At 50.1% G+C, this 70608-nt stretch overlaps 2 protein-coding genes across 2 annotated transcripts; both read left to right on the top strand.

Annotated features, from left to right (window-relative positions):
- The first annotated feature begins 23613 nt into the window (after positions 1-23613).
- On the top strand, positions 23614-34525 carry SPESP1 (sperm equatorial segment protein 1). The gene is made up of 2 exons (XM_072951162.1): positions 23614-23816; positions 33342-34525. Exons 1-2 carry the CDS (start codon positions 23747-23749, stop codon positions 34358-34360), a joined length of 1089 nt encoding a protein of 362 aa, XP_072807263.1. The 5' UTR covers positions 23614-23746; the 3' UTR covers positions 34361-34525.
- Positions 34526-42417: 7892 nt separating this feature from the next.
- Positions 42418-67925, top strand: NOX5 (NADPH oxidase 5). The gene is given in 15 exon segments (XM_072951170.1): positions 42418-42658; positions 44183-44266; positions 44472-44563; positions 46044-46136; positions 58960-59078; positions 59618-59670; positions 59673-59725; positions 61234-61288; positions 61291-61374; positions 64765-64962; positions 65820-66067; positions 67324-67415; positions 67417-67448; positions 67628-67750; positions 67753-67925. Coding segments are annotated over 15 exon segments (1740 nt in total).
- Positions 67926-70608: the final 2683 nt, after the last annotated feature.

The raw sequence follows: 70608 nt of genomic DNA, 5'->3' as shown, positions 1-70608 counted from the left end.
TTGCTGTTTTTTTTTATAAGCAGCTTTATTGTGGTTATTGATTTATAATCATTTTACAATGTTGTGTCAAATGCCAGTATTGTGGTATAATTTCTGTACAGTAAACTGCACATATTTCAGATATACAATCTGATGAATTTTGATAGATGCAGACACCTGTGAAACCACTGCCACCATGGAGATACCTGACATTCCTATGACTCCCCAGGAGGTTTTGCTGGGTTTCTTGGAGTCCTGTCCGGTGCATACACAATTTAGGAATCAGTCAACGATTAAAGGGAAATTTGTACGAAAAACTTGGATCTCTTTCTTCTGTGGCTTTTCCCTTTCTGGGTTCCCCACCTGCCCTTGATTGCGGGTGCTTCTGGATCGTTTCCAAAGCTCTGACTTCTGTCTCATCAGGCGGGTAAACTGCTGCTTTCTGCTGGAGCTCTGCTCGCAGGGCCCTGCAGTAAACTACGGGATGCCCTTGGGGAAGAGCTGATTAAGCGTGGGTCCCGCCAGTGAGCTTCCCTTCCATTTCTCCCTACTTTGGGTTGCTCTCCAGTGCCTTCACACAGGTTTTTTTTTTTTTTTTCAGTATTTTGTCTGGGATTTATAATTGTTATATTTATGTTTTAGTGACTTTGTTTCTGTTTGGTAATTTAGGTGTCTGTAATGTTTAATAGAATTTGGGATGCTAGGTTTACAATTCTAACTTATAATGTGTAGTTATAGTAATTTGTTAACATTTAATGTTTAAATCTCATTTATTTTATAAACAGTATGGGAACAATTAAAGGCGTTTTAGATTCATGTTTATGTTTAACTGATTGGATTTATAAATATTCTCAAACACTTCAAGGAGGGCTCCCTGTAAGTCAGATGTTGAAATACTTAAAAAGGAAATCGATTATATTAAATTCAAAATTCAATTTGAAATAATTAAAGCATTTAAATAAATTTATAAATAAGACCAAAATTAGTACAGACTCCTTATTAATGACTATTAGAATTTTCTACGTTTACAAGGAAAATAAGAAAATGATGAATATTGTAAATTGAACCAGGGTTTTGTATTTATATTTTCAATGAGTTAACAATTTTAAACCAATATTCTAAATGAGCATTTGTTGACATAGACTGTATGGGCTTTCAATCTACAAGACTTGGTCAGAATTGCTTCGGATCACAATTTACTTAATGTCTGTCATCCTCAATTTCTGTATCTGTAAAATGGGGACAATGAGATCTCCCTAAAAGCACATGTCTCAATAAGGAATAATGTTCATGATGGTAGTAATGATGATTAATAACAATGTTTTAAAGGAGGGCTGTATGCAGTATGAATCCATTTTTTGGTTGAAAAGTAACACATGCAGACATAGACACGAACAAGCCTCCAGGAGGCTGTGGGCGACGTTAATTTTCACACACAATTATCTGTCATTTCTGATCGTCCCAGTGTGCGTGTATTACAGTATCTGTTGTGTGTATACGTGTGTGTGGTCATGTATACAGCTTGCAGTTCGTTGTTTTGTGGGGTGGGATTATGAGCAATTTTAAGTAGCTGTTTCTTAATCTTGTTTTCTGTGAACAACTGGAGGCCTTGCCGCGGGGCTCGCGGGGCTCGCGGCGCTGGGGTCACGCTCACGCGCCGCGCGGCCCCGGTCGCCGAAGGGCCTTGTCGGAGCGTCTGCCTGGGCGCTGCCGGGGCTGCTCTCCGTCCCGCGCGGCCCCCGCCGGGCGCGCACAGTGGGGCTGCGGGCCGCCGCCGGCGGGGCTCCCAGCGGCGCGCGTCTGCGAGGGCCCTGGCGGCAGGCGGGCCTCGTGTCCTCCCCGTTCCTCCCTCCGCCTCCTCTGCTCGCGCTGCGTCCCCCTCGATAGCGAGACGACCCCGTGGGACCCCCAGGCCCTCCCCATCCCGGGGGAAACTCCCAAGTCCGTCTAAGCGCCTTGCTCCTCCCCGGACCCAGGGCAGCACATCCACGTGTCTGCGGGCCGTTCCCGCCCCACTGCAGCAGAATGAGCCCCGGGAGCCCCACAGCCTGCAGCCCCGCCTTCTGTCCTCTGGGGTGATGGTTAGGGGCGTCCCGGCGACGCGCTCAACCAGACGGCGGCGCCTCCTGCGTGGGTCCTTCCCGGGGCCTTCCTTCCTGCCCTTCTCCCTGCCGGGCCCTAGACACCCCTCGCCTTTGACGTGGCTCCTGGCGCGCAAGTGCTTTTTCCTTGACAAGCTCGTGTGTTCCTTGAAACTAGGGGTGCGTCAGGGTCTTCCCAGAACCGGGCGCGATGCTGGTGACACGTTCTCGTCACGTGTCGCTTGCCCTGCAGCAAAAGCCACGCGTTTCACTCCCCCGCTGAGAGGCGGCAAGGCTGCTGCACAGAGGAAGCCACGTAGTGTATGTGGCTCCCCGGACCTCTCCTCCAGGTGAGGGCCGGGCTGTCACTTGCAGACAGCGGAGCATAGGAAGGGGAGAAAATACCTTCCAGCGTAGGAATCTTGCAGACACCGCCTTTATCAGGCGGTCCCGGCCGATGTCGCCAGTGATGTGTGGGCACCAGGCACCCCCAGGAGGACGCGATGGGGCGGGCGCGTCACCCTGCGCTGCGCTTCCTGCACACCTGTACCCAGTCCCACCTCGAGAAGACGCCAGACAGTCCCAGACCGAGGACATTCTACAGATTCCGGACCTGCACTCCTCAAAACTGTTGGAGTCATTAGCAGAAATTAAAAAATTTGTTTAAAGGAAAGACTTGAGAAACTGTCACAGACCGGAGGAGACTAGGGAGAAATGAAAACTACACTAAATGTGGGCTCTTGCATTGGACCTTGGAGCAGAAAAAGGATGAACTGGTGAAACCTGGCAGAATCTGGAGTCTGGTTGATGACCCTGTAGCGATGCTGCCGTTTTAGTTCTGAAAAATGCGCCGTGGTAATTTCAGACTACAGTATTTGGGGAAACTGAAACTGGGTAAATGAAGAGCTCTCTGTACTCTATTTGCCACTGTCTGTAAGTCTAAAATCTTTCCAAAATTAGAAGTTTATTTTAAAAGTCACTCCCCCATATACTCTGCAAAGGCTGAAAGGTTAAGCTGCTCTGTGTAGATAAAAATGGAAACCAGCTAGTTAGACACTCTGTGAAGGAATCGAGCAATTAAAGCAACGTAACTTATTTTTATTTTATCCTGGTTATAATGGTCTGTCGAGGAGAATGCCAATTGCCTGCACATCCGTTCTCAACTGGCAGAGCCCAAATTGGCCCTCAGCTGAATGGCTATATTTACGGCCTCCCTTGCAGCCTGGGGCGACCCTGTGACTAACTTCTGATCAACGCTAAGGAAACAGGACATGGTGCCACTTCCAGGAAGTCTTCTTCAAAAGGAAGGGAGCTCCCTGCCTTTTCCCTTCTGCTGCTGTGGGAACAGGAAGGCACTGAGGGGGCACACGGAGGCACGGGGAGCCACAGGAGGGCGTGAGTCTGGGTCTTTGATGAAGTCCTGGAGGTGCCGCCCCTAGCCTAATACAGGGTCATCCACAGCCACTAAGCCAGAAAAGTACGTAGGTGCATGTGAAAGAAAGACGAAGGAGTGCCTGGATCTGACGTGCCCGGTACCATCAATGAGATGAATGGATACGTTTTAGATGAAATAAAGCCGTCTTAGGGTGCCGTGCGTGGAGTCCTCTGTCTTACTTATAAAGACTGAATACTGTATCGTGGGCTCTTCTCTGTGTTTGACTTTCGATGATATTTGATGCTTGCACACTGTGCACTGTGGTGATGAAAGGCTCTGATGAGCGTGAACTTGGTGTCGCACAGACTTGTGTCCAAGTCTCACTTGGTCCATGGACTGTGTAACCTCAGGCAAGACGTGCCAGCTCTTACAACATGGGGACGCCTCTTAGAGACATTGAGCGGATTAACTTGGCTAATGCCTGTGAACCTCTAGCACCAGGCCTGGATCGTAGCGAGTTCTTCATAAACTAGTGAGATTACCATTACCAGCCTTCAACCAGTTCCTTCTCCATGGACAGTGAACCTGTCGGGGGCTAATGAAGAAACAGAAACCACAGGAGACTTAGAGCAGGAAGAGCTGAGTGCAGGGAATTGGTTACAGAGGTGACAGGAAAGCTAAGAAGAAAACGGGGGATTGTAACCTGATGTACATAACCCGCGACAGCGGGAAGGCCCTGCTGCAGTCAGTGTGAGGGGAGCGGGAGGAGGCGGGGCAGCCAGAGCCCCAGGCCGGCCGGAAGCTCCAGGCCCGGCGAGCTCTCCCAGGGCGGCTGGAACCCTGCGGGAGGAGCAGCTGCTTCTGCAGAGGCCCCCGGCATGAGGAGGGCTGGTCACCTCCCTCCCGCATTATAATCTCTCTCTAGAACCTCCCACTGCAGACCCATCTAGGGGCCTGGGAAGTGGAGTCTTCAGGGACCACCCTTGAGATGCAGAGCAGAACAGGGGACGGGGGTCTGGAGGGAACGGATCTGATGGAAACAGACCACGGTCCGGCATAGTCCAGCCCTTTAACATCCAGCATTCGCCCCCACCCCCCTCTCGTGTTTAACCACGTCCAGGTGAAACGGCTCTCCTGCAGGCGCCTTCCTTCTCCCCCCCGAGAGGAGGGACCGCGCGTCCCCCCAGGCTTCACAGCCACCCCTCCCCACCTGTTCCGCGTGGCTCCTCACGGCCTGGTGAGCTCACTGTAGCACTGGGCGCCGACACCTTCTCCACATGAAAGACGATGGGGAGAGGAGAGGGGAGAACCATCATCAGAGGTTAACAGGCACATGTACCTGCGTGTGGACTCCTCAGTTCCCGTGTGTCTCGCTGGTCACAGGCCGTCCCGGACATTTTGTCGCTGATAAAGTACAACTTTATCACTGATGCTCCCTCACCCACCCGTGTCACCCTGCCCTCGGCCGTCCCTCTGCGAGCTGGGAGTATTTACTTGATGAAACATACCTTCACACCTAAGTGGCCTCATTCTTGCTTTTCCGTGACTTTATTGGGTTACTTTAGTCTCAGCTGAACCTTAACATTGGACATGCGATTACTTCTTTGGCTATTTCCCTGTTATCACTAATCTGATGCTGAAATTCAAAAGTAATAGGAAAAAAAAAGAAGGTAGGGTCCAGTGGGGGCAGGTGAAACCTGAGGACAGACATCTGTCAGCAGTGTCTGGGGGGACCCGACTGCCTCCAGCAGAGGTGACAGTGAGCGAGGTGTCCCTCCAGGCTCGGCAGCGGCGCCCCTGGACGGGCGCTCCGGGCCAGAGCTGTCAGAGGCAGCGGGTGTTGCTGTGCTCCTGTGCGGGGTCACCTCGGGCAGCTCGGCGTCTGTCCTACACGACAGAGCCCTTGACACCAGGTCATCGGGAGTCCGCCCATAGTGGGGTGGCCCAGAGACCCCAGAGCGTCAGCCCCTCGGAGAGCGGCGCAGGGTGCAGCCGCGAGGAGGCTGAGAGGCTAGATCTGCAATGTTCTCAGCGCACAGAGGAAGCGGCCCTTCCTCCTGGGACGGCCTCTGCGGGGCAGGGGGCGCTGAGTGGCACCGTCGGGGAAGATGGCTCAGGGCCGGGCCGGCCGTCCTCCTCCGCGCTGCCTAGTCTAGCAAGGAGCCTGGTGCTGCCAGAGGCAGGAGCCACTCATTGTCAGGAGCCCACCTGAGAGCCTGTCGCTCCTGCACGTGGCAGGTGCTGTGGACGGGAGGTGACTGGCCCGCACCTCCCTGCTCTGTGGGCAGACACAGGAGTGGTGGCTTCTCCAGCCCGGGGTCCAGTGGCAGATCAGGAACATTCAGCCACTCACTAGGACAGCCCGTCCAGCCTGCGCCCGGCAGGGGAGCCTCTGCGACCTGCCACCAAGCCTCGCTGTCTCCCTGCCCCCGCCAGGCAGCCGCACTAGCGTGGGGGCTACTGGTTGGGCTCCTTGCTAGATTCAGCCCTGTCCACTGACCTCCTGTGTTTGCTTTGATTTCCACTCGTTTTTGTATATTTGAATGTTTATGAATAGGGTAGTACAACGATGTAGTCCAGAGTTCCAAAGCAGCAAGTGGTTGTACACACTGAAGACCCCCCCTTCCACCGCCGTCCGCCTTGTCCCCGGAGGGGACTTGGCGTCGCCAGGCCCTCGTGACTGTCTGAGGTCTTCCGTGCTCTGCTGTGCCCCGTCCCTGGCGCACGCCCCGTAGCGCGCCGTGGGCGTGGTCTCCTAGTTTTTCCCTTAGTTTATCTCGGAGACGTTTTCCTACTAGCACATTAAGAGTCGTGCTGTTACTTCTAACAGCCCCGCGATTTCCCCCGGGACGTGGGCGTCATCGCTCATTTAACCAGTCACCTGCTGACGGGTATTTAGATGGTTTCTGATCTTTTGATGTTCCAACGCTGCACAGTGACCTGGTCCAGTGCCGTTCCCGTCTGAGACAGCATCTGCAGGATGGCTTCTGAGAAGAGCAAGATCCTAGGGCAGGAGTGGTGTGTGTTCATGGTTTTGATGGAAGCTGCCAGACCACCCCCAAGTGCTGTGCCGGACTCCCGTCTCACGAGGACTCGTCTTCTCGAGTCTTCGCCATCCTCGTGTGTTACCAATCTTTTTGATTTTTGCTGGTCTGCTAGGTTAAAAATGACGTCTCAGTGGGGTTTTGATTTGTTTTTCCTTGATGAGAGTGAGGTAGAGCGTCTTTTCATAAGTCCAACATGAACGCATGAATGCGTCTTTATTTCTTATCTGTGAACTGTCTGTTCAAATCCTTTATCCATTTCCTATCGAGTTATTTGCCTTCCAGTGACTCGTATGTCCCCGTGGGATGCACCGCGAGTATTTCTGGCGCTTGTCTTTTGCTTTTTCTCACGCTGCTGTGTATGCATGTCGTCGAGTTTGCCATCTGCGTGTGTGTACGTGTGTGCGTGTGTATGCGTGTGTGTGTTTCCTCCCTTTCTGCACAGCTTCTGGATTTTGTCTTAGAAAAATACTCCTTACATCTTACACTGAAATTTTTTCTCCCTTATTTATTCTAGTACTTTGATGGTTTCTTCCGTTTTTTACACATAAATTTTGATCCATTTGTCCTTTGTCCTTATGTTAGTTGTACGACATGGGTGTTCACTTTATTTTTCCCAGATGATTACCCAGATGTTGCAATATCATTTATTAAATAATTCATCTTTTCCCACTGATTAGAACTATCCCCTTTATTACCACATTTTTGTTTGCATCTAGATCTATCTCTGAATCTTCCGTTATTTTCCATCGATTTCAGTATCACCTTTTACATTATTATAGTTTTGTGTTTTAATATCTAAAAGGGATGTTGACCCCTCATCATTTTTATCAGAATTCTTCTGAATATTATTGCTCATTTATTGTTTTACTGTTAAAAAAAATTAGAACCAGCTTGTCTGGATACTCATATACAGACCAAAAAAAACCCCATGTTAACAAGGAAAGTTGACGCCTTCGACCCATTGATTGATCCTTCTCGTGCACATGGTAAACTTCCATTTGTGCCCACAGTTCCTTGTGCCCCGCGGGAGTAATTTAAAGTCCTCACATCATAGTGCTCGCCCTGGAGGTCAGGTCAGCCAACACGTGGCCACTGCTGAACCAGCGAGACGGCCCCAGACTGTATTACCGTCAGTGGTATCCGTTGTTCAAAAAAACGATTTTATTGAGGTGTAATTTACGTACAATGAATTGTATCCTATTCATGGATTTTTACACAAAAAGTAAAATGTCAAAATATTTTGTTCTCTGCAGTGCGATACCACCTCCCATCGTTCAGAATGGCTGTCATCAGAAGGACAACAAATAACAAGAGCGGGAGAGGATGTTTGTGGTGGGGACGTTTACTGGTGCAGCCACTGTGGAAAACAGCGTGGCGGCTCCTCAGAAAATCAGACATGGAACTACTGAACAAGCCAGCAATTCCACTTCTGGGTATTTTTCCAAAAAACCCCAGAAGCACTAATTAGGAAAGATACATGCACCCCTATGTCACTGCAGCATTATTCACAACAGCCAAGATAAGAAGCAACCTAAGTGTCCATCAACAGATGACTGGTTTGTGTATACGATGGAATACTACTCAGCCACCAAGAGGGCGACGTCTTGCCATTTGCAACAGCATGGCTGGACCCAGAGGGCGTTACGCTAAGTGAAGTGAGTCAGACGGACAATGAAATGGACTGTATGATCTCACTTATATGTGGAGTCCAAAAAACAAAACAAACCGAGAAACAAAACAGAAGGAAAATAGACTTACAGATACAGAGAACAAACAGGTGATTGTCAGAGGGGAAGAGGTGGGGGACGCACAGGAGGTGGAGGGGTTAAGGGGCGTAAGCCTCTGGTAATGGAGCAAACGTCACGGGTGTGCAATACGCAGCGTACGCAGCATGGTCAGTGACACTGTAATTACAGCAGCAACGGCAACGTCAGTGACTTGGGGAGGTGGTTACTGGGCTCGCGGTGATGATGCCACAGTACGTGCAGGTGCGCCTGAAACTAACATAGTATCATATATCAACTAAACGTCAATTAAAAAGGAAAAAATCTTGTTCAGAAGAACGCAGCGCGTTGACTCTAAAGGGCGCGCGGGAGCCCTCCCCAGGCCCACGGGGCCCAGCGTGGTCAGGGCTGCCTGGTACAGTCCCTGCTGCGTTCGCCTCCCTCTGCTCACATTCAGCCCCGCTGTGGAGCCTGTTACCCCAGAGCACCATGAGTTGTTGGCGCTGGAGAACGTCCCTCAGAGCCGGTGCGCCCAGGTGGCCGGCCAGGGCCGGGCAGGACAGAGGGCGCTGCGTCAGGCGAAGGAGACCTGGGCGTCTCCTTGCGGCCCGCCCAGTAGCCAGCCGGCTGTCCAGGACCTCAGCTTTTTTTGAGACTCAGTTTCCACAACCGTGGCAGAGGGGTGAGCGATACCTTCTCGGCTTACCTTGAGGATTGCTGTGAGGGTGAAGTAAGGTAGGATGTGTGGAAGGTCCCAGTAAAGTCGAAAGACGACGAAAACATAGGGATTAAACAGACAGGCAGCGAAGTGCAGGCGCAGTGAAGCCCCAAGGGCATCTTCTCGGGCGGTTGGCACCAGTCAGAGCTGTGCGTCATTCAGCGGACTCTACCGGGCTTGCCCTCTGTCCAGGCGCGTAGAGGACGCAGAGCAGTGAAAGCCGTGTGTCCCCGACCTGAAGACACGCTCCGCCCGGGGGGTGATGTGCTTCTCTCTGGGTGCCGGTGGCAGGGGTGAGTGTGTTCACTTTGTGACAGTCCGTTGAGCTGCACGGCGGCACCTTGTGTACCTTTGTCTGTGGGTGCATTGGCTCAATAGAGTTTACAGAAAAGTAAATTTGATTCATTTCAACTTTGTAAGATGCATTCGTAGCTCTGAGTGTAGCAGAGCATTGTATCAGATGTTGCACTGGGTCTGTGTCCCCGTTCTGCTAGTGGTGGGCATTTGGGTGGTTTCTGGCATGGGGCGTCTGTGGACGAGGCTGGTCCGCGTTTCCTGGGGCACGTGAGTCGCTCTGGGCGGGGGGGACAGCTGAGTCGTCGCTTAGGGGTGTCTCTGAGTTTACTAGGTAGAGCTCCACCCGTTTCTGAAGTGGTTGCTCCACGGCCCTGCCCACCAGTAGGGTGTGCGATTACCATAGGCGGCTTGACGGCCGTCGGCGCTTTGCCAGCCTGCCCCGTGCTCCGTGGTGTCCTTCCACCGTGTTACGTGCAGCTTCCTGATGTCCAACCTTCTGAGACGCTTACTGGCCTTTCGGATTCCTTCTTTCGAGAACTGCTTCCTCGGGGCTTTGCCCGTTCCTCTCCTGGTTTGTCTTTTCTTTTTGATTTGGATCGAGGATTCCTTAAGAACCCCGGGACTCTGCGTGGACAGATGCTCAGGGACACCCTCGTTGTGCTCAAGCGTGAAAGAAGCTACAGCTCTGACGTCTCGGACGTCGCCGGCTGGGCTTTGTCTCTCAGCGTGTCCCTGGGGAGGGCGGGCTTCCCGTTACGTTTCAGTACTGATTCCTGTCTCGGTTGCATGACAGCCGACCCTTCGAAATTGCTGAGATTTGACTGTGGTCTAACTGAGAGGTTTTGGTAAACATTCCACATGTCACAGGAAGGGTGTATGTTTTGTGCGTGCGCTGCATCAAGGGTGTTACCGTGTGTTCAAGTCTGTGTCCCTTGTTGGGTTTTTGGTCGGCTTGCCCTACGCATTACTGAGACGAGTGTGCTAGAACACTCCACTGTAATTGCAGGTCTGCCTACTTATCCTTGTAATCCTTTCTGCTTTCGCTTTCGCTTCACTGCGTCCTCAGCCCCCTCGCCAGCTCAGGAAAATGGGGCCCCTGCGTCTGCCCGATGGTGCGCCCGCAGCCCTGAGCCGTGAGGCTTTTCCTCTCATCTCCCCGTGCCGTCCCGCCACTCCCCCAGTTCCCTCCTCCCTGTGCTTCTGGGCCTCGGGAGCACCGAAGGGTGCTCTGAAGTATCAGTTACTGCTGTCAGTCAAAACACCACACATTGAAGGGAAGGCTCTTTTCTCATTAGTTAGATATACAATGGAAATACATCACGTAGGAATACTTTAAAAGTTGAATGACATTGCGTAACAAATTCCTCCCATTTCCACCCACTGGCATCTGCAAACGTCGTTTCTGATTACTCGCACTTACAGAAATGGAAAGAGGAGTGGGCCTTGTCCTGAGCCCTGTCCCATTCCAGTCATCAGTCATACGGACTGCAGTTACACGAGCGGATGGGAAAGCAAACGTCCCAGCCAGGTCATTACGAAGTACATGTATACTATAACGCAAATGTAATACAGCTAACGTAACTTTGTTTAAAAGTATAAAAAGCTGCCGTTACCCGTTAGTGGTAACGGTTACACCGACATGAGCTGCAAAGAGAAATGAATCTGGAATTTTCACCGACGTGTTGCTGGTTTGCAATGTTGTGTTAGTTTCTGTTGTGTAGAGTTTTTCTAACTTCATGTTCACGTAAAATTAAGAAATTTAAATCAACTTTTGCGTATTTCAGTTGCAGATAAGGATGACAGGGTAATCAGTTCAAAACCTTTGAAACATAAAGGTGTATTTTTATGTAAAATTCTGAGTTCAAGGGGAAAAAATAATTATGCAGAATTTTTACCTGTGGAAGATGAGTTTGTTCATGTGTGTCTTAAATGGGCAACAGTGGGAATCGCATTGCCCAGCGTTCATCTTCATTGTGTGTATTTAAAAGAATGAGGTAAAAGCTTTCTTTAAACATGTCCGTTCCTGGAGGGAGGAGGCCACAGCTCAGTGGGAGAAGGCGTGCTTAGCAGGCGCGAGGTCCTGGGCTCAATCCCCTGCCTCCATTAAAAAAATAAACAAACAACTAAATAAACCTAATTACCTCCCCTCCCTCAAAATTATAAAAATGTCAATTCCTGTGATGGGTAAGAAACAACATAAAAAGTCTGAGATCAACTTAAGAGCTTACAGTTCTTTTAGGGGTATGCAAACAGCACGTGGCCGTCCTCGTCCGCCCAGCCCCGCCGGACACTTGAAGAGCCACGGATTTCCTGGGAAGACATTTCCTCCGTTGGTGAAAGTGTTTCAGCGTCTCAGCGCGTTTACCGCCTGGGGATTCTCCGGACACTCACCCTGCTGTCTAGGGGAAGGCACACGCGAGAAGGGGCTTTAGGGGGCCCTGGGGCAGGGAGTGCCCGGGGCTGGAAGTGCTCCAGAGGATCCAGAATGGTGGGCCTCGCTCTTCTGCAGAGCACTTAGCATCTGGTCACCCTCCTTCCTCCAGCTGGAAGGAAGAAGGGAGGAAGGGGAAGCGAACAGACTGTCTGTGGAGGGCCTGCCGTGTTCGGGGGTCTTGCCCTCTCCCTTCCTGTACGTTGTCTGATTCCTGCAGCAGTTCATCCCACAGATGAAGAAGCGGAACCTCAGGAAGGTGCCAGGTGTGCCAGGTTGGTAGAGCCCGTCAGTGGCGTAGCTGGGATTTGATCCCAGGTGTGTCTATGTCCAAGGGCTCGGAATCAGAAGATGCACGTGCCCTTGGGCAAACGACTTACCTTCTCTGAGCTCAGGCTTCCTCGTCTGTAAAATGGGGCAGTAATAGCTATCAGGCAGGGTAGCGTTCACGATCTAGGGAGTCAACGTGTGAACATCCTCAAGCCTTCAGCACAGGGCCTGGCCCACAGGAGACTGAAGAGATGAGAGTGAAGTGTGAAAGGCACAGAGCTGGCATTCTGGTGCAATACTTCTGTCAGCCAAGCGCTGGCCAGTATTTGGGACATAAATCTTTGGGCACATAGCTGTCTCTTGAAGGTGACAAACTGAGGGGTGACGTGCCTTAAACGCTGCGCCCAAGCTAGGACTGAAGGCTGGGTTTAGACTGGAGGATGGCCGAAAGGAGAGGTGGCTGTGGCCTCCCGGACCTGTCCTCAGAGACCTGGGGCTCCCGCCCGTCATTCCAGCCCCTCCCAACCAGGAATTTCCCGCCGTCCCCGTGGTAAGTGGGACGGCGCGGCGCGCAGAGCCCAGCGCCTGCAGCAGAACAAAGCGTCGCCCAGGACAGCCTGCCTCCACTGCCGCCCTCCGGGTCTTTGCGTGGCGAAGCGGTTTCAAGCCCACGACCCTTCCCCAGCTTTATCAGAAAACTGCAAGCAGAAAAGCTCTATTTAGATATCCTGGGCTGAGGCAAACCTGAGGGTGAGGGCCAGTTTTTATTAGTTTTTATCTTGAACCAATATTCACATAACCATCATGATCTTTGATGCGTGTGCTGTTCAAAGCGCTGGTGCCTGTATCTTAACTTCACTGAAGAGAGGAGTTTACCAGCCTGGGAGGACCCGTCGGTGGTGTTCGGGTGCCCCCTGGTGGCCAGCGCCCTCCCTGTCGGAGAGGTGACTGGCGCTCGTCGCCGTCTCTTAACCCTACCAGGTGGGTTAGCTTCTTCCCGTCACAAATCACGCCCAGGCCCCCGTGCGCTGCGTTGCTAGTTCCGCGTGTAAGGCCCACTGTGTCCTGATAACAGGTAAAAGGCTGAACAGACTGAAAACCCAGCCACTCCTTTAGGGGCCCCAAGAGAGGCAGGGCCCAGGGTAAACCACTGCCCCAAGACGGAGGGACCGACAGGCCAGCGCAGAGAGCAGCGCCTCAATGGAGCGGAGACCCGCCGCGGAGCCGCGCAGGGGCCAAGCCGGGGCGACGCGCTGCCCGCGGCTCGGGGAGGGTGCCTCCCAGCCTCCGCTGAAACTCTGGCAGGACCCAGTCGTGGGGGCCCCCACCACATTGTGAAGTTTACCTCCAGGAGCCGGATCAGGCCCCCACAGTAAATGCAGAGAAAGCCCCCCTGGGCTTCCGGGAGGCGGAGGGAAAGGGAACCACTGTGAAACATGCCAGAGCACGCTGTGCCTCTCCACACCCGCCCTCGGCGGGAACTAGTCAGGCAGAGCCTCCCTGACCCGGGGGAAGGGGAAACCCAGCTCCAGCCCACCCTGGCCGGCCTGGTCCACCCACGGCGGGGAGAGTGGGGGTGAGACACTTGCGAAGCTCGCAGTTCAGGCTCGCTGAGAGACTGAGACCAATCACGGACCTGCAGGGAGCGTCCCCTCCACGTCACTGTGGGCTCATTTACAGCAGTCCCTTCCACCGGGTACCCCTCCCGCTGTCAGGAAAAATCACAGGCCACGCTGAAAGGCAAGAACCTGAAGAGGTGGAGCAAAAGCCTCAGAACCGGACATGGACGGAGTGTTGGAACCATAGGCCCGGAGGTTAGAATGACTATGATTAACGCGTTAGGGCCTCGAATGGGTGAAATAATCAGCATGCAAGAACAGGGGGCGATGTCAGCAGGGGGATGGGGATCCCAAGAAAGAACCAAAAAGAACCGTCAGAGACAGAGAACACTGACACAGAAACGGAGACGGTCTCCGATGGCCCTCAGGACACGGGGGAAGGAGTCTGTGTTTGAAGGTATCTCCGGCGAATTCCCCAAAACAAGCAGCAAAGAAAGGCTGCAGAACAAAGACGGCAAAACCCCCCACACCAGGACAGACTGTCCAGGGACTGTGGGCGACACGCACAGAACGCGAGCACCAGGAGGAGAGAGAGGGGAGCACAGGGATGCCGCAAGCTGGTCGGGTTCCCCAGGTTAAGGCCGGACACCCGCCTCAGGTGCGGGGAGCGCGGAGAACGCCAAGCAGCGCCAGTGCCAAACACACCTGCACTGCCGCCTGATTTCCCAATTACAGGAAATGAAAGATAAAGAAAAAAATCCTACAAGGAATCGGAGGGGAGGGAAAAGCCTTAACTGCAGAAGATCAAAGAGAAGAATTACACCAAGTATCTCCTCAGAAACCATACCAGCAAAAAGCGAATGGAGAGAAACGGTGTTGAGTGAAAAACCTGCCAGCCTGGAATTCTGTGTCCTGTGAAGTCGTCCTTCAGAAGTGCAGGAGAGGTGAAGGCTGAAGTCAAAATAGAGGGAATCTGCTGCCAGTAGACCTGCTTGCAAGAAATGCCGAAAAAGTTCTTCAGAGAAAATGGAAACAGCTTGGCCTGCACTGAGAGAGGAGGCGCGCCAGAGAAGGGCTCAGCGAAGGCGAAGTGGAAACTTTCATTTTTCTTATTCTTTTGAAATTATTATTTACTGCTAAATACTATTATGTTTCCTTTTTTCCCCCTTTCTTATTTAATTTTTCAATTTTTTGAAATTGAAGCGCAGTCAGCTGGCACTGCTGTGTCAGCCTCGGGCGCGAGCGGCATGTTTCAGTCACACTCACGCAGACGTGCACGCCTCTTCGTGTGCTTCGTCGTGACAGGTCACTACGAGACGTTTACCAGAGCTCCCCGTGCTCCGCCGTGGGAGCTTGTTACTTCCTCATTCTTAGTTGACCTAACAGTTTGTTCAAAATAGCAACAGCAATAACATAGTTGATTGCGATGCTTATACACTACAGACAATGCGCGTTTATCTGTGCTTGTACGTAGGTGAAACGGATATGGGGAATCTCTGTACCTTCCTCTTAATTTTGCTGTGAACCTAAAACTGTTCTAAAAAAAAGTGCTTAAAAAAGTCTATGGTGGGGACTGTTAAAAAATACTCAGCTTCACAGGCGATCCTAGAGCGCGGCCAGGCCTGAGTCACAGGCGATCCTAGAGCGCGGCCAGGCCTGAGAAGCACTGTTGTCAGGAGGGTTTCACTTAGAATTACTGATTGATGGTTTCCTTTGATTCACTTCCCCAGATGTTACTGAGCTCACACGAGGGGCTGAGCACTGTGGAAAGAGAGCATGAGCCAGGAAAGGCCGGTCCTCCGTCCCCGTGGAGGTAACAGGCCACAGAACGGCAAGCACACGGCTCTTCACCCGGTGTCAGAGCCGAGGACAGGGCGGCCTGGGCTCTCCCGGGGCCAGGAAGTCTGGCCTAAGGAATTCATCTTTGAAGTGAGGTCTGACGAGTTGGAGCTAACCGGGCCAAGGTGGTGTACTAATGAGCCCGGGGTCCTTGCCCTCTGGCAAACGGCCCGGGAAGTTGGAGGCAGGCCTTCCCCGGTCCGACTCTGACCTCCCCCTAATGGACAAGCATGTCACTGGGTGACTGAAGATGACGACGTATTTATGTCACTGGGGCAACAAGAGGAAACATTAGAAGTGGGAAAGTCGTGTCTCTCAGGACAGCTGCAGTGCCGGGGTGAGGAAGGCCGGGGAGCGAGGCAGGTGGAGCACTGAGGATAAAAGAAGGTGACCCGAGGAGCTGCCGCACGGGTGCAGCGTTAACAGCCGTCGGCACTTGCCGTGTGTTCCGCACGGACCTTGTCAAGATGCCATGAATACAAATATCATCACCCAAGACGCAGAAAGCATCTCTAAAAAGTCGTACTCTTCCCTGCGTGGCCACAGTAACGTTAGCATCTCTAACAACAGGAACAACAGTTCCTTCGGGTAATCTGATGTCCAGAAGCTATTCAAGGTTTCCCAGCTGTGCTCGGGGCGTCTTCACGGCTGGTCTAGTCACTTGTTGTTTTGTGGTGCGTTTGTTCAGCGTGTGTTGCCTCAGCGTTCACTCGTTGAAGCCCTCATCTGGGTTCTCCTGCTGCTTCCTCAGAGCAGCGTGAGTTGTTCCTTCATCGCTTCCACTTCCTTTCAGCAAGAAGTTAAACATCTTCTGGCCAAAAAAAATCACTCCACAGGTGGTGACGTGCACGCCACATTTCATCGTGTCAGAAGGCACGTGAGCTCGTTGTCTCCGCGCCTGCCAGGCGAAGACGGACTCTTGGGTTATGATCATAACAACCGGATCCCAGGATTATACAATTACACCTTCCTGCTCACGCTGAGCACGTATTCTGCGAGGTGGAATTTTGCAAACGTGCGGAACACCGGTTCCCCATCAATCTTTGACTGAATGCATTTAACATCCTTTGTTGATCCTTGCCTGAATCAACCAGTTCATTAAGGGGCTGTGAATTCATTTCCTGGTTCTGTTATTTCCTTTACATTTATTATCTTGCATTCTTCTGTACCTAAGACTCTCCCTCATCGACAAAGTTTATTTGATCATCCCAGCAACAATTCCTAATGAAAAAGTGGGAAAGGAAAGGAATTAGGCATTTGTATAAATAAAAACCTATTGTCAAAGTAAGAAAGTAGCTACAGAATTTCAAAGTTAATGTCAGAGCAACTACCCCTGGTAGCAAGTGAGGGTGTTGTTTTGTCTTATTTGAGTGGCATTATGGATCTATGACATAATATCATTATGAATTCTAAATACTTCAACCAATTGCATTAAGTATTTTTTGATGTTCACGTTGTTACACGTTTAGCCTAGAGCATTTTCAAGGTGGCTTGTTCTCTGACAAACCTTTACAAGCCTCTGGAAGCGTCCTTACTTCCTGACATAACAAGACCCCCCAGACTCAGCAGCTCTTCCGCTTATTAGCTCATCAGCCTGAACGATCTGCTCACCCTCTCCAAGCTGCAGCTTACTCATTCACAACATGCAGGTAACGGTGCCTGCCTCCCAGGATTAACGTGGAGAGTGAACAAGTCACTGCTGTTTGGCGTGGTGACTGACATTCAGCAGACAGGCAATGCATCATGGTCTTTATTATTGTCGGCCCGAGTTCTGCCTCAACAACCCTAGGAAACGTGGGTAAGACGTCTTCTCTGGGCCTCAGCTTCTCTGTCTTTACAATGGGAGATTAAACTTGGAGGTCCTTTCCACTTTCAACATTCAGGCTCTCCCTTTTTTTTTTGTAATCAGCCCAGTGGTTCTGTGTGGGCTTGACAAGAAAACAACAGGAGAAGGGCATTTATAAAACTCCCACAGCTAACATCACACTCAATCATGCAAGACTGAAAGTTTTTGCCTTAAGATTAGAATCGAGACAAGAGTGTTTCTTTCATCCCTGCAGTTCAGCTTATCCTGGAAGCTCTGGCCGGAGCCACTGTGGGCTGACAGAAGGCGAAGGAGCACTGAGGGACGGCCCTAGGGCTGGGCCCGTGGGCAAAGACGAGGAGAGGCCTTCCTCTCTCTGGGTCTCTGTGTCTCTGTCTCTCTCCCATTCAGGTCCTGGCATTCAAGGAACTCTGTCAGATACCAGCTGAGCAGAAGCTAAAGAACAGAGACTTCAGGGACCACACGTAACAAGGGTCACAAACTGCAGAACAGCTGGAAAAATAACTCAGCCAACAGGCAGCTGAGCCCACAGCAAGCAACAAAAACAAACACTGAAGGAGGGAACAACCTGGTTTCCAGAGTTGCCACGGTGTAATATTCAAAATGTTCAGTTTTCAAAAAAAAAATTATGAAGCACAAAAAGAAACAAGAACGTCTGGCCCAGTCACAGAAGACATTAACAGAAACTGTCCCCAAGGCAGTTCCCGAACTTAAGAGAAGAAGACCTTAGATCAACGGTCCTTCATATTCTCAAAGAGCCGAGGAAGCCACGAGCAAGCCGACGGAGTGCGACTGGAGAACCGCAGGAAAGAGCGGGGACCACTGACACAGAAAGGGCTTTTTAAAGCTCTGCGCTAGTTCTACGGCACAGCAAGGACCGAGAGCCGCTGCTGGAGCTGGAGACAGGCTCCACGGGATGGAACAGCCAGTGCAAAGCTTGCCTGTGCTTGGAGTCTAGAGACCTAAGGGTTTCGTCGTCTCGCTGTGTCAGGACATGGCTGGGTGACCTGGCCGAATCTCAGCCCGAGCCCCGCTTGTCTCAGTGTGCTTGTGGGTGCAAGAGGGCGTGGAGAGTTGCAAGGTTTCGACTAAAGCCAGTGCTCAAATATGGAAGGGGTAGGGAAAACGGGGTCCACAGACATCAAGGTTCCTCTTACCTCAGGTAGGACTGGGTATTGGTTTGGTAGCGTCAGCCAGAGAGCCTCTCACGTTACTTAACAACCTCTTAGAGGGTCCACATCCTGGCAGGCACTGGGAAAGCCCTGAGACACAGACACAAAAAGACGTGGTCCTGTCCCCACGAGTCTTCCTTTTCCGTGGGGACGTATTCCCTTTTCCAAAAATGAAGTGACGTCAGAGCCAGTGTGTATTAAGAATCCCAGGACCCCGGATGGACGGATCCGTGGAGCAGTAACTCATTGTTCTGACATCTCTGTAAGTCACCAGTTACCTCCCCAGACTTCCACGGGGCTACACATGGACTTCGGGGAGCCAAAAGGAAGGAAAGTGGGGGGTGTTCCCGGACAGAAGTGAAAGCACTCTGAGGTGCACTCGCCTGGCACCCCTCCCCAGCTAGTCCCATCTCCGTTCCGGGACTGCTTTGCCATCCGCTTATTAAAACAAAACAGAACTGTCCGTCCCACGGAGACAATCCAGAGTGCTGGACTGTGAATAAGAGGCATGCTTTGCCCACCTCGGGTCGGGCAGAAGCTGTCAAGGGGGCCGCCTGCATCTGTTGTGCATCTTCAGGTCTCATTTTACAAACTGATTTCAGCCCCGGTTTGCCTGCAGTGTAGCTGCCTGTGAAGCAGTTTGAACAGAGGAGGACAGGATGTGCCCCCTTCCTCTAGGCAGCCTGCAGTGCAGAGAATCTCACTTGGAGAACAAAGGCTACTGTTATGTAATCATTTTAAGTATTTTTACATGCTGTCTGGTGCATTTAGAAAGCAAGGCATGAGATTAAGACGAAACACACTCCAGTAGCAAGACGTGCTCCAGCACAACAAACTCCGAATACTGCTCCGAGACTCGCGGCCGGAGGGACGTTCTGAAGCGACACTCCCAGACACTGCCAGAGCCCTCCCCAACACGGTGAGGCTCTGCTGCCCCCGGCTGGCTGAAGCCCTTCTCGACGGAGCCGCAGTGCTCTGCTGCTGATGTCACGGTGATTTTAGATGGCAGGGTGGTTGGATGGATAGGGAGATGGGTGGGTTTGTGCATTTATTCAGTCATTTAATAAATATCGAATTTCAAGCATTTTGCCAGGCACCGTGCCAAGTGCCGTTAGGAAGTGATATTTGAGACCTGAGATCTGAAATTGCATTGGCATTAAGAAGGCCAGGGCTGTGGTCAGAGCTGCCCTGTGCACGGGTCCCGGGGAACAGTAGGAGCAGCGGCAGGGACTAGGGAAGTGGCCTGTGATAATGGAGGCAGGATCTCCCAAGTGTGCCTCTTCCTCCAGGGGGAAAGACATGTCTCCCAGCCTGTTAATTCAAATCCACTGGGTTAGCAAAAGAAAGAATGGAAAGTAGGTAAATGGGAGCTTTAGATACACTCTGGAGGGTTTACAGGGAAAGACTGAGGCAGGGACAGGAAGGGAGAGTGAGCCAAACCCTGTGCTTCCTTGAAAAAAAGACTTGAAACAGATTAAAACAACCAGATGCCACGTTTAACGTGTCTTGTCCTCAAAGGCGATGACCCCTGGTGCTAGTAAGTCACTGCAGCATCGATGGGCACGGAAGCAGGCGCATTCCGCTTGACAGGAAACTCCACACTTAGGCTTTTCTTGTCCAGAACGACTTGCAGAGGTCTGCAAAGAGCTGCTGCCGAAACCACCTGCCGTGCACTGCACCTGCGCTTGAGAGATGGCGTCTCAGACTCTCAGGGCTGCGGCGTTCTTTTCTGAGACTGAAAACTCTGCTGGCTGTTACCTCCGTGCTGGTTACCACTCTTACCTCCTTTTAAGATTCTGTAAGAGCCTATGTGCAATTTCCAACCTTTAAATTTTAACTGAACCCAAACATTCATCTATTGAGCACCCAGTGAACGCACGGCTTTAGCACAGCCGTGGCGGGATGACTTCAGCTTGGTCTCCTGTGCTTGGAGGCCTTGAGCTAGAGAAGCCGGACTTACAGAAGCATGAGACACAGTCATGCAAACAAATAATGCTGCAACGTAGCATCATGGACGTACGGGGCAGGGGGGACACCACACATTCTAATTAGAGGGACCAGGGAGGGGTGGGTTCCTAGCAGATGTGGTGTCTGAGCCTGGAAACACAGCAGGATTTTGGTGAGTCTGGGAGGTTGGGCACAGGAGGAAGGACTCTCTACCTTGAGGCTGGAAGAGCCTGAGCTGTTATTCATTTACTGAGTCTCTACTGAGCCCCCAAAGGTGCTGTGTGAAATGAGAGGCAGAAGAACAGCCGTAATGGGGAGATAAAAACACACACCTGAAGGAAAAAGTCATATAAGCTAAATGATCCAGAGGGGAAGCAGGGATGAAGGCTAAATGCTTTCTGACCGGTAGTGAATTAGCCACTTTAAAAATACTTCGTGGCGTCAGCAGGAGAAAGCACTAAGTATAAGACACATATTTCTATCACTGCCTCCTTCTCCAAGCCTCCAGATTTTATAAAACGTTACTGTGTTTATTTTCTATTACATGAGCAACACATGTGTGGAAAAAGTTAAGGTTAAGAAACATATTTAGAGGGAAATTCTCCCTGTAAAACCCCCTGCTCTCCACTGGTCTCATTTCCTCTCCTAGAAGCGAGCAGTGCTCTCAGCTTACTGTGTCTCCTTCCAGGGTGGTTTCTGGTGTGTATGTGTAAACACGTAACTGTGATTTTACATAAATGGATACGTTGTTTTTCTGCACTTTTTAAAAAATTCAACGCCATATTTTGGAGATGTTTCTATGTTAGTACATAGAGTTAAAACTCATTTTTTTAAACTAGAATTCCACAGTGAGGCTGTAACTCAGCTATTTCACCATGTCCCTTTTGATGGTCCATGAGGTGAGAGCCACTAAGTTCTTACGTGATTTATGTAAACACACAAGTAAAAAAAAAAAAAAAAAAACCCAAAACAAAAAACCTAACTTTGGGCCTAACAAGCAGATCTCTTATTTAAAGCTCTCACTTACAGGCCCCCCACCCAATTCCCTTGAACTCTGCCCCCAGGAAGGGAGATACAAACAACCATTGCAGCCTCCATACCTGTTGGGGGTTCTGTCTGCAAACTGCAAACTCCCTTCTCTGCTCCCAGAAATTTTACCCGCATGGGGAAGCAGAACTTACATCTCCTGAACACACCCCTAATCTATGGTTTTGACCCTGCTGTCTGCCCGCTTCCTCGGCTTTTGATATTCCAAGCCAAGCATGTCCACTAAAAACACCAGCAAAACAAATGAACAAAACTTTTTACCTAAGCAGTAGCTCCTACAAAAATGCCTTGACTTTCAGCCCCACCATGAATTGAAAAAAATTCAGCCCCTCTTTTAAGTCTCCGAGAGTCTAGCTGCCCTTCCTGGAGGCAAATGCATCAAGGTGATCACTGGCATCTCAAAGGTGGGATGAAGGTACCAGGACAAGGAAGCCAGGGAGGCTGGGGCCTGCGCTGATACCTCAGCGACAACCCACCACCACTAGAGCGCTTCCCCAGCTCGGGTGTGCTTTGTGAGAGCCGTTTTAATAGTTGCCCAGTACTCTAGCCAACAAGCATAATTTACCACTCTCTTATTTTTTTCATCGTGTTGTAGATGACCCATTATGGTTATCTCAGGACACAATACCCGCTCTGAGTTTATATCATTAGCAGTCGTATTATGTTAAGGCTTTTGTCACATATTCCAAATTGCTTTCCAAATGGTTGTAACTGTTTAATTCCAGAGGGCTGCTGCACTGGATTAAGCACCAGGGGAACACATTAAAGACTCCTGCACTGATCTTGAACAAGTGTCTGTATTAGCTGTCACTGCTCCCTCACCCTTTACTCCTATTCCTCAACTCTTTGTGGTCTGGCTTCTGCCCAAACTGCTCCATGGAAAATGCTTCTGCTAAAGATCTTGTTAAATCTAAGTCCTTTTCTTGTTCGACTTCTCAGAAGCGTTTGACAGCCTGGAACTCCCTTCCTCCAGGAAGCGTCTGTGCTCTCCTGGGTTTCTCCCCACACTCAGTCTCCTTTGCGGATCTGTCCTCCGCTCTCTAGCCGGCTCATGCTTCTGTTTTAGGCTGACGACTTTCTTGCTCAACCCTCTCCTCAGGCAGTCTCGCCTATGCCCACTTCTAGGTGTTGATGCCACCTTGGCTACCTCCAGGGCCCTCCACTCATCTGCTCCCTGGACAGGCCACTAGTGTGGGAGGTCCCAAGCCCATCTCACACCACAGGTGAGGTGCCCAAGCCAGGAACATGCGCATCATCCCCTCCTTCCTCATTCCTCATATTCAATTAACGTCTTGGTCTTGTTGATTCTAGCTCCAAGTCTCTCTCAGATCTGTCCACATGTCTTCTGTCCTCGGCTACTCCGAGTCCAAGTCCGTATCAGTGAATGGTGCCTGGACTATGGATCAGCCTCCTAACTGGGCTTCCTGGCTCTAGTCTTGCTTCCCTCCAATCCCTTCTTGACACTGCCAGGAGAGTAAGCGTTCTGCAATGCAAATCTAATTACACCTTTTCCAGCCCACAACCTTGCAGTCTCTCCCCAGAGCCTCAGAATAAAATCCAAGCCCCTTGCTGCTTCAGGTAGAGATACGGGTATCTATAAAAATTTTAAAAACCTGCCATAAAGTAAAATTGATTCTACAGTTCTATGATTTTGAACACATGTATAGATTCTGAGGCCCCCCACAACAATCCATCGCCCCCAAGCTGCTCATGCAATCCCTTTAGAGTCAAGCCCTTTCACATCCCTAACCCTCGACGATCACCGATCTGTTCTCCATAGCGACCATTTTCTATTTCCCAAAAAATGGAACACAGTCTTCTTAAAAAAACAAAACAAATCCAAGCCCCTTAAGGTGGCTTTAATGCTTCCACCTCTCTTCCCTCACCTCCAACAACTGCCCCTGCCTGCCGTGCAGTTAGACCGAACTATTTTCAGTTCACAGGGAGCTCCAAGCTCCGCGCCTCGGCACGCTTTTGAATGGGGAGGCCTCCTCTGCGCTGCACGGTGCCCCGTGTTTCCCCGTCAGTGGCACTTCCACCTGCTGTAACGGCCAGGTACTTGTCTCTCCCATCAGACGCTTCCTCCTGCTCAGGGACCATGTCTTAGGCAGGGACACGAGTGCAGGTTCCCAGGTGAGCCGACCGCCGCATGCCCACCCTCGAAGCCCGGCATCGCCCGGTCCCAGGCCTCGCAAGCACATGCACAGGGCGCGGGGCGCAGCGCGCGGTGGCCCCCGCCCCGGACGTGACGCGCGGGGCGGGGCCTCGGCCTTCACGCCCCGCCCCCACCCCGTTGCGCATGCGCGCTGGGGCGACCGTTGTAGGCGTTCGGTCCTGAAGGGCCCTCGGCCCCCGCCGACGCCGTTCCCTTCCGGCCTGAGGTCCCCGCCTGGTGGCCCAGGACGTTCCCGACGCATGGCGGTGTGCTGCGGACGATGCCCATGAAGTGCTTCGTCCTGCTGGTTGCGCTGTTGGTATGGCCTTCATCCGCGCCGGCGTACCCGAGTGAGTGGCGCCCGAGGCGGCAGCCGGGTGTGTTCGTGCGGAGCCCCCGGGTTCGGGCCGCTCGAGACCCGGCTCGTCCCTGTCCCGGCCCCCACGCCGGCCTCCCCGGCGGCGCTGCCCGGGCCAGCCCTGGGCGAGGTGCGGCCCCGCCCCGCGCCCTCCTCCAGCACCTGCCCGCTGCTGGCCGGGACCCCAGGCGGCGACCCCGGCCGGGACCGGGCCCGAGGGCCCCCGGTGAGACCGCGGCTCCGAGCTGGGTACGGTGGGCGAGCGGGCCTCGGCCTCTCCCGCGCCGCGCCGAGACGCCCGTGTTCCGGGCCGCTGACCCGAGGTCGCCGCAGGCGCCCGGTGTGTGTGGTGCAAGGCGGGCGCGCTGGCTGGGCGGGTGTTGCGGTTTCAGCCCGGGCGCAGCCTCTCGGACGTGAGCAGAAGCTTGCGGCCCCGGCGTCCTGGTGCGTGACGTTCTCGGCGCACGGCCGGCGCCTCCCCGGTGTGCTGCTGTCCCGGCCGCTCGCCGCCCTTGACGGCGGGGTCGGTGCTGCCGCGGAGGCCGGCGGTGCGGAGCCTGCGCTCCTCGCTGTCCGGCCCTTTGCAGGCCGAGCTCGGCCTCGCGGGTAGACGTGGGAGACGCGGAGGCCGTGTGGCTCGCGGGCCGCTGCCGGACAGTCGGCGGCCCGCTGTGCGCCCCACCGGCTGAGCAGAATTGACTTTGCACCTGTGCCTCCCTCCCCAGCAGCTGAAAACCGTAGGGTCATATTCGCGGTCCCGAGACCGCGGTGTGAACATCAGCGGGCACCTAGCGGCATTTCGGCGCCCAAGCCCAGTGCCTGGCGTCCGGCGTTCCGGGCCGGGCTGTGAGCCCGCTCATCTGGTCTACCTGCTGTGCGTCGCAGCAGTTCGTGTGGAAAACGTACCGCAGCGCTTGCTGGTTATGTATTTCAGACTTGTTAAAAAGCCGTAGTTAAAAATGAGATTTCAGTAGTGAAAACACAGCACAACCTAAATCGTAGGTAGTAAGGATGAAGCTCTGAATCAAGTGCCCTGGATAGCTGAAGTTAGCCCTTCCGCTGCCAGCGCTTACGGGTGTTGTTTTAAACAAAAATCTTTGCAGAACTTCCCTTTTTTGTTGTCGAAGACAGCACATACCAAAGATACTACCGTTTCTTGCTGTCCAGGGGCCGCTGTTACTGACACCAGTTACTGCGCTTGGCGGTTGTAGGCCAGGGGGTCACACACGTGGAGACGTCCGCCGAGGCGACGGGAGTGCTGTCACACAGCATTCTCGGAGCCTGCTGGGTGCTCACCGCCGGGCGGTCGCCGGCCTAGCTGCGTAGTTTCACGGCCTGTGCTTTTTCTTCGTGCCCTCTTACCTAAACTTTCTCAAGGCTTGTAGGAAATGAAAAGATGCTTCTCAGAAAAAGGAATGACGTGTGCTGAAGATACAGATGATATAAGACATAGGAAAATACATACAGGTCATAGGTCATAGAGGATATCTTAGAAAATGCGACTCACGTCTTTTCCACAGAAGTGGATTACGGGATATGTAGGGCAATGCTCACTAACATGGTTGCTTTCTCTGTGAACCCCAACTTATCATTGTGTTTGATTTAAATTAATCGTGTGTTTTTTATTTTATATGTCCACTATCCCAACAATATTGGCACGAGAGTCATATAAAAATTGCTCTCTGATGCCAAAGAAAAGTCACATAGGTTTTCATAATGAAAAGTGCATCTTTAATAATTTTTTTCTGAATACTAACACAGTTTTGAGGTTATCTTATACAAACATTACTTCTATTAAATAATTACATTTGTTGAAAATCTCTGTCCTTCTTGTAGCTGCCTGTACCTTTTTAATAGGCCCAACTCAAGCTTGGCTGGTACTGGTTTAGTCTGAATTCAGCTTGGTACCAATGAGACGTGGGTGTCCAGCAGTCTGCTCTCCCTACAAACATATATGTCCTGATGGTGCTGGATCAGCACCTTTTCACTATACACTTAAATTTATATACCTTCAGTTAATTTCCTTATATCTGATTTTTCCATGGTTTTAGGTTTTTTTCAGTTTTTAAAACCATGCCTCTTTAATGCATGTGCACTGTACAACTTGCTTTCTTATTTTTAAAGAGAATGCTTTTTGCTTTTTTAAAAAACTATAATTTCTAAATACAATAGTTACATAAGTACTGTTACCTATTAACTACTATTAAAATATTGTTAAAATAAATTATATAATTTGCCTTTTATAATTTTAAGTCACTAAATATTCATGGGCCTGAAGCTACGAACACAAGAATGTGAAATATTAGTTTGAGGGCTTTTTGGTGGAGTGTCATGAATAACTATTTTTTTCCCTGGTCATCTCTTTGGGTACATCAGCCAGCGTAGAGCTAATGATACAGGATTATTTTAAGCTAGGATAACAAGACCTCTTAGCTTGGATCTCTAGATGGGGTTAAAAGAAGGCTCAATATGTGAGTCTTTGGCATCTATCTCTGTTTTTAGGAAGGCCTTTGTCCTGACGGACCATAGAAGGCAAGGGAAGTAGTAAGGCAATAATTATTCAAATCTATTGGCAATTGACTGGAATTGAAAAGGAAAAATTGAAAGGAAAAGCAGATTCCTCTTATTTCAGGTACATTCAAAAGGTAAAATTCTCCTGGTTCTGGTGCTGCAAGTTCATGTCGCGCTGTTTCCAGGCCCAAGGCCATGGTACTTGGAGGGGGTCTATCAAACCCGAGAAGGGAACACACCTCGTTAATGTTTTAGATCATGAGGAGCATGTCATCTGATGTCAGTGTCCAGAGGGTGACCTTTAGGGGTACAGTCATTCATTAGCCTGTCTATTAGTATTTTATGGGAAAAAGTCCTGCCTTTCTGTCCTTTTGAGCTGCCTTGTATGTTTTTTTGATGGAATCTCATGTGCTTTTAAGACTTGTTTTCTGACATTAACCTTTTGTACCAAGACCACTTTGTGTGTCCTGTGACCGGAAGGAGTTAACCATCCTTCTGAGGAGACAACGTGGAGCGCGGCATTAGGACACAGTGCCGAGGATGCATGTCAGTGCTGGGATGATATGTTACTGGGGTCATTTCACTCAGCGGAACTAGAAGAGGTGCATGTCAAGGCCATGAATTTGTTTTGGCTCATTACGTTTTGACATTACTCATAGGATAACTTTTTGATGTTTAACTCTTCACCTAAACTAAATTTGTATTTCTTTCTCAAAATACAGTTATAGTGAAACTGTTTTGGTTATCTGTTGCAGTGTGACAGATTACCCGCAAATTCTGTTATTTCTCAAGAAATAACACGTTGTCTGGACTCAGCCGGGCAGCTCTTCTGCGCACGTGGTGGCACTGAGGTTGCTCGTACAGCTTGTGTTCAGCTGGAAGCTCGGCTTGGTTGAGAATGTCCAACACAGCTTCTCATCTTGCAGGGTCTCTCTCTGCATGACTTCTCATGGTTCAGTGGTCTAGCCCAAGTGTCTCTATCCCATGGCAGCTTGCTTCCAGGATGGAGCTGTATAGGCCCCCAGCATACACACTCTTACCAAGCCTGGGCTGTGTCAGACTTGCCAACGTCCTGGAATGGGCCAGCATCACACGGGGTGAGCCCGTGTTCAGTCTGGGAAGGAAGCCACTATCTGAGAGCATAACTACCAAGAAATGCAAAGCCGGAAAGTTACATTTCTTCTTTTTAGCTTCATTGAGGCGTAACTGACTAGTAAGATTTGTAGTATGTTAAAGAGTACACGGCGGTGATTTGACATGTGTATGTCTTGTGCAAGGATTCCCACCATTGAGTCAGTTAACACACACCGCCTCACGTCTTTGCCTCTGTGTGTGTCACCACCCTGGCCACCACATTACACGCTCGATCCCGAGGCTTTGCTTGTCTCACACCTGCAAGTTTGTGCCCTATTTCCCTTCCCCCCAACCCTGCAGTTACATTGCTTTAACTAGAATGCTAAATTAATACGAACATAAATATTTGTTTGTTTTACCTGTCAGCAAAATTAAAATTTGAATTAACAAATTATAGAAAAACTACCAGATGGAGAATAAGATGCAATGTTTCTTTTTGTGATCGTTCTTTGAGTACACCCTCGAACGAAGCACAGGTACTGCAACTTTGACTTGAGCTGGGAGTACTTTAGCTCAGTTATTCAAGTTCACTTTAATTCGAAGGTGTTGGTGTTTTAGCTGTCAGTTCTTACATGACAACAGCTTTCAGGTATTAATTCTTACTTGCAACGCTTAACGTCTGTGAAACATGGGAAGTCTGTTCTTTGTGAGCTCACTTCGCGAAGGGAAAACACAAGCAGTCTGTTCTCCAGAGTTAAGGACACTCAGCCAGAGTCTGGTCCACCTATAAATGATTCTACATGTGGGTTTACGTTAAGCTTTATACACAAGAGTGCTGATAAGACCATTCTGGTTTTCACACTTGTGGTAATAAGCATCCTAGTTATATTTGCATCTTTTAAAAAAATGAGCATCCATGATTCTCGGTCAGATTTTGAGTGCAGTCACCAGTTGCCATATCAAGATTACAGGCCAAGGGCAAAGTTAAAACATAGGAGTTCTTAAAGCACAAAGACCAGATGTATTCCATTGAACTTTAACTTTGTTGTCTTTATATGAAAGTTTAAAAATTCATCTTTCATTGTTTACTGAGCTACTAGGTTTCCCCCAGTTACATGGAATATTTTGCTGCTACCTTCAACTTACCAGGTGTTTATTCCTACACCAAACCACGCATTTAAATTAACAACATAATTGGGCTTTAAGGCCTTCGTTTTTTAAAACATAAACTGCATTTTAAATACATGGTCAGATAGCACCCATCTTATAGTAAGAGATACAATTTTTTTTAGAATTCCATCTTACAGTGTCTTTGAGTTATTCTTTATATCACCTGGGTGTTATATTTTGTGTACGTGACTCACCGCAACCTGTCGGTGTCAGCGCTTTACCAGTTGGAGTGAAAGGTAGAAACCTTGCCTCCCTCTGCCCTTTCCCGTTCATAGTATGATTGTCGTAAGTATTTTCTTTACGTACGTTGAGAACCATGTCAGACAGTGTTATAATTTTTGTTTTAACTGTCAAACATAATTTGGCAAACTCAAGAAGAAAAGGAAAGCCCACTGAATTTACCCATATTTTTGCTCTTCCTGTTCTTCTTTCTTCCGTCCCAGTGTTCAGGATTCCTTCTTTTATCATCTCCTTTCTGCTTAATGAACTTCATGTAGTCATTCTTTCATGGTCGGTCTTCGAGTGACAACATACCTTAATTTTTCTTCACCTGAGAGGTCTTGGTTATCTTTTTATTACTGAAGGATATTTTCCTTTGATAAAGAATTCTTGGTTGGCAGTCCTTTTTTTTCTTTCAACTCTTGAAAATTATTATTCTATTGCCTTCTGACCTCCACGATTTCTCATGAGAATTCAAATTGTCATTTAAGTTGTTTCTCGCTTGCTTCTTTCAAGATTTACATAGTACTTCTTTCAATATTTTTTCTTTTTCTTTAGAGTTTTCAGAAATTTGACCATGATATTTCTTGACATGGGTTTCTGTGGATTTATTCTGTTTGAGAGTCACTCAGCTTCTTGAATCTGTAAATTCATGTCTTTTGCCAAATTTGGGAAATTTTCAGCCATTAGTATGTCTTTGAATACTGCTTCCGACTTTCTTTCTCCTTTCCTTCCAAGGTTCAGATGACATGAATGTGAGACCTTGTAGTTACAGTCTCACAAGGCCCTGAGGCTCTGTCCACTCTTCTTTCCTCCCGCTTCCTCTGTGCTGTTCAGTTGGACGATTGCTGCTGTTCTGTCGTCAGCGCAGTGCTGCCTTCCTCTTCCCCCTCCTTTCTGCCATCGAGCCTGCCCGTCGAGCTTTTTCACTTCATAGTCCTCTAAATGATTTAGAGTTTGTCTAAAATTCAGCTTTAATTTTTCATTGCTATAGGCAATTAACCAGTGCACACTTTTTTACTAGAAACATTCATTTTACTTTAAAATCAGTTTGATGCCAAACCTCAAGCCTTTTCTTTTAAAAGCCTTTAGCTAAATACATATGCTATTAATTTAAAATTGTTCTAGTTTACAGGCTCATAATTAATGATGTCATGAACTATAACCAAGCTAATGCCAAAATAAAGTATAATTCTTATTAAGTATTATCAGAGAATTATAACACATTTTAATGGAAAAATTCTATTTGTCCTTATGATTTAATAATATTATGTAGGTTTATAATAACCCACATTTTTTAAGACACCAAGTGTTTGGTTTGTAACACTTTTCAAGTGAAATCCTATTTTCACATTATTTATTTTTCAATACAGTTCTTGAAAAGTTTAGCTATATTAGCTCAAGTGCAAAAATTCAAATTCTGCATAGGTTTGAATGTGCCCTATTTACTTTCCAGTTATGTATTCTGTGATAACTACACAATCACCATACAAATAAAACACATAAAAATACTTTTTTTAAAAAAGTAAAGTTTTTAAAAATTAACTATCTTAAAAGCTTTTGCACAGCAAAGGAAACCATAAACAAAATGAGAAGACAACCTACAGAATGGGAGAAGATACTTGCAAATGATGCAACTGACAATGGGCTAATTTCCAAACTATACAAACAGCTTATACAGCTTAATAGCAAAAACAAACAAACAACCCAGTCAAAAACCGAGCAGAAGACCTAAATAGACATTTCTCCAAAAAAGATAACTCAGATGGCCAGCAGGCACATGGAAAGATGCTCAATGTTGCTAATTATTAGAGAAATGCAAATCAAGACTAGACTGAGGTATCACTTCACCCCTGTCAGAATGGGCATCATTAAAAAGTCCACAAATGCTAAATGCTGGAGAGAGTGTGGAGAGAAAGGAACCCTCCTACACTGTTGGTGGGAAAGTAAATTGGTGCAGCCACCATGGAGGACAGTATGGAGATTCCTTAAAAAGCTAAAAATAGAGTTGCCATATGATCCAGCAATCCCACTCCTGAGCATATACCCAGAAAACTGTAATTCAGAAAGACACACGCACCCCAGTGTTCATAGCAGCACTATATACAACAGCCAAGACATGGAAACAATGTAAATGTCCATCGACAGATGACTGGATAAAGAAGTTATGGCATGTTTACACAGTGGAATACTATTCAGCCATAGAAAATAATAATGCCATTTGCAGGAACATGGATGGCTCTGGAGATCATCATACTAAGTGAAGTAACCCAGAAAGAGAAAGAAAAATACCATATGATATCACTCACTGTGGAATCTAAAAAAAAAAAAGACAAATGAACTTATTTGCAAAACAGAAATAGACTCACAGACATAGAAAACAAACTTATGGTTACCAGAGGGGAAGGGAATGGGAAGGAATAAATTAGGAGTTCAAGATTTGCAGATCCTGGCTAGTATATATAAAATAGATAAACAGGTTTATACTGTAAAGCCCAGGGAACTATATTCGATACCTTGTAATAGCTTATGGTAAAAAAGAATATGAAAACCAATATATATATTCATGTATGACTGAAGCATTATACTGTACACCAGAAATTGACACATTGTAAACGGATTATACTTCAGTTAGAAAAAAAAGAAATTTTATATTAACTTCCTCTCACTTTGAAGTAATTTTGTGTCTAGGGAGTAAAACATAGATACCTAAAGACTCCCTCAGTGACCAACTTCAGTCCAGTTCCCTTTCCTCAGAGGCGAATACCCGCATGAATTTGGTGTGTTATCTTTGAACCCATTAAAAAAAAATTCTCAATTCGCAGACAGAATGCGTGCTACTATGTCACTGACCCATGAAAAGTTACAAGGATCATACAAAACCTCCCTTATGTTTTATGTCTTTTTTCACTCATCACCATCAAATATGTCTTGGAATATGCAAAACTCTTCTCAGCATGACACAAAATGCAGAATCTGCTGTTAGAAGCTACGTCTCTAGGAGACAAGTCTGGGATCTTCCCACTATCACATTGCCTCACTAAAGTGTTCTGATTAAGATTTTTTTAAAAAAGAAATATGCTTTCAATTTTGATTAAACTTCCATCTGGTCTTTCTAAGTTGTAACAGAAGAGTTGAGAAAGGAGATAAAGTATTTCTGTACTATTTTGTGCTTGCCAAAGATAAGGATAGCAGAAAGCTGGTTGCATTTTGCCTGCAGAGGGAGGGTTCGGCCAGGAGGTGCTCATCAGTGCTCAAGGCAGTAAGTCACTTTGTGTCTGTGACAGTGGCGAGGTCAGTTCAGAATTCTAGCACCTAAAATTAAAACCTTCTGACTCTGGACTGCGGGAGTTGAGCAGAATTTTAGAATATATTATTTCAATAATATTATATTCAATAATTATATTCAATTCAGTAATATTATATTCAGTAATCTTTTGTTTTCTGCATTATAAATGAGAGACTTTACCACTCAGATCCTGCAAAATGCCAGTACAAATAGAGCCAAGAGTAAAATGTTGATGATTTAGAACAGAAATCAGCAAACTTTTCTGTAAAGGGCCCAAGAGTAAGCATTTTTGGCAACATGGTCTCTGTTGCAACTATTCAGCTCCTGCAGCCAAAAGCAGCCATAGAGAATACATTAACAAATGGACAAGACTGGCCAGGTTCCAAAATACCTTTATGTATAAAAACATTTGGGTAGATGTGATCCACAGGCTGTAGTCAGATCTTTGCTGGGTTGAAGGCAGTGGTACACTGGTAAATGTTTCACAACTGGCTTTTCTGGGGGATGGGTAAGCCCTAATTTATAGCATTTGCCCATTTACATGGTGCAAATACTCTTCACCATGGTCAACGTCACACTACCTACTTGACATCACTTAATAGGGAGGTGACAGAGATCAACAGTGGCACCCCAGTGCACAGCGTTTCTCATGAGCATAAACAATAGTAAAATGAGAAAAAATAGTAAGAAAGGGATGAGTTTCGAATGTTTATTCCCTTTGTATGGAGTACATTTTATTTAATTGTAAATGTGTATAATTTAATTTTTAATGATGTCTCCATTTGCCATCTGACTCACAAAATTTCTAAAAATTTACTAATTGGCTCTGGTGAGCCAGACTGGACCTACTACAGCACACCACTGTGTCGGAGAGCATAATCCAGAATTCTGTCTTAGTAAGTTTCCTGTTAAATCATAAATTATATGGGGGAGTAAAAGCAAAGACATACAGAGAATTGTGTTAATATGCAACTTATGCACTAACCTTGAAAAAAAGATTTTGTTCATTTAAATGAGAGTTGACTGTCAAAGATGGGGAGGGTGTAGCTTAGTGGAAGAGTGTGTGCTTAGCGTGCACGAGGTCCTGGGTTCAATCCCCAGGGCCTCCATTAAAAAAAAAAAAAACGTGCTTTATTTCTTGGCTCTTTATCTCAACTTTTAAGTGATAGCGTAAAAAGTAAATTTAGGTCAGTAGATTCTGTCAGCATGTCATGCATGATAATAAACATCACTTCTGTCTGGTTTTTCCTTAAGGACTAACTGTGATGCCTGACGAAGAACAAAACTTGAATCATTACGTGCAAGTTTTACAGAACCTAATACTAAGTGTTCCCACCAAGGGACCAGGTCATCAGAGAAAATCAAAGACTCCAAATAATGTTAATTCTGCAGCATCAAGAGTGTCAAAGTTTAAGGAGATGAAGTCGCATGATGAAGCCACAGCTGAGAACGATGTGTTGATCAGTCCTGTCAGTGATGAAACTACAACTTTCCCTACCAGGGGCTTCACGCTGGAAGTAGAGAGGGAAAAGCATACTAAAAGCACAGCGTTCTGGTCAATTAAGCCAAATAACATTTCTGTTGTTTTACATGCGAAAGAACCTTATATTGAAAAAGAAGAGCCAGAGCCGGAGCCGGAGCTGCCTGTAAGACAGACTGAGGCACCGAAGCCAGTGCCAAATGCCACCGAACTGCCCACAAGGGAGAACACCGTCGTGGACACCGCCACAGAGCTGGAGGACGTTCCTCAGCTCTCGGGAGACTACGAAGCGGAGCAGTCTGAAGCACTGACGTTTGAAGAACACCCACAGGATTTGTATAATGAGCGCATCCTGAAAAAGATTTCAGATATCAGTGCGCAGGTGCAGCAGGTGCCTCTTCCTGAGAGCCTCAAGCCAGAATACAGAGCGGACATCAAAGCCGCCGAAGAGCACCTCAAACGGAGCCTTGCTCTGGCAGCAGCAGCAGAGCACAAAGTGGAGAAGATGTACAAATCTCAGATGTTACCGCTAGGGCGGGGCAGCAGTGGGGCTGACGACGCTGAAACTGTTATTAACGTGCTGTATAATTCTAGATCTAGACTACCTGAATATTTAAATATTAGGTATGTTCCTCCAGGGATGAGAGCAAAAGCTACTATAGTATCCAACACATTGAAGAAAATACTTTGTGTAAGTCTAGGGGAAACGGAAAACCTTATTAGGAAGTTATTAAACAATAACTTAAAAATGTTAAACCTACTTAATACCCACGACAAAGCTGACTTAGGCTGACTGCGTTCATTCACAGAAGAAATAAGCACATTAGTGATTCAAAAGTTGTATAAAATTTTTCTGTTGTAGTTCAGTGTGCTAACATCTCTTCATGTCACGTGTTAACAAAAATTTTTCATATGCACGAAAAACCTAACAGTTAAAAATAAAATTTTTGTTCAGGAATTTGTAGTTTTTTCTTGTTAATTTTAAAAGTTATGAACATCTAATCTTTACAGTGTTTAAGCTTTGATTTTACTTGAATAGATTAGTTAAATTCATTTATTTTATAAGACTTAAGAGACTGCAATCTATACGTGTAGCTGATTTTAAATAATTGCATAGAAGTGTAAAATTTTAGTATATGTGATCTTGACTGCTTTTTCAGAGAATCTGAGTTTTCTATTTAAATAGCAGCACAGTTGGAGCTTGTATCAGAGCCGCTTTATCTGAATGCGTGTGCGCCTTCTTTGGTAAGTGGATGGTGTATCAAGATACACCCCTGCTCCTTTGCTGTTATGTTCTCTTGGAGCATGAGTGAGGGACTGTGACCTGGGTTTGCAGTGAAGTTATTCTCGCTGTGTCCTCTTTTTGTTGGCCTATGTACATACACACTGAAGCTTTGCAAATGTTTTATTTGAGAGTATGACTAATACCATTAAGGTTTCTGCAATAGTGTAATTATGGTGAAGATGATTCTCTTTCATTGTTTGACTAGTATTATATTTAAGTTCATTTATTTATTCATTCATCTGTCCAGTCATTTATAGTTTAATAAAGATTTACTGACCTTTTATTACGTGCAGGACAAACTGCTAGGCTTTGGGGACACAATAGAAAGACTTAATTCCTTCTCTCTTTGAAGTTATATTATAGCAGCAAAGACATACAAAACCTCCAACACTTGTACCACGCCTTTTGTGATGAGTCGTTGTGGAAGTGCTGAGAAGTTTGACTGCCCCGGCCCAAGATCGATGGGGAAGCTGCCCTGAGAGAGTGGTGTGTGCAGGGACAGCTGCGGGCAGGGGCGCGGGCAAGGGAGAGGGGGCCTTCCAGGCAGAGGGGCAGCGTGTGTGGGCGCCCTGGGCTGAGGGTGAGGGTGGCAAGCTCAAGGAGGCGGTCCGTGTTGTACGGAAACACTCTGGCCTAGACTGAAAGCAGACAGAAGCGCCCGAAGCCAGGGCGAACCTAGCTTAGACCAGAGTGGGGGAGGTGGCAGTCGCGGTGGAGTCAGCAGGGTTTGGTGACTGAATGGACCATGGAGACTGAGGGAGGAGCAGCGATCAAACTAATTCCCACGTTAATTCCTATGTTGTAAAAGGGGCTGCAGAGGTTTGTTCATAGTAACACTCTTTACTACTGCTGCTGATTTTTTAAAAACATGTGCAGCAGCAAACAGATTAATGTAATGAAGCCATGTACCCACCACCAGTTCCAGCAGCTGCCTGCCAGAGACCGGCCCGTCTCCCCCGAGCCCCTACCCCTGTCCTTCTTCCCTGTTTTATGTTGGATTAAGTGTCAGATACTTTTTCATTTTATCTATAAATAGAACAATGTGATGCTCTATAAGCTTTTTAAAAATCACTACTGCAATATCACACATAAAGATTTAACAGTTTTTAGATCATCAAATCTAGTCAGTGTTCAAATTTTCAATTGTCTAATAATTTTAAAATTTAGGGTATGTTTGTATGAATCAAGATCAAGATCTGAAAGTTTACATGTGGAGATTGGTTGATTTCACTCATTAAGTCTCTGTTAACCTAAAGATTTCCTTCCGCCTCTTTTTTCCTTTTCCCCTTGAAACTTATTTGTCAAAGAAATGGTCGTTTGACCTGCGGTTTCACACAGCGAGGACTCTGCTGAGTGTGTCCCCACAGTGCCGTTTAGTCTGTGTTCCTGTCTTCCGCGCTTTTGGTGATTTGGTCGTTGGATCGAGAGAGGCTTTATTAGACCCAGTCTGTTTGCTTTTGTCAATATCGTGTTGTATTCGTCCGTCTGGTATGTCCCTTTTTGTATGTTTAGCAGCCTTTGATGACTCTTGCCTGGGTAGATTCATTGATCAGCTGTTGCGGAAAGGGGCTGTCGTTCCTTCGTTGGCTGGAATATGTCTAAGAAGAGAAAGTCCCTCCCGTCCGTTGAGTCCCAGTGGCCCAGTGTGTATTGGAAAGGCGTCAGATGCGTGAATCTTCCTCTGTGTTTAATGGTTTTCAAAGTAATTAGTTCATAGAGTCCCCCAGTGGTGACCCGTTTTAAACAATTAGGTATTTATTCTTTTAGAGCAGTTACGTGCTGACAGAAGAATTAATCAGGAAGTGCAGAGCTCCCACCGCCTCCCTCTCCTCCCCCGTAGTCTCCGCTGTCACTTACATCTCGTGTTAGTGTGGTGCATGTGTCTCGGTCGGTGAAGCAACGTTGACCCCTGTCATTGCTGAGGTCCGCAGCGTACCTTTGTCTTGTAGGCACATTCTGCTGGCTTTGACAAATGCAAGACGACGTGTGTCCGCCATTGTGGCGTCCTGCACAGTGGTTTCACTGCCCTAAAGCTCACTGTGCTCCACCCGCTCATCTCTCCCTCTCCCTCCCCTCCAGCCCACGCAGCGCTGGTGTTTTCACTGTTCCTGTACCTCTGCTTTCTCCAGAATGTCATATGGTTAAACTCACGCAGTATAACCATGTCAGATTGCCTTCTTTCACTTAGCAATATGCATTTAAGATCCTTCCATGTCTTTTTGTGGCTTGACAGCTCATTTCTGTAGTGTTAAATAATATTCTATTGTATGGATGTACCAGAGTTTATCCATTCACCTGTTGAAGGACATCTTGGTTGCTTCCAAGTTTTGGCAATTATGAATAAAGCTTCTGTAAACATCCATGTGCAGGTATTTGTGTGGACACAAGTTTCTAGTTCCTCTGGGTAAATACCACGAGCACAGTTGCTGGATCATATAGTGAGAGCTTTAGTTCTGTAGAAACCACCAAGCTGTCTTCCAAGGCGGCTGCACCATTTTACATTCCCCCCAGCAGTGAATGAGGTTTTCTGTTCCTCCGTATTCTCACCAGCGTTTGATGCTGTCAGTGTTCTGGATTTTTACCATTCTCACGGGTGTGTGTAGTAGTCTCATTGTTGTGACCTATTATTTTTTAATTAAACTTTTTATTTTGTGATAATTATAAATACGCAGTTGTGAGAAATAATACGAAGGAATCTAGTTAATGTGCTCCTTACTCACATCACCCAGTGGTAATACCTTTAAAAGTTATAGCACAGTGTCACACTCAAGATACAAATATCGACATGAGATACAGAGCACTTCCCTCACCATGGGGACCCCTCTGATTGCCGCCTTATAGCCACACCCACCTCCCTCATGCCTTTGCCTCTCCCTAACCACTGGCAGCCACTATTCTGTTCTCGTTTTCAGTAATTTTGTCATTTCAAGAATGTTATATAAATAGAATTACACAGTACATAATCCTTGGGGATTGACTTTTTTCGCTCAACTTTTTGTCCAGAGGCTTATCAAGGTTGTTGCATGTATCAATTCACTCCCTTTTAATTGCTGAGTAATATTCCACAGTTTATTTAAACAGTCACCTGTTGAAGATCTTCTGGGTTGTTTCTAGTTTTGGGCTATTACAAAGCTCCTATAAACATTCATTTACAAGTTGTTTTTGAGCATAGGTTTCATTTCTGAGGCATAAATGTATGGTAGTTGTATAGTAGTTGCATATTCAGTTTTATAAGAAACTTCCCACTGTTTTCCAGAATGGCTGTACCATTTCGTACAGCACCAGCAATATATGAGTTTCTCTGAAACCTTGCCAGCATTTGATGTTATCACTGTTACTTAATGTGTATTTATTTTAAAGTGCACACTTCAGTGGTTTTAGTATATTCATGAAGTTTTACAACCATCACACTCTCTAGTTCCAGAATCTCATCACCCCAAAAAGAAGTCCCCTACCCACTGGCAGTCCCTCCCGAGTCATCTCCCCCAGCCACTAGCAGCCACTAATCTGTGTCGTGTCCCTGCGGATTTGTCTCTTCCGGACACTTGGTTTGATCACACAATATGTATTCCGTCGTGACTGGCTTCTTTCACTTCACGTGATGTTTCGTCCATTCTGTAGCATGCATCAGTGCTTCGTTACCTGCTACGGCTGAGTACTGTTCCATTGTGTGGTATACCACGTTGTGTTTGTATATTCATCGGTTGACAGACATTTGGGTTGTTTTGGCTTTTTGACTATTTCCAATAATGCTGTTACTGATATATATGTATATATTTTTTGTGGGCATATGTTTTACATTCTCTTGGGTGCACACCTAGGAGCAGAGTTGCTAGCTCATGTGGTAACTTTATGTACAACTCTTTGAGGGGCTTCCAGACTTCTCCAAAGGAGTGAACCATTTTACATTCCTGGTAGCAATGTATGAGGGTTTCAGTTTCTCCACATCCTCCCTGACTGTTGTCAAAGTCTGTCCTTTTTTAGCCTAGCAGTCCTTGGGAGAGTAAAATGGTGTATCTCTGTGGTTTTGACTTGTATTTCTCTAATGTCCAGTGATGTCAAGCACCTTTCAATGTGCCTATTCACCATTTGTGCATCTTCTTTGAAGGAAAGTCTATTTAGATCCTTTGCCATTTTAAAGTTGGGTTCTTGTCTTTTTATTATTGAGTTGTAAGAATTCTTTACGTACTTTGAATACTGGCTCCTTATTAGATTTATAATTTGAAAATGTTTTCTTTCTGTCTTTTGTCTTTTTACTTTTTTAACAGTATCATTTGCAGCACAAAAGTTTTAAATTTTCATGTAGTAAAATTTCTGCTTCCTTTGGCTATTTGCACTTTGGTGTTGTATCTAAAAAACAGCTGCCAAATCCAAGATCCCTCGTTCAGTATGACTGGTGTGTCCTTACAGGAAGGTAAAAATGCCGTGTGAAACCAAAGACGCAGAGAGAGTACCCTGTGATGGTGGAGGCCGAGAGCCGAACGCCAGGGACCAGCAGGCACCATCGGAAGCTGGGACGAGGAGAAGGAAGCTTCCACCCAGGGTCCCGGGGTGGGCGGCCCTGCTGACACCTTCATTGTGGAGTTTTAGCCTCCAAAACCGTGGCAATAAACCTCTGTTGTTTAAAGCCAGCCAGTTTGTGCAACTTTGTTATGGAAGCCCCAGAAAACTGAAATAGTCATGGTGTTTAGTTTTTTTAAAATATCTTGTTTAATTCTATATGCTAATATTTATTAAGGATTTTTGCATCTATATTAATGAAAACTATTGGCCTATGGTTTTCTTTCTTTCTCTTTCTCTCTCTCTCTTCCTTCTTTCCTTCCTTTTTCTTTCTTCCTTCCTTCCTTTCTTTCTTTCTCTCTTTCTCTCTCTTTCTTTCTCTTTCTTTCTTTTCCTTGTCCTGCCCTTGTCCAGTTTTCATGTCAGCATCATCAAATATTAGCAACATGAAATTAATCAGGGAGTGTTCCTCTTTCTTCTATTTTCTGGAAGAGATTGTGTGAGTTGGTGTTAACTCTCTTAATATTTGGTGAAGTTTCTCCAGTGTATCCTTAGTTTTCCCTTGTCTGAAAACATCTTCATTTCCCCTTCATTCCTAAAGGATATTTCTTTTGCTGGGCACAGCTTTCTGGGTTGATAGTTTTTTTCTTTCATCACTTGGAAAATGTTGGACTACTTTTTCCTGCCTCCATGGTTTTTGATGAGAAACCCACTGTCGCTTGTTTTGTCTTTTCTTAGTGGTAAGATGTCACTTCTCTCTCACTGCTTTTCAAGGGTTTTTCTTTGATTTTAATTTCCAGAAGTTTACCTACAATATGTCTTGATGTGGATTATTTTGGATTTATCCTATTTGGAATTTGTTCAGCTTCTTGAATCTATAAGTTTATGCTTTTTTCCAAATTCAGAAAGTTTTCATCCATTATTTCTTTGAATACTGTTTCAACCCTACTTTCTTCTCTCTTTCTAGGACTTCAGTGACATGCATGTTAGATCTTTTATTGTAGCACCCTAGGTCCTGGGGCTCTTTTCATTTATATTTTCGGTTTATTTTCTCCTTATTATCCAGATTGGGTTGTTTCTATTACTCTGTCTTCAAGTTTACATATTCTTTCCTTTGTTCCCTCAATTCTTACGTTGAGACCATTCACTGAACTTTTTGTTTCAGTTTTTTTGTTTTCAGTCCTAAAATTTCCATTTGGTACTCCTTTGTATCTTCTAATTCTTTACTAAGACTATTTCTTTGGGGGGAGTTTATACTTTTTCATTTACATCAAGCATGTTTGTAAAGCTCATTGAAGCATTTTCACGATGGCTGCTTTAACATCTTTGTCATATAATTGTAACGTCCCTGTTGTCTCGTTGTTGGAATCTGTTGATCGTCATTCCTGCTGAGTTGGTGGGGAAAGCCCTGACTCTGCTCAGCGTGCTTTGCCGTCACTACACTGGTGAGCAGGAAGGATGGCTTATTACTGCTGATAGAGATGGAAGTGCAGGCTCTCCGTGTGGCCCCCACTGACGCGTAGTGCAGGACTCAGTGTACCCGTCAGGACGGAAGTGCTGGCTCCCTCCTCAGCCTTCTCTGTCACCATCCTGCTGGGGGCAGCATGCCTGCTTGGTTTTTGCAGGTGGAAGTGGTTGGGTTGGAGGTCGCAGTTTTTCTGTGGTGTTTCGCTGGAATAGAGTGGTTTCTGTCTAAACATTTTCTGTAGTGTTAGCCTGCCCCTTCCCAGATCCTTCAGCTAGAGAAAGTGGCTTCTGTTGGGTTTTTACGTATGTGCCTCTCCTGTGTCTGGGTCGTCAGCTTCTTTAGCTCCGAGTCTGGGATGTACGAGGCAGAAGAAAGAGACCTGGAGAGGGCCCCGCCACCTTGCTTCCTGGGCTCAAAGTCTCTGGCCCGTACGCCTGCTTGTTTTCCTGCCTTTTAGGGTCTCCTTGTGTCTGTTTTGTGTATCATGTCCCGGGGTTTTCAGTGTGTTTAGGAGTTTGTACTTTATCCTAAAGGTAGAAAGAATATTTTGAAGGAGTTTAGGCATCTTTAACAAGTCATTCTCGTTGGCTGCAGTGCAGATAAAGGGTACGAGGGAACAAGACTGGAAGTAGAGGCTAGTTAGGAGCCTTACAGGAATCTGGTGAAAGGTGATGATTCCTGGATTTGGATGGTAATAGAGGAAGTAGAAATAAGGAGCTGGATCTGAGAGGTGTTTAGGAATTAGGAATCAACAGAACTTGGTGATTGGTGTCCAAGACAAAGAAAGAAGTCAGCAGTGACTTGTGTTTCTGACTTGAGCCATGGGGTGCATGGTAATGTACTTTGTTTTTTTAATAGCATTTGTCACAATTACAATTTTATAGTTATTTGTATAATTATTTATTTAGTGTTTGCCTCCCTTCACCAGACTAAGTCTAGGGGAGAGGGGGCCATGAGAGTTTTGTTCACTGCTGTAAACTTAGTGTTTAGCACAATGTCTGGCCTGTAATTATATGCTCAATAAATATTAACACATTACAGTATATTTAAGAAGAAGCACACTTGTGGGCGAAAGGATTTTGGAAGTGCTATTTTTTAATACATTAGATTTAAGATGCCTATGAGACCTAGCCCAGTTAGAGAGCCCAGCCCACGCACTGGCCTAGCACTTAAGAGATAGTGGTAAGTAAGAACCTGGGAGCTACTGCGTATAGATGGAAGTGTAAGCCGTCGAAGCAGAGGGAGTCTGTACAGTGGGCGGAGAGGAGAGGAAGGCCTAGAACGGAGGCCTGGGGACTCCAGCTTAAAGAGACACGTGAGGAAGAGGAGCCCCTAAAGCAACGGGGGAGAGAGCAGAGCAGCAGGAGGCGCACCGCACCGGGAGCGGAGCGGGAGCCGAGGGCTTTGCAGGAACAGGGGAGCCAGCCCTGCTGCGACTGAGGGAGGAGACGAGACGCAGAAGGAAAACCAGCTGCTCAGTTACAGCAAAGACGGTTTGGGTAGAAGTGTCGGTGAGCAAGGCATGTTGGAAGATAAGCTGAGGTAAGAAAATGGAGATAGAAATGCAGACAGTTGTTGAAATATTTAACTGACTAGAATGAGAGAAGAAGGTGGTATCTGGAGGGGAAGTTTTCGGTATTTTCAGGCGGATGAGACTGAATCACGCTCAGGAGCCGATGAGAAGCAGCGAGCAGGAGGGGACAAGCTGAGGATGAAGAGGAAAGGTGAGAGGTGCCGTCGGGAGCGGCGCAACGCAGAGCACTGGGTGGAGCCGCTGATGTCTCTGCTGCGGTGGAAGGAAGGGGAAAGAATGGGCTCAGATAAAGGGGGACTTTCAGGTTTGGTAGCAGAAAATCGAGCGAATTCCAGATTGTAGCTGCTTTTTTTCCAGTGGCGTAAAACACATGTTGCTATTGAGTGAGTCAGAAGGTTTAAAAGGGATGGTGTACGTGAAGGGACCAGTCGTGGTAAGCGCTCCCTACGTGAAAGCTCTGTGTTGTAGCTTTGCAGAGGCTTCGTGTGATCACTGGGACCAGTGCAGCACAGCGTGACTTGAGAGCATTCAGAATGTCTCCTTTACATTCTGGGGAAGTGCATGAGACCCTGTCTTGAGAAAATGTGTACATTGGACTAAAGCACTGTAAGGCACTGCTTTATCTATTTTATTGTTTCTGTTTCGGTGGAATGCTTTGTTCTAGATTGAAGCCAATGTCTACTTGATTTCGGACTGTTCCTGTTTAAACCCCCTTTGATGTTCCCGTGGACCGAGCCTTGACTCTGGCACCAGCTCTGACTGCGCAGGAGGAACTCGAGCAGCACTTTGGGCCTTGGCGTCGGTCACGCTGACGGGCCTCACGGACCAGCCTTGGCCTTGTGCCCCAGTCCTGCGACCTGGGTCTCCTGCTGCTCCTGAGACTTCACTCTTGCCTCAGGAATCAGGGTCCGGGGCCCGAAGCCCTGGCTGAGCAACCCGCCACCCTCCCTGCTGCTCTGGCCCCGCTTCTCGGGGGCTAGGGTCTTGCTGGATCCTGCCCTGGGGCGTCGGCACTAGTGGGCTTGCCTGGTGCTTCCTGCCTCTGCGAGTTGCCTTCTCCTACGTCACTGATTGTTCCGCTGTGGTCCTCACGCCAGCAGCGCGAGCGTCACCCAGGGACTTGTCAGAAGGGCACGTAATCGGACCCCACACTGAGCGTCTCCGGTTTGGTGGTTGGGAGTGTATCCTAGCTGTCTGTGTGGTCCTGAGCCCTCCGTGGTTCTGATGTGTGATGAAGTCTGAGAGCCAGCACGCCACAAGGACCTACAGCTTTCCAGGGCATCAAGCTACAGTGAGAAGTCACTGAGAGCACGCTTTCTCTCCGCACGCTCGGCCTGGTGAACTGCACCTCCCGCAGGGACAGCTGCATCTGACGCTCGCTGCCCGTCACGGGGCTGTGAGCTGAGTTCCGTGTTGGCTCCTGCCGGCCTGCTCAGTCCTAGTTGCCCTCGTGTAGAATTGGGAAGGTTGCTAATATGTGGTTAGAGGTTTGATAGACGAAGTCTGCACATGTCTTAAGTCTCCTCAAATAATACAGTCACAAATCAATCCGTGCTTCTCATTTTGAAGAACCGCCTTCAGTGGACAACTGTTGGGCAGTATGTTGCATTTTGCTTTGCAGAAGGCATGAAAATGATCATTTCTGATTCGAAAATGAGATAAAAGCCCTTGGGCCAGGGGTGTTGCTGTTCTGGTTGTAGCTGCTGGCCCCCTGGGGGCTCCGAGCAGGGCTGCAGCCGGCGGTGGCGGCCGTTGCTGCGGCCCCGCTGTCGCCACCTCTGTTGTTGGAGGTGGTGTCCGGCTGTCGTTACCCTGGTTCTGGTTGCAGGCACCACCTCCGCTGCAGTTGAAGCCTCCTCCGTAGTTGCCTCCTTCACCGCTGCCTCCTCCTCGCTTCTGGAAGCCACCTTGGGTGCCTCTGGTGGACCTCGGTCGTCATATCGCTGGAAACCACTGCCACCCCCACAGCCCCAGAAGCCACCGCTGCCCCGGCGGTCGAGGTGTGTTTCGGGGGTGGCCCAGCCCGCTCCCTCCTCACCGTGCTGCCTCTCCCCCTGCTACGGGAGCGTTTCTCTTGATGTCACCCCTAAAGGGGGGTGACCGCTGCCTTCCTGCAGCGCAGGGTCACATGAAGATCGGACCCAATGACCGCAGGCTCGTGGAGGCTTTTGCTGACTGTGAAGCTCCATACCCGCAACGCCCGGGTCAGGTGGGCGCGTGGCTCTCAGTGAGGGAGTCGCCCCTCCGCTCGGCGGGGGCGCCTCCCCCCGCCCCAGACTCAGGGCCTTGCCTTCTCCTCCTCTCTTCCTGCTCCTCTGTTTGCGCAGCTCAAGCCAGGCTGGGCTTTCCTGACTCGCTCCTGAATCCCGTCCAGACCCACCTTCCTTATCCTTCCCCCCCGTGCTTTCAGATTCTTAGCTGACCTTTTAACTTTTCTATAGAAACTGGAATCTTTCTGGTATTTCCGTCTTACACTGGAACTGCCCCCTCCCCGGATCTGCTGGAAGTCTCATGTGGCGCGCAGACCGCTGCCGAGCCCGCAGGAGGTCTGACGATCTTGCCGTCTGGGGTCGGGTCTCTTCCTGTCTTCCTGCACCACACACATGCAAGCTTCCTGCCTCCCAGAGCATCCTGTCACGTTGCTGCTCTCAAATCACGCTCTCGCCCTTCGACAGACCTCATCCTGTTTCCTCACTGACCTCACGACATTCCATTGGCGTGATCTGCTGGTCCCTTGGTAGCCCTCTGAGTGTCTCCAGCTGCTGGGCTCTCGCCCAGACTTCTGAGGAATTGGACCTGCTGCTGGTGCCGAGAGCTAACATGCAGGGAGCTGCCAGCGGGACTTGTGCCTGGGACACCGTGGTCCAGTCATGGCAGGCCCCCCGGGAGGCCCTGCTCCCTACCGGGTCCCCGCAGGAGCCCTGGGAGAGGGCTTGATGAGCACGGACCCCCAGGGTCCAAGTAGGGGGACCAACCGTCCTGACTGGCCCGGGGCCAGGGGCTTTGCAGGACACGGGACATTCTGTGCTAAACGGGGAAAGTCCTGGTCGCCCCACATCCAGGACATTTCAGCCTCAAAAGGCCAAAAGGGGACCTTTCACGTCCTGCTTGGCTTCGCGGCCCCTCCACTGACTGTGCTCACCTGATAAGGGCGTGAGTAGTGGTTTTGCCTGAGCCCGAAAGCTCTGACCCTGTCCCGGCGAGTGGTGACAAAGGGCAGGCCCCGGCAAGCTCCCTGGTGATGTGGGGAGCTGAGACTCCTCCACAGGCAGAGCGGAGGAGGAGTGTGTCTGTTTTAACTCAGGCGGAGGCTCATCAGGTAAGAGGATGCCCAGGAGACAGTGGTCCAGCCCGTTCCCAGGTGAGCTCGCTGCTGCCAGGTTGCCCACATGTGGGGCCCTGAAGCGCGTGCAGAGCAGACCTCTCTTCAGGTGGGTGCAGTGGGGGATGGACTTGGAAGTGTGTCCTAGATGACTTAATGCATCTGCCTCCTGGTCCCCTGCTCACCCACCACCGCTCCGTGAGCCAAGGGGCCGCGGAGGGAGGGACACTCCTCCTGGTCTCCCTTCTCGAGCTATTTCAGTTTTCACCACGGGCCTGACTTGCCTCAATGAAAGGGAATGGAATCATCTTGGACCCTCCCTAAGCAGACAGAGTGCATCCTGTAGCTTCGTGTCTTTGTGTTGTAGTGTCCTTCCATGCGCCTCAACCCGGGATTTGCAAAAGGCCCCCGAGGGCCTGAGCGGTCAAAAGACGGGGTCGTGCAGGCTCTGGCTGCCACGGTAGCTGCTGCTCCTGGGGACGCAAGATGCAGGCCTGGCCTTCCCAGCCCGGTGTGCTGGGGGCGTGCACCCCGGCACCAAACGGGGTCCTGGAGTTTAAAAGATGTCTCTGTCAGTCCTGGGATGGGAATGAGCTGGCTGTGTTGCTTCAGAAAGACGCTGTGTTCCGTGATCTGTGCTGCACGATGTGCTCTCTCTAAAAAGAGGTGTTCTTTTTTAAAAAACACCTTTATTATGGTATGTTTCCTGTACAGTAAGCTGCACATATGTACAGATGTACAATTTGATGAATTCTGACAGATGTGTGCACCCATGGGATCACCACTGCAATCAGGACAGCTAACATTTCCATCCCTCCCAAAGAGGTGCAATTTTCAAGCTCCCAATTTATCCCTTCCTCCCCTCTTTACCCCCTGGGAACCGTAAGTTTTTCTCTATGTGAGTCTGTTTCTATTTTGTAAATGAGTTCATCTGTGTTTTTTAAGATTCCACATATAAGCGATATCATATATTTGTCTTTCTCTTTCTGGCTCACTTCACTTAGAATGACCGTCTCCAGATCCATCCACGTTGCTGCAAATGGCGTTATTTTATTCCCTTTGTGGCTGAGTAGTATTCCATTGTATAAATATACCACAGCTTCTTTATCCAGTCATCTGTTGATGGACACTTGAGTTGTTTCCAGGTCTTGGTTATTGTATATAGTGCTGCTGTGAACATTGGAGTGCATGTGTCTTTTCGAATTAGAGTTCCCTCTGACATCCCAGAAGCGGGACTGCTGGATCATATGGTAAGTCTATTCCTAGTCTTTTGAGGAATCTCCACACTGTTTTCCACAGTGGCTGCACCAAGCTGCATTCCCACCAGCAGTGCAGGGGAGTTCCGTTTTCTCCACACCTTCTCCAGCATATGTCGTTTTTGGATTTTTGAATGACGGCCATTCTGACTGGTGTGAGGTGATACCTCATTGTAGTTTTGATTTTCACTTCTCTAACAGTTAGTGATGTTGAGCATCTCTTCATGTGCTTGTTGGCCATATGAGTGTCTTCTTTGGAGAAATATCTATTTAGGTCTTCTGCCCATTTTTTGATTAGGTTGCTTGTTTTTTGATATTAAGCTGTATGAGCTGTTTGTATGTTTTGGAAATTAGTCTGTTGTCAGACGCATCATTTGCAAGTATTTTCTCCCATTCTGTAGGTTGCCTTTTTGTTTTCCTGATGGTATCCTTAGCTGTGTAAAAGTTTTAAGTTTAATTAGATCCCATTTGTTTATTTTTGCTTTTGTTTCCATTACTCCAGGAGTTGGTTGAAAAAATATATTGCTGTGATTTCTGTCCGAGAGTGTTCTGCCTATGTTTTCCTCTAGGAGTTTTATAGCATCTGGTCTTGCATTTAGGTCTTTACTCCACTTTGAGTGTATTTTTGTACATGGTGTTAGAGAATGTTCTAATTTCAGTCTCTTACTTATAGCTGTCTGGTTTCTCCAGCTCCACTTACTGAAGAGACTGTCTTTTCTCCATTGTGTATTCTTGCCTTCTTTGTTGTAGGTTGATTGACTGTGAGGGCCTGGCTTTATTTCTGGGCTCTCTATCCTGTTCCATTGGCTATTCGGGGTCTTTTGTGTTTCCGTAAAAATTTTAACATTTTTTGTTTCAGCTCTGTGAGAAAATGTCCTGGGTAATCTGATAGGGATGGCATCGAATCTATAGGTTGCCTTGGGCAGTGTGGCCACTTTAACAATACTGATTCTTCCCACCCAGAAACGTGGTGTCTCTTTCCATTGGGTGGTGTTGTCTTCAGTTTCTTTCATCCGTGTCTCAGTGTTTGGAGTACAGGTCTTTTGCCTCCCTGGGTAGGCTTATTCCGGTGCTCTGTTTTTTCTGGCGTGATGGTGAATGGCACTGCTTCTTTAACTTCTACTTCTGCTCTTTCATAGCTGGTGTGTAGAGGTGCAGCTGGTTCCCGCACGTTGGTTTTGTGTCCTGCAGCTTCGCCAGACTCGCCAGTGAGCTCTGGTGGTTGTCCGGTCACTTCTTTATGGTTTTCTATGTATGGTATCAAGTCATCTGTGAACAGTGCTAGTTTTCCTTCTTTGTTTCCAATTTGGATTCCTTTTATTTCTTTTTCTTCTCTGACTACTATGGCTAGGACTTCCAAAACTGTGCTGAATAAAAGCGGGGAGAGTGGGCATCCTTGTCTTATTCGTGATCTTAGAGGAAATGCTTTCAGCTTTTCACTGTTAAGTATGACATTAGCTGTGGGTTTGTCGTATGTGGCCTTTATTATGTGGAGGTGTGTCCCATCTGTGCCCACTTTCTGGAGAGTTTTTGTCATAAATGAGTGTTGAGTTTTATCAAAAGCCTTTTCTGCATCTGTTGAGACGATCGTACGGTTTTTATTCTTCAGTTCGTTGCTGGGGTGCATCACGTTCATTGATCTGCAGGTACTGAAAAACCCCTGCACCCCTTGGATAGCTCTCCCTTGATCATTCATGGTGTGAGATCTTTTTAACGCGTTGCTGGAGTTGATTGCTAGTATTTTGCCGAGGATTTCTGCATCTATATTCATAAGTGATACTGGCCTGTGATTGTCCTTTTTTGTGATATTTGCCTGGTTTTGGTATCAGAGTGATGATGGCCTCATAGGTGAGTTTGGAAGTGTTCCTTCCTCTGCAAAGTTTTGGAATAGTTTCAGAAGGACAGGTGTTAACTCTTCCTTAACCATTTGGTAGAATTGACCTGTGACGTCATCTGGTCTTGGACTTCTGTTTGTCTCTTGCGACAGCCTTTATTTTAAAATCTGTTTTGTCTGATGTAAGTATTGTTACTCCAGCTTTCTTTTGGTTTCCATTTACGTGGAGTATCTTTATCTGTCCCCTTCCTGTCAGCCTGCATGTGTCCCCGGCTCTGAAGTGGGTCTCTTGTAGACAGCATGTATGTGGACCTTGTTTTCTCAGCCAGTCTGTGTCTTTTGGTTGGAGCATTTATTCCATTTACATTTAAGGTAATTATTGATACATATGTTCTTATTGCCATTTTGTTCATTGTTTTGCATTTGTTTTTATAGGTCTTTTTTTCCTCTTTCTTCTTTTGGTTCTCTTTTCTTATGGTTTGACGACTGGAGGAGTTCCCTTAACATTTGCTGTAAAGCTGGTTTGGTGGTGCTGAGTTCTTTTAGCTTTGGTTTGTCTGTGAAGCTTTTGATTTCTCCCTCAAGTCTGAGCGAGAGCCTTGCTGGACAGAGTGTTCCTGGTTGTAGGTTTTCCCCTTTCATCACTTTAAGCATATCGTTCCACTCCCTTCTGGCCTGCAGAGTTTCTGCTGGAAAATCAGCTGATCACCTTATGGGAGCTCCCTTGTATGTTATCTGATACTTTTCTCTTGCTAATTTCAATATTTTCTCCTTATCCTTAATTTTGTCAATTTGATGACTTGTCAGTTTATGTGCCTTGGTGTGCTCCTCTTTGCGTTGACCCTGTGTGGTCCTCTCTGCACTTCCTGGACCTGGGTGACTGTTTCCTTTCCCAGGTTGGGGCTGTTTCCAGTGATCATCTCTCCAAAAATATTCCCAGATCCTCTCTCTCTCTCTCCTCTTTCTGGGACCCTATAATGCGAATATTAGTGTGCTTCATGTTGTCCCGGAGTTCTCTCAAACTACCCTCATTTCTTTTCATTCTTTTATCTTTTTTCTGCTCTGCCATAGTGATTTCCACTAATCTGTCTTCTAGCTCACTGATCCGTTCTTCTGCCTCATTTAGTCTGTTCTTGATTTTTTTCTAGTGTATTACTCATTTCAGTGATTTTATTCTTCAACTCTGTTTGGGTATTCTTTATAATTTCCAACTCTTTGCTAAAAATTTCACTCTGTGTATCTATATTCCTCTTGAGTTCTCTGAACATCTTCACCATCATTACTCTAAACTCTTTCTCAGACAAATTGCCTATCTTCTCAACACTTACTTCTTTTTCTGGGGTTTTATCTTGTGCCTTGGCCTGGGAGATATTCCTCTGCCACCTCGTATTATCTGTCTTTGTATTCATACTTTTAGGTGGGTTAGTTACGTTTCTTGACCTTGAAGAGGTGGCCCTCTGTTGGAGATGTCCTGTGCATCTCAGCAGTGCACACCTCTCTTGTCACCCAAGGGCCAGGGTCCAGCAGGTCCTAATGTAGAGTCTGGCCTGTGTTTGTGGATCCCTTCCACAGGCTTTGGGTTTGTTGTTTTCTTATTTCTGGTATCTACCCTCTGGTGGATGAGGCTTATGCAGGTTTCCTGGCAGGAGGAGCCGGTGTCTGCCCACTGCTGGGTGAGGTTGGTCCTGGACCTCTGGTGGGTAGGGCCATGTCTAGAGTCCTTTGTGGCTTAGGAGGTCTGCTGATGGGTGGGGCTGTGTTCCTGCCCTGTGTGTTGTTTGGCCTGAGGCTTCCCTGCAGGCTGTTGGGTGAGGCCCACATTTCCTTCCTCTGGGAATCGTAGAGCCTGATGGTTCTTGGCACCTGTCAAAAACAAAAGGCTAGAATAATATTTTTCTTTCCTCCAACAAAAAGTGTGCTTTATAGCTACTAGCCTTATTCCAAGAACCAATTCTTAGGAAACTGGATTAAGACATAAATGTACAGATTCCTGGATCAGTGCAAGCTTCCCTCCCCACTTAAGCCGCGTGTGCTCTACCCTGCCGTCCTTGACTGAGTGGCTGCTATAGTCCAGGCATTGCTCTCGTCTTGAGATTCGTTTGAGAATGAAACAAACACCTGTCCCAACCTCCTGGAGCTTACAGTCTAGTGGGGGGAGGCAGACAAAAAACAAGAAACGTGATAAGGAGGTACATTATATAGCACATTAGAAGATGACACGGGCAGTGGAAAGAAGAGGGTAGAGCAGGGTAATGGGGGTCAGTAGTTTGGGGTTTGTGAGACCCATCTTTGAAACAGGGTGCTCTGGGTAGACTTCATGAGAAGGTGTGAGATGAGCAAAAGCTTGAAGGAGGTGAGGGAGTAAGCCAGGTAGCTCTCTGGAAGGAGGATGTCCCAGGCAGAGGGAATAGTCAGTGCAAAGGCCCTGGGGCACAAGTATGTCTGATGTATTCAAGAAATACACCAGAGGAGGCCAGTGTGGCTGAAGCTGAGTGAGTGGGGAGGAAAACCTGAGACGAGGGTGGACAGGTTGTGGGCGCATGTCATGGAGGGTCTCTGGGGGGCTTTGTGATTGTTCTGAGTGTGATGAGAAGCCAACTGCAGGTATTAAGTAGGGAGTGACCTCGTCTAACTTACACTTGCACAGGATCTCCAGGGCAGCTGAAGAGAGGACAGGCTGTAAGGGGATGAGGGTGGAACAGGGAGGGGCAGGGAGTGGCTGGGGAGGAAGCCCTAGAGAGGCAGTCAGGTTCTGTACCCATTTCTAATGCGGCAGTAGAAGCAGCCAGCTCTGCTTGCGGGCTGGATGTCAGACCTGTGGGAAAGAAAGGACTGGATGAGTGCTCCTAGTTCTGAGGGTGAATGGGGAGGGGTCATTTACTGAGATGGGATCACCAGGGTGGCTCAGAGTTAGGGGATACCATGCGTCCAGCTTTGGACGTGTTAAGTGTGGGATGCATGCTGACGTCCGAGTGGTGATGTTAAACGGCAGCTGGATCTGTGGGACCACAGTTCAGGGCCAAGGTTGGGGCTGGACACATGCACTTGATGATGCGTTTGAAGACCATGAGCCAGATTAACTTAGTGAGGAGGTTAGTTTAGGTAGAAAAGATAGTCTGAGCCCTACTGATAAATGCCAGAAAAAAGCAAAGCGAAACAGGATTTATCAACGAGTCAGGACGCTGAGGAGTCAGTGAGCTAGAAGGAAACCAGGAGAGGGTGGGATCCCGGAAGTCAGGGAGACAGAGTTTCAAGAAGGAACGAGAGCGCACCTTCATCGAGCGCGTCTAAGGACTGGGGACGACCACTGGGCTTGGCCATGAGGCTATTGGTAATTTTATTAAGAAAGATTTCTTTCAGGGCTAGAAGTCTGATGGGAGCGGGCTCTGAAAAAAAAAGGGGGAATGAGAAAGTGGAGACTGGGTAGCAACTCTTTCAGGAAGTTTTGCTGCTAAGGAGAAACGGGGCAGTAACTGGAGAAACAGTGACCCAGCTGAGAAGAGGGAAATGATGCAGAAAGCAAGGGGGTGATGGCCGGTCCCAGCTCTGGAGTGGGCGAGGGGACGCGCAGGGGCTTCAGGGCACAGGGCGCGGGCAGGTGACCCGCCGCCTTCTACGCTTGTCCGCCTCTCAGCCCCCCTTCCTACCCAGCCTGGTGCATGGAGTGGCTGCAGCAGTGTCCCCACCGTACAGCAAGCAGGAAAGTCTGTAGCTACAGACCCAGGTCTCCACATCAGGCCCAGGAATCAGCAAATAATCTGCTGTAGGGCTGGAGTGAGGGCATCGCACCTTTGACAAAAAGTGCAGAAGAAAAGCACTTTATGCCAAAAAAACAACCCGTCAGGAGCACGTCAGGCGATGAAGCTCTGTGTCCTTCTACAGCAAGATGTGTCCCACTTTATCCACCCGAGAGAAGAGGAAGGGAGGTTTTCACCATTTTTCCTTCCATGATGATGTTTCACTTCATTACTAATCAGACTAAAGCAAATAAAAATGGAAAATGTCATTTTTTGCCAAATGACCAAATACTTTAAAGGCCAGTTCTTGGTATTCCCAAGTGTTTGGTAAAACAGGCATTTTCTTAATACGTGGGTGGGAGTGAAAGATTGGTTCAAGGCCTGTGGTGAACAGTTTGGCTGCTGGTTGCGACCACAGCCTTGGAACAGTTCAGACCTGGGCTTAATAATCCCTGTTTCAGGAATCCAGCCTAGAGAACCTGTCGGGAACTTGGACAGAGATTTAATAAGATTTCTCACAAACTTGTGTCTGGTGATGGAATAAGTGTGAGAAAATTAGCTGTCCAAGCACAGACAGTTAGTTTACAACATCTGACTCATTCTTATTTAATAACACGGAGAAAGGTTTGAAATATGTTGGCAACTTAAAAAAAGGTACAGAATTATCCCCAGTGAATCATTCAATGCTATCTTAGGGATTGTATATCCTCTCTTCAATTATGTGTAGGCTAAAAATTATCCTATTTATTGAATTTCCTAAAATGTTAATAACCATATATTTCTCCATATTTGTAGTTGGGTTTTCTTCATACCAACCGGGCTGGTTTCATTTCTGCCTATTTTTATTTAATTTCTTATTTTTTAATGGATTTTTTTCTCTCCTTTTTTCTTTGAGGATTCCAAATATGCTTACTATTTATTATTTTCACTTCTTACAGAATGAATTCCCCCTGTTACTGGTTTGATTGTCTGTCTTCTCTATTTTTTAAATGAAATGTAGTTGATTTACAATGTTGTGTCAATTTCTGGTGCACAGCATAGTGATTCAGTTATACATATATATATTCTTTTTCATTATAGGCCATTACGAGGTAACAGCATAGTGATTCACACACACACACACACACGTGTTCTTTTTCATTATAGGCCATTACAAGGTAGTGAATACAGTTCCCTGTGCTCTACAGTAGGACCTTGTTGTTTATCTCTTTTATGTATAGTAGTTTGTATCTGCAAATCCTGAATTCCCAATTTATCCCTCCACTGCCCCCTGCCCCTTTTCCCCCTGGTAACCACAGGTTGATTTTCTATGTCTATGAGTCTGTTTCTGTTTTTATAACTAAGTTCATTTGTCTCATTTTTTAGATTTCACACATAAGTGATATGTGGCATTTTTCTTTCTCTTTCTGGCTTATGTCACCTAGTATGACGATCTCCATGTCCATCCATGTTGCTGAAAATGGCATTATCTTATTCTTTTTTATGGCTGAGTAGTATTCCATTGTGTATTCATACCAAATCTTTACCCAGCCATCTGTCGATGGACACTGACATTGTTTCCATGTCTTGGCTGCTGTAAGTAGTGCTGCTGTGAGCATGGCACGGGTGGGGTGCATGCATCTTTTTGAATTAGAGTTCCCTCTGTTGTATGTGCAGGAGTGGGACTGCTGGATCATATGGTTTTCAGTTTTTGAGGAATCTCCATACTGTTTTCCACAGTGGCTGCACCAAACTACATTCCCGCTTATAGTGCAGGAGGGTTCCCTTTTCTCCACACCTGCTCCAGCATTTATCGTTTGTGGACTTTTGAATGATGGCCATTCTGACTACAGTGAGGCCACGCATCCTGTCATCCGTCCCCTCCCTGCTCCAATGCTACAGAACAAGAAAGCAGTCTTCTAGAACATGTTCATTTGAACTAAAGTCTATGATAAAAACTGTGAAAATTTCTTTTTAAAGATGTCTTCCTTCTAACAAACATTTCAGAAGGGCAGGCTTTCCCCTCAGTGATACTGTTGCATGATAACAGAAATCACAAAAATTATACACGTTCATTGTCGGCTGTTACCAGATACTGGTTATAATTCCCTGTGCTGTGCAGTGAATCCTTGTAGACTATCTGCCTTCTATGTAGCAGTTTGTATCTGTTAATCGCAAACTCCTGATTTACCCTATAATGGAAGAGAATCTGAAAAATGTGTGTGTGTGTGTGTGTGTATACATATACTGAATCACTTTGCTATACACCTGATTTACAATATTGTAAATCAACTATATTTCAATAAAAATAGGATTTGAAAATTGATAGAACTCTGACCTTGAGGTCGTTCCAATTCTAAGAAAAGAAGTCAAGCCCAAATCGAAACCTTGAGGCTGAGCTCCCACGACGTTGTCATCACAGCACAGAGCCCGGGACGGTCCCCCTGAAAGAAGAGCAGGCGCCCTTCGTCCTGTCTGGTGCTCCCTCTGGACGCGTTTGGAGCCGGCGGTTGCCGCAGGGCCACGTCAGAACGGGAGCAGCGCTTACCGGTGCCGCCAGAAGATCTCCCCGGTTCCGCAGAACTTACCTTCCCTGGGGACTGATCCGGATGAGAGCCTCTGAGCCTGTGGGCAGAGAAAGGTGGGTGACAGCAGAGGGATCTGGGGGAGTCCTGCTGGCTCAGGGGCCGACGTGACTCACACAAGGAGCCTTTAGGTACCCCACCAAAGCCACAGGCTTGGGTAAATTCTAGCAAACAGCTTTAAAACAGAACTAAACTAAACTAAGCAAAAATTATTTCCCTCATTTTGGAAATGAACCAGAAGCATCTGAAGCTACCAGGGGGAAGCCCCAGTCAGCAGCGGGCGGCCGGGGGGTCTGCCCGAGCCGGTCGCTTGCCAGACGGCCCTCGAGACTTTGACTGCACAATCTAAGTGATCACATGATTTCTCTTAGATTTTTAACAAAGAGCTTGCAGACCTCCATTTCCCCTAGGTCTCCTGGGCAGAAAGCCCCTCCACATGGCTGTTCCAGCGTGTTTTTACAGGGGACGTTGGGGCTGGTGTGAGCGCCCCGCGTGTTCACCTGCATAGTCTCACATTCAGCCCCAGATGGGCCGAGTCCCTGCCGAGCCACCTGCACCTGCTGCTTCTGGCCTCTGGGCTTCGCTCTCCTCATCTGCGGGACGGTGACGCTCACACCACCAAGCGGGGCCACGTTACATGCTGAGCTGAGCAGTGTGTGTGGAGTCCTCCGCGGAGCGCATGGCTTAGGCGGTGCTTTAACACGTGTGTTGGGGACTGATGCTCTTGTGGTCGATGAGAGCTCACTGAGCATTTTTCACCATGTGTTTCTGGGTCTCCCACCTGCCCAGTCTCCTTGAGGGAGGGAGAGTGGAAGGTCCTGGGCCAGCTGGAAGACACCCAACGTTCTTCCCAGGGGAAGCCTTGCCACGCCCCTGCACCAAACCTCCTTGGCCCGAGCTCGCCGCCACACGGCACATGGATCACTGAGAGGCTGTGGATGCCAGCAGCTTTTTAGGAAAGTCAGGACGAGGAGGAGCTGGGGAGAAGCGAACTGTGGGCTTCATGGCGCAGGCTGCCGTGCGGACAGCAGATTCGTGGAACCTGCGGTCTACAGGACGGCAGAGGATGAGCGTGCCCGGAGACACGGCCCTCCCGCCTGAAGGCGGCAGAGGGCGAGTGGCTCGTTTGTCCAGCTTTCCATTCCGGTGGCAGGGGACGGGCAGGGCTCCTTTCCCCTGGGGGCCCACAGAGGGTGCCCTGGCCGCCGGGGGCAGGAGTAGGGGGACCTGAGCTGCTCCTGCCTGGCTGCTGGCTGCTGGCTGCTACGTGACCTTGAGCGAGTCACCAGCTGTCTCTGGCGCCGTTTTCTCGTCTGGAGAAGGAGGACTTGGCCAAGCCAGACTAGTAGCCACACTGAGCGTTTAGCATCTCATCGGGTCTTCACAGCAGCCCTCTGTGGGAGGCCGACTGTCACATTTACAGACGAGGAAACTGTTGTGCCCTGGGGTCGTCCACTGGGGCAAAGCAGGCTGGACCTGAGGTCATGGTCCCCGGGGGCAGTTCTGGCCTCTCGTGACGACCTCGTGCCCCACGAGCTCTGAGCCCCAAAGAGTCCCCCCTCCTTGTCGAGGACTTCGGTTTCCTGCCGTGCTGCTTTCTTTGCCGCCATGCCCTCACCCTCCACTTCCCGCCGGCTTTCCAGCCTTGTCTCCACCCCTTCCCCAGAGTTGCCTTTCTCCTTCCATAGGCCAGCACGCTACGATTTCTGAGAAGAGGGAGGGGAGCACCTGGCACCCCGTCCCCACCCCTCCGGGCTTACCAGGTGCATGCAGCCTGTTTCCCAGGGTTGGCTCTGCTTTGGGGAGTGCGTCCTGTGGGGTCCCCAGGGGTGGAGGAAGAGGGGCACTTTAACCCCAGGGCAGTGCTTCTCCAGGTGTGAGCCTGGGCTGCCCAGCATGGGTCACAGACATCCAGGGTGCTGGTGAAATGTGCAGATCCCTGGGCCCACACCAAAGTGGGTGAGTCCGAATGTGCATTGTAACAAGCTCCCCACTTCTGACAGGCACGTGTCGGGGTTGGAACCGCTTCTCTTTCGGAGCCTGCACCGTTGGGCTGCAGAGGGTGACAGATGTCTTAGCAGTGACCCATCCTTCTATGAGATTCCTTAGTGGCAAACCGTCCTTATGTTGTTGGAGTAAGGCCTTCCTGATAAAGCTGGATTGTTGCTTTTTAAAGCAAACTTCAGGATTTAACTTGGTTACATTTTAGTGAGAGTTTGGCATCTCTGTAAGATAAACTTACAGAATTTTCTTTTGTGCGTTTACTGTCTTCATCGGGATTGGGTATCGCTAGCTTTGTAAAACAAACAGAATCTTACCGTCGTGTTTTACAATCTGAGATAGTTTGTCACTGGACGTGTGTTTTGAAGACTGGCTAAGGCTCAGCCATAAACACAAGCTGGGCCAGGCATTATTTTAAATGGTTGACACTGAACTCCTTTTGCAATTTCTTAAATAGTCACTGGTTGGCTCAGGTTGTTACTTCTTGAAATGAATTCATTCCTCTAAGTTGACCGAGCGTTTGCACACAGAACTCTCATGTTTCTGGGTCCCCTCCCTTTTGTGGAATCTGTTGCCTTTCTCAGTATCAGTGCTGCCTTTTTCTCACTTTTTCTTTAATCACACTTTCCTACTTAATCTTTGCAAAGAACCAACTTGTTTTTTCACTACATTGAGGCATAATTGATGTGTAATAATTAAAAATGAACGACTTGATGAGCATTGACATATGCACATCTGTAAAACCATCACCAAAGTCATTTTGACCTTTTTAGTTTCCTAGTTCCCTAACTTCAGATTTTATATTTTAGAGTCTCCCCTTCTACTTGTGTGTGTTTTATTCTTTTTCTAGTCCCCTAAGTGGAAGCTAGCTCATTGATTTTTTTTAGTTTTTTGTTTGTTTTTCCAAGGGGGTCACTTGGTGTATTTAATTAATTGATTGATTGATTAATTATTTTAATGGAGGTACTGGGCCTTGAACTCAGGACATCGTGCATGCAAAGCCCTCACTCTACCGCTGAGCTGTACCCTCCCCACCGCTAGCTTATGTATTTTAAACCTTTATTTATAAACGCAGCTGATCCTCATTTTTCATGGTAGTTGTGTTCTATAAAGTCACCCCAAACCCTGAATGAGCCAAGTCTGAACCTTTACTCCTGGGGAAGATACAGGGTTTGGTTCCTGCCAACCTCTGGGCACAGATTTTTCGAATAACTGTCAATACACAATTTTGTTGTATGTGTGTTTCTGTTTGAAGATTCCTCTGACAGCAGAAATCGTTGGTTGGTTCACGCAGATCTTGCGTCAGCGCACTGGGACTCGTGTCTGAACGAAGCCCGCCCCACGTGCGTTCCTCCACGAGGCGCGGCGCGTGGCTGAGGCACAGCAGCCAGGACTGCAGCCCTCCTCCCGGGCATCTCAGAGAGCAGACTCACTGGCAGAGGGCGCAGGGCGTGGGAGGCGCGCAGCCCTGCGTCGTCCGTGGGAAGGGCCTTTGCTCAGTCTGAGAGCTGACCGAGCAGGCAGGGCGCCGCCTTGTCCGAGCGCAGCTGGACGTGCACGCCAGCCCCTCACATGCTCCCACTTCACGGGTGCCCACGGTGACCTCGAAAGGGCTGCCGAGCGTTGATCTGGTGGGGGCGGGGGGTGACAGATTTCACCAAGTAGGCAGGTTCACAGATACGGAGCCTGCGAGTGACGAGGATCATTGTAGCTGAATCACTGAAGGCTGCATTAAACGCATGGGATGTAGACAAAAGCCATCCTCCCAGAGGAAAATGAACAGAACAAGAGGCTGTAGATCCTCACTCCTCGCCTCAGTCTTGGTTGGCTGGGTCCCGATGCCCAGAAAGCGCTGTCCCCGTGTTGCCCCTGACCTCGGCTCCGATCGCAGGGCAGCCGGCCCACCTGCGAGGTTTCAGATGGCGGACTCTACGTCGCGGACCAAGCCCTGGGCCGGAGAGCCAAGCCGGAGGTCCGCGTCCTGACGCGGCTTGGACTCGACGTGCTCAGGCCGAGGGGAGACTGGGGCACGATGGAGGAAACTCGGGCCTCGGCGCTGAGTCCGCCTCTGTCTCTGACCAGCTAAGTAACTCAGCCGCTCTGAGCCTGCTTCCTCCCTGAGAGACGTCGGAGGGAAGAAACGGGCTCAGAGCGGCTGAGTAACTTACACCTGCTAACAGACCAGGCGAAACAGTGAGCAGGAAGGGTTGGAAAACAGCGAAGAGCTGTGCACGTGTGAGGTGGGAGGGTCGCTGCCATCGTGTCAGTAGCGCTCCCGGAGGGGACCGTTCTCTGACCTCGTGCTCCCAGTCTGGGGTCCAGCTCACAGGGCCCCGTCGTTCCAGAGCCTAGAGATTTAAGCCTGGGCCAGACCGTGCCAGCTGGAAGGAAGAGAGGGCGACTTGGCGCTGCTCCCACCGCCGAAGCTGGTTCAACCCCCTGGGAGGCCCGAGGCCCTCGCTGGAGGAAGGCAGAGGCCCCGGGACCATCGTGAGGCCCCATAGCCTCAGCCACCCCAGACCCACACACCTGTCTCCTTTGTCTCCCAGCGCCACGAGTGCCAAGGAGGACGCCAAGTGGCTGCAGTGGGTGACGCGCCAGTTTGAGACGGGGAGACTGGTCTGCAAGAGTCCAGAAGAGCCCTGAACGCGGAAGAGGCAAGAGCCCACTCCGGGATGGGGCCCTGAGTCCGCGTTCCGTGGAGGACGAGCAGCCTGGTTTGCAGGGCAAGGTGCTGTGCAGGAGGGAAACGTTGCTCCCCGGCCCCCGGGGCCCCACTTCTGAGCAGGGCCGGAGGATGTTTCTGTCTCTGCCGCGGGGCTCTTCCGCCCCTCTCGGTAGCCGTGGCTTCCTGGGCCTTCAGACGCGTGAGGCTGGAAACCGTGCCCTGTCAAGTCTTAAGATGCTATTGACCTTGCAGTCACCACCCAGCTCGGGGACGGAGGTGAGCTGACCTGCACCTCCTGCCACAGAGCAAGGTTCCCACGGCTTGTATCCACTAGAGGCCGTTTGCACTGCCCCACCCTCCCCAGTCTTTCTCGGTGCCAGACCCTCTGCCCGTTCCCAGCACAGCCTGCGGGGACGTGAGCTGGGAGGCGGGAGGGTGAGCCTCAGATGCCAGCCTCTCCGCAGGCGTCCCTGGGCTGGCGTCTGGTGGTGCCTGCGTCCTTTAGAAGCACCAGCCGGCGAGCATTTGCCTGCCCCTGTTGGATGGGAGGGACCCTCACTTGCTGGCACCAGGGACGTTGCTTGGAACTCTAAATGTCCTGCCTCCTTTCATGGTCAATGCGGGGAAGGGAAAAGGAGACCTGCCCGACAGGGGCTGTACAATATCTCAGATAATGGCCATCCGTGTCGGCAGAGGGTAATAACGCGTTGCTCAAGCGACCCAGGGCGCAAGAGTGAGGCCAGGGCAGGGCTGACGCCCACGGTGAGCGTGGTGCCTGGGACTCACACTTTGTCTGGGTCGGTCAGCACGGCCTCCAGGGGAGCGTAGGGCCTGACGGGCTGCAGCAACGACCCAGCCTGTCCTAGACCCTGCGTTTCCAGCGCCAGCACCAGGCCTGGCAGGCAGGGTCTGCGCGAGACATGGTTGGATGAATGATGAGTGGAGAGGCTGAACTGGCAACGGAGAGCCGTGCCGTTGGGAACAGCCCACACGGAGGGCGCCGGACACCCGGGCAGGGGAGGCCCAGGCCTGCGGCGGCCTGCGCTTGTCCCTCCTTCCTGTGCTCACTGCCCCACGGGGCCACCCCGGGAAGGACCAGGCAGGACCCGGGGTGGCCTCTGTCCAGCCCTTTTCCCTGTTGCGTAAGGGGCCACAAGGGGTCTGGACGGCAAGGCTGACGGGGCAGAGAGCCGGTGCAGACTACCAGGCGCCAGGGCCGGAGAGGGGCCCACGGCCCGGACGCAGCCATCCTCGCTGCAGGGACCTGAGCAGGCCTCTCGCTAGAGCCCAGACTTGCCCCCGGCTGGTGGGAGGGCCGTGGACACAGCGCCCTGGAGTGGCCTCGTGGGTAGATCACACCTGTGTTCAGGCACCTGGGTGCTCCCTGAATCCCACCACCCCACAGCGTGCACACACACAGACACACGCACACAGTGAGTGAACCCAGAGCCCAGCCCTGTGGCCACACTTGCCTGTCTCCTCCTCTGCTCGGCGCAGTCCTTCTTTACTGAGAGATTCTTCGCCTTGTGTGACTCGGATGGAAGTGGCACCATCTGCTCCAGGAGCCGCGGCGGGCGCTCACCCACGGCAGCCCTGTGGGCAAACCTGGATTCCTCTTCCAGGTGTAGGGCGTGGATGGTGGGGCCCTTTGTGGGGCTCGGGGGGCTTGGGAGGGCAAGGGACTTGGCCCGTGTCAGTGGCTGTCCGGCTCCCCTCTCTCCCTCTCTCTGTCTCTCTCTCTCCCTCTCTCTGTCTCTGTCTCTCTGTCTCTATCTGTCTCTGTCTCTCTCTGTCTCTGTCTGTCTCTGTCTCTCTCTGTCTCTGTCTGTCTCTCTCTGTCTCTCTGTCTCTCTCTCCAGGTTCCCCGCCCCATCTCTGTCTGGTCCCTGCCTCCCTTTTGTTGGCGAGAAGGTGGGACTCTGTCCAGGAGACAAATGGCCTTGATTCAACTCACCGGAAGCCAGGACTTTCCTTTGTTCTTTCCTATGTTTGAAAAAAGAAAGCGTTTTGTTGATTTTTAATAATAAAAATAGCCCCCTGTGAACATTTTAGACGATACAGAATGGTTTAAAGAAGAAAGCGAAAATCACCCGTCATGTTTCCTACACCGCCTTCTAACTGACCACCACACGTGTGCACCACACACTTTTTTAGACAAAAAGGTGTCACACTGTGTGCACTGCCCTTTCCACTAAATATAAACATGTGTGCACGTAAGACTGTTACTTTAGACCATTTTAATTGCAGTAAAATATATGTAGTATTAAATCTACCACTTTAACCGTTTTTATGTGCATTACATACACTCACGTTGTTGTGCAACCGTCACCAGCATCCACCTCCAGAGCTTTCCTGGCTTTGCAAGCTGAGCAGCGGCTGCCCACCCCTCCCTCCTCCGCCCCCACTGTTCTGCTTGCTGTTGCTGAGAACCTGACGACTCGCGGTACCTTCTGTAAGTGGAATTATTCACGGTTGTCCTTGTGTAACTGACTGACTTCACTCAGCACAACAGCCTCAAGGCTCACCCGTGCTGCCCCGTGTGGCAGGGTTTCACCCGTTTTTGAGGCCGAGTAAGACTCCGTTGTGTGTGATGCTGCATTTGCTTGTCCACCCGTCTGTCGGTGGACACGAGGGCTGCCTCCCCCTCTCGCTACTGTGAGTCATGCTGCTGTGAACATGGTGCACAGATACCTCTTCAAAAAGACCGTGCTTTCTGTCCCTTTGGGCACGTGCCCCAGAGTGGAGTTCCTGGCTCCTCTGTTCGCAGGGCCTGTCACCTTCCACAGCGGCCACACCGTCTTACGTTCGCTCCAGCAATGCACAGAGCTTCCGGTTTCTCCAACCCTGGTTACTTTCTGGTTTGTTGTTTTATTTTTATGATAACAGCCATCCCAGTGGGTGTGAGGCGGTGACTCAGGATGGTTGCAGCAGCACCGTGGTGGCTGCTTCGTGTCCCTGCTCCGGTGTGCTCCGGTGTCCCACGCAGCGCAGGCTGGCCGTCGCCGTCTCTGACTGAGGCCGGGTTACCGCAGTTCACACCTCAGCCCCTCGGGTTATTAGTCACGTGGCGCTGGGCAAGCTCCTTAACTTCTCTGTCCCTCATTTCTTCACGCATCACATAAAAAGCATGGTCACCGTAGTAGTAGCTTCTCACGAGGCTGGTGGAGGGGCCGTCGCTGACCTCTGCGCACTCAGAACCGCGCCCGGCGTGGCTGCCCCTTTCCAGGTGTCGGCTGCGGCTCGTCACCATTCACTCAAACCCCGTTTCCAAAACGGACAATTCCGTTGTTCCCCGCTCTTCCTTTCTTTTTGGCATTATAAGTGACACTGCTGTGACCATCCTGGTGTTTACACCTTTGGCAACTTTGTGGCTTAGAGGGTCTCTGAAGGCCTGAAGCCATCAAAGGAAGGGAAGCTGAGGTGGGGAGGAGGCGCCCAGCAAGACTGGGGTGGTCGGTGAGGCCAGACCGTGTGGGCCCCAGAGGCCATGTCTGGAGCTTCAGGGCAGTGAGCAGCGGGGAGCCACTGAAGAGCGCTGAGCAGGGGAGTCACGGGGCTGGATTTGCGTCTGAGAAGCGCAGCCTGGCTGCAGTTGTGCCCCCTCTGGCCCTGGGTTCCTCTGGCTCTCATCCCCACCTGACTCGGGCTCGCCAGGCCTCACGGGCCTCTCCGTGGCTGGGACCGGCCTCGTCCTGCTCTCCTGGGTGCTCTTCGTCCACGGTGTGCACTTAGCAGGTGCAGGAGAGGGGAAGACAGGTAGTTGGATGCACCTGGGGATGAGGGACTTTTAGGGTCAGCAGAATAGAAGGACAGAGGGGTAAGGAATAAGAATGCGTGCACCAGAATGATTGTGAAGGGGACACTGGGTCTGAAACTGGCTCAGGAGAGAATAAGGCTGGATGGACGAGAGGGAGGGGCTGGGGCTCTGGATGTGGCAGAAACCTATTGCCCGGTGGCTCTCGACTAGGAGAAGACAGGAGGCATGGCCGGGGAGTGCAGCGTTAGCTCCGCTTTGTGCTGTGGTGACAGACTTCGGCTTTGCCCCAGGTGGCGGTCACAGTACCAATTAGACTTTGTGTCCCTATGCAACCACCTTCTTCCAGATGCTGCTTTACGTGCTGTATAATTAATCACCTGTTATCCTTGGGCCAATTCTGCAAAAGGGGGGTGATCAGCCCCATTCTAGAGATGAGCAAAGTAACGTGCAGTCTCTAAGGGGCTCGGAGCCGCCGCCACATGGTGGGGGCAGAAGCGTGTTGCTGTGCCAGGTGTGTCCACACCCAGACACCCCGAGATCACTGACACGAGTCCTCCTGCTCAGGCTGGTTCCAGGCCCCTGGGTCCCGCAGTTCGCAGATGCTCAGGTCTCTCATGTAAAATGACAGCCTGGAGTCGGCTTTCGGTGTCCGGGGGTCCACGTCTGCGATTCATTCAGACGCGGCCAGAACCTGCAGTGCGGAGTCCGCCCACACGGGGGTCCGCGGTCGTGTGGTCACGTCACTCTCAGCCGCTCACCCGCACATAAGGCCACCAGGCTGGACCTGAGGGCCCGGCGGTGGCCTCTCAGGGCCGCGTGGGTGAGTAGAGTCTGCTACCAGCCGGGGAGCAGCAGGGAGCCCCTCCTCACTCTGCCTCACACACAGTTCGCCTCTGGGTGGTCGGGGCTCCGGGCACGCAGCTCCTTGTGGACTCTGAGTGGATGGTCTTGGAAGTCGAGTGGTACTTAGAGAGGAGGCTGGAGATGCCGGAGGAAGCCTTGCACTGAAACCAAAGGTTCTCCATGCTTGAGGAGATGTTCGCCTCTGTTGAGCAAACACTAGGGAGCCATGGAAGGTTTGTGAGCAGAAGGTGCCACGTGCTCTTCCGTTGCCTGGGCTATACTCCTGAAGACAGTTGGTCGGCAGAAAGCTGGAGGTGACCAGACAGGAAGGGGTCACTGCTCGACGCAGTGGTTGTGCAAAGCAGGGGGATCTGCAAGGACAGAGTGGGGTCGGGGGCTCCCACTCGGCTTCCTCTCACTTGGAGCAGGCAGCGGCTCCATCGACGCGGACGAGCTGCGCACCGTGCTGCAGTCGTGCCTGCGGGAGAGCGCCGTCTCGATGCCCGCAGAGAGGCTGGACCAGCTGACGCTGGCGCTCCTCCAGTCGGCCCACCGGGACGGCAGCAGCGCCATCACCTTCGGGGAGCTGCGAGCCGAGCTGCAGTGCTTCCCCGGGGTCATGGAGAGCCTGACCGTCGGCTACCTCCCGTCTGTGCAGGGCACTGCGGGTTGGCTGTTACGCTCCAGCTGCAGAGTGGCCCACTCCCTCCGGTTGGCTCCTCCTCGCCCACCTTCTCTTGGGGACAAAGGTTCCATTTTCTGCATGTCTCTTTAGAATCGGCTCACAATATTAAGCACCTACTATGTGCTGGGCATTTTTACAAATACACCAGTGCGAGGAAATTACAGTTACAAAAGGGTGTTCAAGTTACTCCACCTGAAGCAACGAGCCTAGGCTCACACAAGGCATTGGCCAAGGCAGTTTATTTGCTCAGCCGGTCAGCCAGCCGCTCGCGGGCCGAGCCCTGCTCTCAGGGATGGCGGAGGCTGCTGGGCTGCATTCCAGGTGGAGAGAAGTAATCTGTACCAACAAGCAGACACATAAGCTAGGTAAGCACAAACCTGATAAGAGCTGCAGAGAAAATAATATAAAAAGGGTGTAACAGACCCAAACCTGACTGACTCCAAGCTCTGAGTGGCGCCACCTCAGTAGTTCGTTCTTCTTGCGTATTGACTTTCTTGTGAGTTACCATGCGTCTCAGGCCCTTCCATCCTTTTCAGTTGCCTTCCTTTTTTTTTAGTTGGGAAGTAAAGAGAGGTAATAAAAATGGCTGTGAAAGTGGCATCAGACAGACCAGGGATTCATTCCAGGCCCACTTTGCTGTGTGACTATAAGCAAGTCACTTGACCTCTCTGTTTCCTGGTATAAAAGGAAGCTGTCTTGCTTGCCACAAGGCTCCAGAGGGTTAGTGGGCTACAGAGGGAGTGGGGTCTCCAGGTTCAGACTCCTGTGGTCCCTCCCACCACATCCCTCTGAGTGGAGCCCTCTCCCCCAGTGCTGCCCACTGGCTGACGCCTCCCACTGCCAGGCCGCACCAGCGCCGTCCTCGCCCACTGACCTCCGCCTACTGGCACAACCACTGCAGCCACCTGCTCTGCCTGGTCGTCCACGCGGGCCTCCCCTTGCTGCTCTTGGCACTGGCAGCTAGTGCGCACCAGGCCCTCAGTGCCAGGGTCATGGTGGCCAAGGGCTGCGGCCAGTGCTTCAACTTTGACTGCAGCTTCATTGTGGTAGGGCTCCATGGGCGCCTGGGAACATGGGCAGCGGGGCTGGTGTGGCTCCTCTTAGACAAAATGACCCACCTGTGGACACCTGCAGCGCTGGAGTAGGATGGCACCTTACAAATCAGCTGGGCCAGTACTCAGTGGTGGAGATTAAGGCTCAGAGAGGGTCAGTGAGTTGTTCGTAGTCACGCAGCAGGTAAGGAACATAGTTGACACTTTTGTGTGCTTACTGTGTACCAGCCAGGGTGCTGAGAACTTTCCATTCAATCCTCACAGTAACCTAGGTGGGCCCAGAGGAGGCGGGGCGGGCTCCCGTTCAGGGCGCCAGCTGGAGAGAGAACACTTCAAGGGGCCTTGACTGCCAGACTGAGGAGCCAGACTGTGGTCCTCGGGACCGGAGACCGAGGGCTCCAAGTGTATTTGATGATAAGTACAGCAGAACAACTACACAACGACCCAAATGGAACTATCACAACTAAAACAAAACATGGACAAACAGAAAACACCCTCCCCGCCAGTTACCCAGCACGTGCTTATTTATCGCCGTGCGCCCTGCTGTCCTTCACCAGGGGTTTGCGGCACGAGACAGCCGGGAGGCAAGGGTCACCCTCACGGTCGGGTGTTCGTCTCTAGTTCAGATACTCTCCTTGACAGTGTCAGCCTCTCATCTGAGTGGGCCCCATTTTAGCCGCAGGACTGGCTGCAGAGACCGCACGCCGGCAGCGGGAGCCGCGTGACTCGCTGCGTTGTTAGCAGCCCTTTCAACCTGCACTGTCTCAGAAGGGAGCCTTTTCAGCTACCTGTCCTTCCTGGGGGTGGTTAGTTCAGTTCAGTGAAAACCGGATACTGTGGTCTGCACGTCCACGTACCGCGGCGTGCAGAAATGCATTCAAGCAAACGAGCAAGTGGGCAGCGCTCACCGCCACCGCCCGGGACGTCTCAGGAACCACAGGCGACTCTGCCTGTCTGACGGACGACTACGCGAGGGCCCACGTCAACACAGACACTGACCCCAGGAAGGGCTTACATGCTTCTCGTGTGTTCAGACAAAAGTAATAGGAGCAGACGTATTATAACCCGTAACACGCTCTCTCCCCTCCCCAGACCCGGAGGCCCCACTCTGCAGACCCCAGCGGTGGCCCTGGGGGAGCAGCACGGGCTGGGGGTCGGGAGGTGGTGGCGGCCGTCCGGGGGCACGGCCGGCTCCGGGCAAGGGCGGGGCGCAGAGCAGGGAGGCCGGCTCTCTCCCGCTCTGCCGCCAGGTGCTCGTGCTCAGGCGCTGCCCCACGAGGCTGCGGGCCACGTGGCTGGCTGAGGCCCTGCCCCTGGACCAGAACGTCCAGTTCCACCAGTCCTGTGCACACTGTGGCCCACGTTGTGAATTTCGGTGAGTAGCCTCGGGCTGGAGTGTGGGTGTGGTGGGACGTGGGCTTCCCACAAGCCACCTGGTTATCCTGCCCCTGTGTGTCCGCCTGCCCGCTGGGCGTGTCGGACTTTGGACGGGGAGGGGTGGGAGCCCCAACGGGCCAGAGGAGTGAGAGCAGTTTGTCTCGTGCTTGTCTGCAGCGCTCCGGGCTCAGTCCGGGGCCAGCCCCTTCCAGTTTTGGGAGCTGCTGCGCACCACGAGGTCCGGCGTTGGCTGGGTCTGCGGCTCGGCCTCCCCAGCCGGCGAGGTGCTGCTGCTGCTGCTCAGTTTGCCTGCTCCAGCTCCCGTGGCCGTCGCAGCAGCCACTTAGAGGGGCCCAGCCCTTGCCCCTGCCTCTCCCAGGCTGGGCTCCCACTTTCTCGTCATGCTGTGTCCCCTCTGTGTCCCCTCCAGGGCCCGGGAGGGTCCCGGGCTGGCCTGCACGTGGTGGACACATGACTGGCTTCTGCCCTTGGGCGGTGGTGTGTCTGGAGGATTCTGCCTTTAGCTGCCTTGTCCCCTCGCCCTGTTGGGTTAGGCTGGGCTCAGGACGCGCAGGGAGAGGGAGGAACATGGGCTCTCCCGGGTTCTGGTCCCCACCCCGCTGCTGATGGGCACTCGTTTCCCTCATCTGCGAAATGCAGCTGGAGTTCTCCCGAGGAGGGTGGGAGCCTGAGGAGGAACCTAGTAAAATTCACGAAGGACCCCATGTGGGACTGGCGACCACGTGTGTCTGAAGGCTTTCGCTCCAGACAGACTCCAGGCACCACTGGGGGGCGCTGCGGAATCAGCGATCTCGAGAGCTTTTGTTTTGCCGGGAAGCAGACTGGTTCCTGAGTGGCAGTGAATCAAGGAGGGGCCGGTGAAGACCCGACCCCACCCCGAAGCCCCCGCTCAGGCAGCGCCTCCAGGCCCAGACTCGGCAGAACTGTGAGGTCAGGAGACCTCGTTTCCAAGGTCAGAGTTTCTCTAGCTGCCAGCCCCTCACCCCAGCACACACATGCACACACCACCCCGACCTGCCCAATCCCTGCCCCTGCACACATGCACGCATGCACACGCACACGAACACACGCACGCCCATGAACACACAGACGTGTGCACACATACACGCATGCACATGAGCACACAGACACGTGTGCACACACGTACGCACGCACGCACACGCACCCCTCCCTCCCTGTACCTGGAGCTGGGTTCTGGGCTTCCCTCTGCTCTGCAAGGTCAGGAATGCCCAGGCTCGGAGATTTCTGTGGTGCAGGCCCTGCCCCTCACATCGCCATAGATGGCAGGATGGGATTCGCTGGTGTACAGACGACCCGGGCCGTCCATCTGGGCGTTTCCTGGATGTCCAGGAACAAATGCACCCCGATGGCCGGCTGTTCTCCCTTCACCCACGTGTCGGCAAGGTGTGGACACAGCTGGGCCTGCGATGGCCAAGGCCGACCCAGAGAAGAGAGACTGCGGATCAGGGGTGGGTTATGGGGCGTGTGCTGCCCCCCCCTCACGCTGTGAGCTCCCGAGGTCAGGCCTGTGGCCCCGCAACCTCCCACAGAGGGAAGGAAAGGGGGCCTAACCTGGACACCAGTTCCCACCAGGGGGAGGGGTTGCTCCATGGACTCCTCCCTGCAGGCGGGTTGGGCCAGCCTTGCAAGTGGGCGGAGCAGGCAGCCGCCTTCCAGGTGCAAGTTCAGGGGCCTGGGAAGATCCTCCCAACTTCTTCTGTGCACCGAGATGGGGACTGGCGTGGGCGTCCCGATGGCGATGGCGTTGGCGGGGCCCTGCGCCTCCAGCCCCCGTGTAGCAGGAGGGGGTGGGGCTCAGGGTCCCCGGTCCCTCTGCGACACATCCTGCCCCTCTTCCCGTCCGGCTTTTCTGCCTCTAACTCAAAAGAGATGAATGACTTCAAAAGAGCAAATGAATCAGAAATAGGGAAAGCAAAAAAGAGTAATTTTGCCAAGTTATTATTCAAAGGCGCTGTCCGGGACTGGGCGCAAAAGCAGGCCCATCCGTCACCCGGCAGAGCCCTGGGGGCCACGTGGGCAGCCGTGCTGCCTGTGCTCTGGGCGTGCTGGGTGCTGGGGCCCTCTGCCAGCTGCCACGGATGGAGGGAGGGCGGGCGGCCAGAGGGACATTGAAGTGCCCAAGACAAGGCGGCTTACTGACCTGCTTTTCTTGACGGGCCGGGGCCCGGAGGCTGCGCTCTGGGCTGGGCCAGCTCTAGGGGGGTGCCCCTGGAGCCGCGTGGAGCCTGGGGCTGGAGCCTGCTCTGCCCTGCTGCCCACCGCCCCCCGGCCCTTTGCTGCCCTGAGGGAGGCAGCCACCACCTCATCCTGCCGCAGGGGCCCACCACACCTGTCCCTGCGTGCCAGCGCCCAGCCCACCTCACACCCTTGGGGAGGGGATGAACGGCTGGATGGTAACAAAATCATTGTGGCACATGTTCGCTTCTCCTTGTATTTTTAAATTACTTTATCATAATTTTTATGCATAGGTTATCCCTGCTTATTACATTATAATTATATTCCACTTGGGGGCGGCGAGGAAATCGGATTCCTTTCTGTGCGCAAGTTCCACATAGAGGAAGCCCTTGGAAAGCAAGTGCGCAAGGAAAGGGAGCAGGAGGGAGGGGCTGAGCCTCCCGACGGCGGCAGAGCCTCAGTGCGTCTCCGAGGTCCCACCAGCCCTCGTCTGGGAGCTGTGGCCCCAGGCTCCACATCAGAGCACGTTTTGGTGCCTTAAGTAGATGAGTTTGTTGGATTCCTGCCACCGGGGTGCTGGAGTTGACCAGTGGGAGGAAGAGTCCAGGGCCCTGCTCTGGGTTTCCTCATCTGTAAAGGGGTCAGTGATAACGGTACCCATTAGGGGCAGTGATGACAACATGGTTAAATGAACCGGTGTGCGCGAGGCGCTCGAAACACTGCTTGGCAGGAAGTACGTTTTAGTGACGCCGGTTATTCACTGCTGTAGCACAGCACCACAGACGGGGGCTTATAAACTGCGGAACTTACACCCTAACCCCGGGGAGGCGCTGGCCGGCTGTGTGGGCGGCGGTGCGGCAGACAGCAGCCCTCCTTGCTCCTCTCCCAGAGCGCTGGGCCCAGGCTGCGGGAGGCGGAGAGGATCCAGTCAGGCCGCCGGC

The sequence above is a fragment of the Vicugna pacos genome, chromosome 27 (assembly GCF_048564905.1).
Source record: "Vicugna pacos chromosome 27, VicPac4, whole genome shotgun sequence".
Lineage (NCBI taxonomy): Eukaryota > Metazoa > Chordata > Mammalia > Artiodactyla > Camelidae > Vicugna > Vicugna pacos.
This window is presented reverse-complemented; position numbering and strand designations above follow the sequence as displayed.

Bases quoted from the DNA above. Each gene is read 5' to 3' on its own strand.
- SPESP1 (XM_072951162.1), top strand. From the start codon at position 23,747: ATGCCCATGAAGTGCTTCGTCCTGCTGGTTGCGCTGTTGGTATGGCCT. The intron at 23,817-33,341 runs GTGAGTGGCGCC...TTTTTCCTTAAG, and splicing joins ATCCGCGCCGGCGTACCCGA to GACTAACTGTGATGCCTGAC.